The sequence below is a fragment of the Metopolophium dirhodum genome, chromosome 6, assembly GCF_019925205.1.
Source record: "Metopolophium dirhodum isolate CAU chromosome 6, ASM1992520v1, whole genome shotgun sequence".
In the NCBI taxonomy this organism is placed as follows: Eukaryota; Metazoa; Arthropoda; class Insecta; order Hemiptera; family Aphididae; genus Metopolophium; species Metopolophium dirhodum.
This window is the reverse complement of record NC_083565.1, coordinates 30,923,967-30,980,893: the sequence shown is the minus strand read 5'-3', so window position 1 is coordinate 30,980,893 and position 56,927 is coordinate 30,923,967. Positions and strand designations below refer to the sequence as shown.

The 56,927-nt window shown below is 27.6% G+C and overlaps 6 protein-coding genes and 1 pseudogene across 7 annotated transcripts; 4 read left to right on the top strand and 3 right to left on the bottom strand.

Annotated features, from left to right (window-relative positions):
* Positions 1-7,882: 7,882 nt before the first annotated feature.
* Positions 7,883-40,610, bottom strand: LOC132946995 (uncharacterized). 2 transcript variants are annotated; one of them, XM_061017162.1, is made up of 15 exons: positions 40,041-40,610; positions 39,731-39,975; positions 39,524-39,660; positions 39,297-39,434; positions 39,088-39,238; positions 38,882-39,005; positions 12,782-13,120; positions 12,454-12,717; positions 12,199-12,383; positions 11,865-12,115; positions 11,526-11,801; positions 10,540-10,728; positions 10,386-10,427; positions 10,063-10,318; positions 7,883-8,197 (listed from the first exon to the last, which is right to left on the bottom strand). In XM_061017162.1, exons 7-15 carry the CDS (start codon positions 13,063-13,065, stop codon positions 8,040-8,042), a joined length of 1,905 nt encoding a protein of 634 aa, XP_060873145.1. In that variant the 5' UTR covers positions 13,066-13,120; positions 38,882-39,005; positions 39,088-39,238; positions 39,297-39,434; positions 39,524-39,660; positions 39,731-39,975; positions 40,041-40,610; the 3' UTR covers positions 7,883-8,039. The 2 variants fall into 2 exon arrangements, with proteins under 2 accessions (XP_060873145.1, XP_060873146.1); XM_061017163.1 differs by having other exon boundaries at positions 39,297-39,429.
* LOC132946581 (uncharacterized) lies at positions 29,591-30,038 on the top strand. The gene is made up of 3 exons (XM_061016627.1): positions 29,591-29,791; positions 29,881-29,997; positions 30,030-30,038. Exons 1-3 carry the CDS (start codon positions 29,591-29,593, stop codon positions 30,036-30,038), a joined length of 327 nt encoding a protein of 108 aa, XP_060872610.1.
* Positions 29,993-30,557, top strand: LOC132946998 (uncharacterized). The gene has a single exon (XM_061017165.1). The coding sequence runs from the start codon at positions 30,049-30,051 to the stop codon at positions 30,445-30,447; it is 399 nt and encodes a 132-aa protein (XP_060873148.1). The 5' UTR covers positions 29,993-30,048; the 3' UTR covers positions 30,448-30,557.
* LOC132946580 (uncharacterized) lies at positions 34,591-35,038 on the top strand. The gene is made up of 3 exons (XM_061016626.1): positions 34,591-34,791; positions 34,881-34,997; positions 35,030-35,038. Exons 1-3 carry the CDS (start codon positions 34,591-34,593, stop codon positions 35,036-35,038), a joined length of 327 nt encoding a protein of 108 aa, XP_060872609.1.
* On the top strand, positions 34,993-35,557 carry LOC132946997 (uncharacterized). Its single transcript, XM_061017164.1, has one exon. The coding sequence runs from the start codon at positions 35,049-35,051 to the stop codon at positions 35,445-35,447; it is 399 nt and encodes a 132-aa protein (XP_060873147.1). The 5' UTR covers positions 34,993-35,048; the 3' UTR covers positions 35,448-35,557.
* LOC132946578 (cytochrome c oxidase subunit 2-like) lies at positions 36,999-37,712 on the bottom strand (annotated as a pseudogene).
* A 7,761-nt stretch (positions 40,611-48,371) lies between the features above and the next one.
* On the bottom strand, positions 48,372-50,391 carry LOC132946577 (histone acetyltransferase KAT7-like). Its single transcript, XM_061016624.1, has 7 exons — positions 50,302-50,391; positions 49,992-50,231; positions 49,789-49,920; positions 49,287-49,410; positions 49,056-49,223; positions 48,783-48,973; positions 48,372-48,720 (listed from the first exon to the last, which is right to left on the bottom strand). Exons 1-7 carry the CDS (start codon positions 50,389-50,391, stop codon positions 48,667-48,669), a joined length of 999 nt encoding a protein of 332 aa, XP_060872607.1. The 3' UTR covers positions 48,372-48,666.
* Positions 50,392-56,927: the final 6,536 nt, after the last annotated feature.

Below are 56,927 nucleotides of genomic sequence, written 5' to 3'. Positions count from 1 at the left end.
ATTATGACTGATTAGTGGTTAAGTTTTAGGCTTAGTTAGACCTTTTGGTTTACTGACACTTTGTAATGTCTATACTATTGTCTAACTTGCGTCTCATAGATGAATAGTTCAAACACGACACACTTAAGTAAGCAGTTGTCTGAGGTCTCTACAATTTTAAATATTTGCTGAAAGTAACTTAATGATTTACTGTTACTGTTTTTAGTTCACACAAATACACAATGTATTATATCATGGTTTTCAAACCATAAAAAAAATAGGGTAAGCATATTTAAAAAATAACTGTATAATTTTAACGCTAAGCATAACGAGGAGAATCATTCGTTTAAGGGGCCTCGCTATAGCATTGATTTAAGGAGAATCATTTAGGCAATTTCTCATCTCGTAGTCGCCACCCGAGATCTATGTGTTAGTCGTAAATGATTATTAGTGTGTGTGGCGTCATTGCTGGGCAACATTTCAGTATGTAATATTGTGATCATGAAAAAAAATGTATTTTTCACTCCAACATTCGATTCTAATTCCAACAATACGTTGCAACGATTACCTCGATTGGCATTCTGACAAAATGTTCTATTTTTCCACAAAATATATAAGGGATCGATCGAGGCACATTTTTAAAATTGTATTGAGTTAAATAAATATTTAAGTTGGAAATTCTTAATTCTTTTGATTTTTTTACAATATTTATTGCAATTTAAATTACAAACATTAAAAATGTAGCTCGATCGTCCCCTTGTATATATTACGGACAATCCGAATATTTTTTCAGAATGAAAATCTTGATAATTGTCGACACGTATCGCTGGAATTAGAAACGGTAGTTTTTGATAAAAAAAAAGACGTGGTGGTGATGCCTCTTAATAATAAACTATGAAATTTTTGTAATATTTGAAACTGCAAAATAATAATCTCTTATTATTAATTCACAAAAACAAAACTACGAAAAACTTTCAAAAGTAAATATCCAATTTTCTACATTGTTTTATATTTATAAAAATATAAATATATATACATATAGGTAAAAGTAGATGTATAGTATTTGTTCACGCCAAGCAATTAGTGCTTATCGCGTGACAGTAATCGGCGCGGCCGCGACATCTCCCTTCCAGTCCCACTGACCACTCCTCGTCTATCCTCCACCATTCCGTCATGTATAAATTGTTAAATGATTGTAATTGTTATTTTATTTATGCTCTTTGTTTTTGTCTTCTGTGTGCAATCAGTTGCTCGTTCGTTGGCCTCGCGATTATCATTATTATTGTTTTGTTATTCGTGATATTTTTATTATTCGGCCAACGCCCTTTTTCTTCCTATTATTATTTTTTACGTAAAAACTATATTTTATTCGTGTCCTGTTATTGCAGCGGTGTTTTTCGTCGTCACCTTTTTTTGTATTATTTAAGTCGCATTGAGCGCATAGTATTTATTAAAATTATTATTATTCTTCTGTGATTCATAAGTATTATTATTATTCTGTAATTCATCAATCAAAGAGATTATCTATGAAATTTTCAGTAAATGTATTTATTACTATGTATAGGCGCACTAAGAAAGGATTTTTCGAAATTCGCATTTTAAATAGCTGCTCAAACAGGGACATTGAGGTTCAAGATGGAAATTGGAAATTTTATTTTTATTTATTAATAGTTGCCATTGGTTACACTCTACAGTAGAAATTAGTAATTATTTATTATTGGTTGCCATTGGTTATTCGGGCGGATCAGGTACAATAGCTGGCATCAATTCGAATTATATTATAATATCAAAATTAACTTGGTATAACTTCGATAATTTAGAGTTAAATCCTACACTTACGTACAAACAGCACTGGGTCCGCGACCTACCACAGATAAATTGCCTACCTGATATTGCTTACCCTATTGCCTATACTGCTGCGAATCAGAATTTTTATTCCAGGAAACAGAAAAGTTAAGATACATTTCGAACACCATATACGGAATATTAAATAACGAATTGAACAAAGTTTGAGTCATATAGAGTTGGTACATTTAACGGGCAACGAAGTGCACGGAATCAGCTAGTATTATATACTATTATACACATCCGTGAACGCACAGATTTTATTGTTCACTACAATCAAATAAAGATCGTCTTAACCCAACGCACGTCTTAAGGTACTGTTTAATTTATATTACCTCCTCTCATCTGGTCAACATAGTCAGTGTCTCCCGACTATTGTGTATTGCTGTCCTGGAGTCCACGTCACGATCAATGAGAGTGCCGACGCGTAAGTCCGCCAGCAACAAATACGTTGTGTGAGAGGCCGCCCAGGTCGTCCAGGTCGACACCTACCGAGTGCTCCAGTTCAGCGTTCTCTCAAGCCCTCATTATGATTAAGTAGTCTTAAGTATTCTCCCTGATTTTGTGAGTTCTGTGGTCATTGCACCAAACCGAATCGACCACAGAGACAACTCCCCCCTTATAATTAACTTGCACCATCCTCATTCCTCGTTCGATCCCTGCCGCTCCTCGTCGTTGTCGTCGTCGTGCGTAGAATTGCCTATCCAGCATAAGATCAGGCGAAGGCACGTTTGGTAGCCTACCCAGCGAATTTGCCGGCGTTAGTGATTACTTGGGCCCTACTTAATTCGAGAAATTGTGCTCGGGCATCACCGAGTGGTCCTTTGGGTAGCCCCTGCTTTGGGCGTTAACAGTATTGTATATAATACATATTTTTGTATGCTACATTTTCATGATCGCTGCAGGGTCGGGTGAGAGGGGCCCTCGTGACCTCGTCTGATTGTTTTTAAGAATAGATATAAAAGTAACGTAACTTAAATTGCAGTAACTAAATTAATCCAAAAAAAATCTCTTCCTACTTATTACTTGACACTTGTACTATTATAGTGACCGAGGATTGTATTATATCAATGATAATAAACTAAACGCCTATAGGGACATGGATTGGCCACTGGAAAATGTTCATTTGTCTTCACCAAGAGATTATGCTACTGTTTTAGTATGTTCAGATCTCCATAAGGGTCATAAGTTTTTAAACATTGGTTCTGGAATAAGGTTTTTTAGTACTCTAGCCGGCCTTTTATTGGGTAAGCTTTATCTCAATATTTGTTCATTGTATTCCAAATCCAATAATACTTTTTAAAGTTTAAATTGACTGTAAACATTTTTCCTTATTTTTTATAGGTGTTAATGGAGTTAACCATGGCATTAAAATTCATAGTTCCTCGATAGATATTGCATATCAAAAGTTTGAAGTATTTAAACAAAATTCTGCAGCAATTGATTATTTTGAACCAGCATTCATCAAAGGTTTATACTTTATTAATATTAATTAAACAAGCAGGGCTGGATGTAAGTCACCTTTTTAAAATTGAGTCACTTTAAGTCACTTACCCACTTATGTCATTTATTTGCAAAATTTACCAAAATTCAAATTACTTTTTACAGTGTAAAAAAAAATGTGTTTGTAATTTTATATTTTTATTCTGATTTTATTTTGTTTAAATAAAAATTTGGCATTATTGTTATTATAATCTCAATTGAAATAAAGAAAGTTTGTAAACAATGATCTTGAGTATTATTCTGTATTATAGACATTATTAATTTAAATATGTAATATGATTTAATTATTTGGTTTATTTGCGTTTATTATAATCATTATTTACTGCAATTTCTACACAAATAAAAAGTGGCACCTACATGGGGTACAAATTCCAGTTTTTCCTTAATTTTATTTCGTTTTTCCCGGCGCTTTTTAAAACTATTGGGAATTTTAAATTTTGACCACCCGAATGTACCAACTAGATTTACATTCCCGAGGTACAAGATACTGTTAAAGAAAATAGAAGCAGTTGTACTGCCCCAAACGATCAAGACAGACACAAAAAAAATTAAAACACATAGCATCGTAGTCATTGCTCAGAATCTAAAATTTGTTTGAATTTCTAACTCAAAATAATTTGCAGGTTTTTGTGATTTTGATAAAATACGTCAAAATTTTTACTTCAGACGCAAAGAGAATATTAGAGAGAACATTTTTTTTATTGACAGTAACCAAAAAAAAAATCAAAATTAAAATTTTCTGAATATTTCAAATAATAGTGGACGCTTTTAAATTCTTCCTGAAAAAATAGATGGTTTAATAGTTACCTATCCGGATATAAAAACTGGTTTTATCTGTTTAATTAACATCACATTAATGGATTTATATTATATAAAATTATATATTTTAGTATCGAAAGACATTTTGTTGTAAAAAATGTTTTTACACAATTATTGTGAATGGGTAAATAATAAAAATAAACTTTTCTCAATTATGTTCATACTCTGTAAAAATATATAAATATATTATAGCTTCTGTAGGTTTCTACTATACCTAAGTGGCTAAGTACTTATATTTTACATACTAGTATTATACAACTATAGAAATATTAGTAGGTACCTATTTCAACTTTATGAATATGGCTAAACATGTAATCACTTACTACTGTGTCAGAGGTATGAGGGGGGTTGCATTAAATTTAAATTTAAAATTTGGTTAGTTGTATTTTTATATCTAACGTAAACTATTTTAATTCATAGAATATATTTTACAGATTATAAATATTTTAAGAATTTAAAAAATGCATGTAGGAGTACCTGACTTCTTTAGGTACCTATTTGATTGTAAGACACATAGGTATTATTCAACACTTGATTTTCATTGAGAAATAATTAATGTTCCAAAAAAAAAATTTTTTCTATCAATATACATTTCAAAAACTAAGATGAATATAAAATATGAATCCATATTCACTTACATGTTACACACATATAGTTAAATATATTATAATTGGAAATTTGAAATAGAATAAAGTTAAAATTCTGTAACAAAGGTGAAATGTAGTATTGAACAAGGCTGGGCAAGTTAACGATTTTTACTAGGGATTTAAAATTCACTAAAATCCTTAGGGTCAATGTTCTACAACAAATTACATCGTCTTTTGATTTTTTGAATTATTTAATTATATAGTTCGGTACAAACATAATATGTCGTTCATTGAGAAAATGTGAGTACATTATTTACTAACATTTTACACTAAAATTTAAGAGGATACATCATCCATATATGTACAAGTAGGCAGGGCTGGGCGTTAACGAGTTAAAAGTTAAAATTAAGTTAAAACGTTAAGTTAATTTTAATTAAGTTAGTTAACTCGTTACTATTATTTTCAATTTAACTTTTAACTTAATTTTTTTTCTAGATTAAAGTGTTAACTTCAAGTTAATTTTATTTAAAAAGTATCTAAATAATGTTAATTTTTGTCCGAAGAATAATGCAAATTTTTGAATGTATCATTTTAAGGAACACAGTTACTGTTGTACCTTTAAAATACACTCTAATATTAAAGTTAACTAAACTACACTTGTACTACTGTCTACTGAACATTAGGTAGGTAACTTAATGTTTTCTCTTGCTAGATGCAGATGCATACCTTACAATAAATACGGGTTGGCGTACAGGCATCCTCTATTGTTATATATTTTAACATCATTATAATATAATATGATAATATTTTATGCTATTATACAATAAATTATTTTAAAAAACCGTATTGATGAAATTGCTCCCGTCATTCTACCGTTTTTAATGAATATTTCTGCAAAAGTATAAAATATACCAAATATAACTACGATTCCAAGAATCGTAGTTATATGCCTTTACACAGTGTACTAACTACTAAGATTATGACTAATCGTTATAATTTATGATCTTTATCGTTTTATCATTAAATTTGTATGCAGACATTAGGAAGTGTTTTCGGTGGGATATCATTATATCTCACATATTTTTTGTACAATACAATGTTATGAAATATAAATATTTTTATAAATAATTTTAAGTAATAAAATTAGTTCTTTTGTATTATATATTTGTATGGAATGTTCATCAGTTCGTGCTGATTAATTTAATTTTAACCGATTTGTTTAATACATTTTATTTTTATGTAATTATTTCAGTATTTGGGTGTAGCACTGTATGTACCTTGTACATGTAAAACACTCTATAACCTTGGTAAAGAAAATATAATAATATTCTTTCACCTTAATGCTTCCTCTATCTCTCTCTCACACACCACACACTGTTTCCAAACAAACACGTATTCTAGACGACTAAAATGATTGACTATACGATACACGTGTGCTCAAGCTCACGCACGCGCACGCACACTACGTACAATCTCTGCACGTACACTCACAATGTATTGTATTAGAAGAAGACACAAAAGCCGCCGACACTGTAGCAATAACCCCAAGGCCACTCATCCAAAATGCGTCGTTGTTAAAATGTAACGATTGGTATAGTGATAATACTCCGCGGCCCGCGGACACCTCTACACAGCTCGTGAACCCCTCGAAAAGACCCATTACGCTGCGTGTTTGAGCAGCTGCTGTGCGGCGCGGTCGCAGATGAAGTATTGAAAATAATATTTTTTCTCGTAGTATTGACGATTTGAACACGTCTTATAATTTACTTTCCTCGCTACAAATTTTTATTTCTAGTTGTATCTTTGAAATTACAATAGAAATATTATTACAAAACTTTTGCACGACATGCCGAACACAACTTACAGGATTATTACATCGCAAAATATATTATGATAAAATCCGTTTATTCATTATTGGCTTTTATAGGCCCTTAGTAGACTGTAATCGAAATAAAAGTCCCCAAACTACAATATTAACCACAAACACATGCAAATGGTTAAACACATTTTTTTTGAATGTTGATTGGTATCTATAATAACCACATTATTAATATTTAATTACAAATACGTATATTATATTGTATTATACTATATTATATCATTCAAAAAAATTATATATAGTGATAATAGAATATTAATGATAATATAAATAGTATTTTGTTTTAAATTACGATAATATATTATGTGTAATTCAACTTAACGACAAATATATGCAAATTATAATATTCCCAGACAGAAATTTTTTGTTTAAAAATATTATTATAACATAATCACGAATAAATGAATAATATAAGTATAACATTATTTTAATAATATTATTATCGTTACAGAATGCTGTCTGGGTTGTAGTTTCAAATTTTAGAAAATTATTTATAATATTATAGATTTATATATGTATTGATTTTCTGAATGATAAAATAGAGTATAATATTATAATATAACATATGTATTTGTAATTAAATATTGATAATGTGGTAATTATAGATACTAAATACTAATAAAATTAACGTTTAAAAAATAATTGTTCAACCATTTGTATATGGTTGTGAGTAATATTGTAGTCTGAGGTATTTTTTCCCGGGGATTTTCATTCCGTAATTCTTAGTAGACAGTTGTTTTTTTTTTTATTATTGAGCTTGAGCCCAACTAAGGCCATTAGCTATTTTTGTTTTTTGTTGGTAGTGGGTGGAACACGTGTGTGTTTGTTTTAGCAGAATTTTTTATTTCTGCCATGCCCGGGTGGGGGATGGATAAAACAGTTTATACATAGGAATATAAATATAATAAAATTATATATAAAAAATAAAATAGTTAAATAAAAACAACGAACCACTTGTATACACCAGTATCAGATCCAGAGGGAGGCAATTGGGTATTTTTTATTTTTAACATTCTTAAATCAAATTTTTTTTTCCTAGAAAAATCACAACTCGATAAATTAATAAAATATGTTTTTTTATGAACAATAATCGAATATATTCTAAAATATGACAAATATGCTAAATATTCTATAATGTCCAAAATATGCAAAATACATTTTTTCCTACGAACTCTATGATAGCTAAATCGTCCACATTTTTCATCCTCGTAAAGCTGCATAAAGCCAATTAAAATATGTAAAAACCTAAAGATCCGCACTCTATTTATCACTATAAAACAAATTACAGTAGAACCTCGATTATTCTAACTAATTGGGATCGTACCTAGTTTGGATACGCGGAAGTTCGTATACTGGAAATTGTTTAAAAAAACATATAATTATTTACATACCATTATAATATATTACTATGTATTACATATTATTTATTATAACTGAACATAAGAGTAAGATAGATCATCGGGATAAAATTGTGCCAAACTATTAATCGGCACAAAAGCGCACAACTCATGACTGAAATGTGTGAAAAACTTGCCAATGTTCATGGCAATGTAATTGTCTGGGTTTAGTTGTCGCTGCAATTCTCCTGTAACAAAATTTTTGTGATGATTCAGAAACTATACGTAATACAAATATGACTTGTTGTTTATACTTAATAGTAACATAGCATCAAGTTAATACAAAATATATAATTATTTGTTAAATAAAAGCATAATAATATTATGATTTATATTATAAAGATTATGAAATGATTATAAGAATTTCATTTGGTTCATAGCAATACTATTTAAAGCAAGTTGATAAATCAAATAATACAAAAAACGTATTGTATCGCATTAAATATCATAAGTCATAACTATCAGCAGCCAAGAACAGATAATTAAATGTTTAAATTATTTAAACACTTTTTTTTTAGATTGTACTAGTAATACACTAATACTATACTTTACGTTTATTAGAAAATTGCATCACACGTGGCAATAATAATTTACAATTAATCAAAAGTTTCTTTATGAATAGTGAAATTATTCATTTTCATTAGAAGTTATTAACTAGGTAAAGTTAAATCATAGACCTTATAATGTTTATGGGTGACATTTGAAATCCAACCTATTATTATGCACCAGTTCACAACAATATTAATATAAGGGATATTGTTACTCTCGTAATATTTTCTTTTTTTTTTTTTTACTCTCTTCTTCCTTTAAGTTTAAAGTACTTTCGAGCACTATTAGTTTTAACAGCCTCTTACACATTCCTTTCTGGCCTACCAATTTATTATCTAGCTAATAAACCTCTTAATCACATCATAAAAACTAATGGGGGCACCAATGAAATCTAATATGTGAATATGGCATCAATATCTTTTATGATTAACAAGAATACCAAGCAGGCACCTAATAATAAACCCAAAATCATTTGTATATAATATACATATTATTATATACTATGTCCCAAAAGTCCATATTGCCCTTGTATCTCTGTGCAAATCAATATATTATTTGAATCTGATTTTTTTGTTCTGCAATAAGTATGGGAAATCTAATTGAATGGCAAAAAATTAAAAATTTTTGTTTCAAAAATTCATAATTTTATTTTTATGCAACTAATTTGTTTAAAATTGATTTATATCTAATGAAGTAACTATTTTCTAGATCATATTTTTAAAACGGGTTTTTTTAAATAAAAATATTAATTTTGAAAGAGAATTGAAGAAATTCAAGAAAAATTAATGTGTTGACTTTGTACAAATAAAAGTTATATTTGTGAACTACGAATGACATGGATTAATCAATATTTCGGATTTTTTTATGACAACCTACTTTGTACCTATTTAGTAGGTAATTTGTGTTACATTAGAAAAATTATTTATAAATTCCCAGTACATGATCAAATTGACATAGTAAAATGTTACTTACAAAATGAGTATCCAAAAACCATCTTAAATGTTATATGAACGGATTAAAGTCTCAATTTTTAAAAAAACAGGTGAAATTGCATTATCCACTAGTTATAATGTGGCAAAGTTCCGCTGATTATTAGATACTTACAGATTCTCTTAAAAAAATATATTATGTTCCAATCAATTATGTGATTCGTATTTTCCAAAATAACTAGGTATTATTCTAACGAAGACAAGAACTTAATTTGCTTTAACTTGGTCTATTTTCACTCAATTTTATTTATTCTATTTTAAAAATATGATCAAGAAAATGGCTATTTTGAAAACTTAAGAAACTTAGCCATACATGTATTTTTGGTTGAAGAACACACTACATTTCTTGTCTTATATCATATGTTTTTGTTAATTAACCTTTTTAGAAAATATTGTCGTGCAAAAGAGATCGATTAAAATAGAATAACCATAAAAAAAGGCATTTAAATGCAAGAATATAATTTCTATGAAAAAAAATCACTTTCAGCTAATAGTCAAAATCAATTCCGACATACCAGATCCGTCTTCCTCAAATTTGACAAATTTGGCGTTTTCAAAAATTTGAATGTTTTTTATATAATGTTTGCCAAGTACAAAGTAAACAGTTTTTGGGGTGTTTTCGTACCACACTATTTTCCAGCCCACAATAATACCACGTGTAGTGGATCTGCTTGAATGACAGTTAGGATATTCAATCATCATCCCAATTGAAAATTTAGGATCATAACTCTCACCACGTGTTCTTGGTTCTATGGGGAAAACGTCTTGCCACTGATCATTAAAAGAAGTTTTATGTTAAATATTGCTGTTATCAAATACAATAAGTTTAATCACTTACATGTTTGTGAATATTGTTCATCTCATCTTCATGGTTTGGAGCCTGAAAACAGTTAATAAATAACGATAATGATATTGAGAAGTAAAAATTGTATATAATATATCTGATACTTATGTAAAATGTAAGGTTATATGCAGAATAGTAAAATACTCACATCTGGATTAGCCGGATTTCTGAGTAAGGGACATTGACAATAGCCATATACCTCAAGTAGTTTTTGACTTAGACACTGAAGGTAAGAATCATCAGGTTTTAAGAGTTTTTGGAAATCCCAAATATATTTACATGATTTTATCCCTGGCCCAAAGATCTGTTCCACGCATTCACTAAATGTCCAAAATAACTAAAAAAAATATAAATATATTACCTAACAGTACATTTGATTTATCTTTTCGTAATATATTATAAGTTTTTTTTTAAATATTATATTGTTTTTATAATCAGTAGTTTTTGGTAGTTCAGTTGTTATAAGTTAGGTGGACAGTCAGAAACAGTTAATTTTATATAAACTACTAAACAAATTAATAAGGCATTATAGATTGATATTCCAGCATTGTCTCTACAAATAAATTTTCCTGAATAATGTTTTGAAATCTAATTTTTCTTAATTCATAATTTCATATAGTTGTGTTTCTGCAAGACTACATATTTTATATTTTTCTATAGTATTTGAATAAAAATGTTGATAAAAACCAGTGGTTGAAAACCAAAATGTTGACAATTCATAATATGAAGAAAATATATTGATAACACATAGGATGGACATCTAAGTAACAACATTTACATTTGCATTTGTTTCTATTCACCATATTTTATGGTACTTAATTATAATTTCTTAATTATTAGAAAAACCTATATAGAAAACTATTATAGGTGTCTGTTGATAGCTTTCCACGGGTTTCCACCACTGGTTGACTTCCCCTCCCGTCAATCAAATATCATAAAATTTAACTATTGTATAACATGTAAATACAGATTGTAAATATATAAATTTTTGTTCAATAATAAAAAAAAAAAATTAATTTAACTAAATGAAAAAATAGAATTTTTGTTATTATGACATAAGAGTTAAGTACAAGTACCTATTAGTATTCAATTTATACGAGTTATAATATATTTTTATAAATTACGAGTACTTACGTTAAGTATATAAATTCCAGTATACCCGAATGGCAATTTTCTTGAGGCTGGACAAACTGTAGCCTTCCGCATGACACCACGATCAGCAATGTCTACCAAGTACCATGTAGGGTTGTTACGTTTGTTTCCTGGCCATGAAGATGACCAAGATACAAAATTGTCTCCATAATTGTGAACAGACGTTGCAGTTATACAAACTTTTACTCCTAATCGTCTAGCAACCGATTCAAATATTACACACAGCAAAAATACAGAACCTTTTCTCCGTTCAATAACCTAGGTAAATTAATTGTATCATAATTGACTATGAATAATAAAATCATTGTGATGAAAACATACCTGCTGCAACAAAAAGCAATTTAAGTCATTGGTACAATAACACACCAGTTGATCATTTGAAAATATGATTTGTCTTATGTGGTCAAGTATAAACATTGTGCTGGTTTCATCAAATAAATCATTATAAAGATTGAATTTTCCTCGTTCAACAATTTGTTTCAAACAGTTGTCATGTTCAAACAGAGGATGGACTGGGCTTGCTAAATAAATGCGATTACACACATCAATAGCTATATTATTTAAACTTTCATCTGTGAAAAACATTAGTAACACAATTATCACCATTCATTACAAATGTATCAAAATTACATAACTTTTTTTAGTATAGACTTACTTATATCGTGATATGGTATGATAACCGTAGGACACCACCAACGTTCAAGTAAGTGAAATCCTCGTTCAACAGTTTGTTCTGCCGTTGGTAAACTTAAGAAATTACGTAACTTGTAACCAAAATACACTTGGCACGAATACATAAGAAATTGATGAGCCATGTACAATACATCATAATTTTCATTACTGTTGAATGATAAAAATAAATATTGATAAGTCAATTATTATTCTACTTTACTCTAAACCACAAAAATACCATTCGTGCCTCGGTAGTTTTTTACAATAAGCTGCAATTGCTGATAGAATATAATATTTATGGCCTTCATTTTTTGAGTGTAAATATTTACTAAACGGATATAAATGATATGGTATACTTTCAAACTTCATGAACTTCTGTGGCATTTGTATAATTTCAGGAGGTACAGCTTTATCCAAACTTATACGCAACATGATCTCGTCTTTCCAAGTGTTTTGTTCGTCGATAACAACTCCATATTCCTCATTGTCCAACATACCGTATCTAACACAAATATAATATCCGTTATAAGGAAGTAAAAATAAGCACAACACACAAGTATAGGTACTTTTGTATGAATTTGGATTTCCAGAGGCGAGAGTTTTGCTCGTGGAATAAGCATTTTTTGAGTTTGGAATGCGAAACAGCAAGGTTCAAGATGTCAATCAATTGCATCGAGTCATAGCAGCAAATATACTCAATCAATTCGGTCGGCAAGTCCAGGATTGTGGTAGTGTCGGTATTCGCGGAGCTGGTGGTCATAGTATCAGCAGAGTTGGTGGACAAGTAGGCCGGGAAGACGACGATTTCGTCGTCGGGGTCACGTTGTCGTTTCAGATAGTTGGTCGTCATCGTACCGGATTTTGATCTTCAAACGCCCAATCAGACGGGTCACGCAAGTGTGCAACTGTAACAATGATCGTTGTCCAAGACGATCAAAAGATCGGATATCGAGACGCTGCCCTATTGTTCGGTGCCGACCGCGTTCGTTCGTGATAAACGATCCGCAGACCAAAAATCGGAGTAACGGACAACTACAGACCTTGTACTATACTAACTACTAAGTTACTAACGCCAACGAGATAATGTTTCTGGGTGGCGACCAAAATTCGTCCGATCTCAGCCACCGGTTGTGCGTAGCAAGTGGGGGAATTTACGGCGGCGACTAGAAGGTAGAGTGGGAGAAATTTGGGTACGAGACCGTGGAGTTCCGTCATTTGGATGCGCAAACGAGAAGCGTTCTCGCTCGGTGGCGTTAGTATAATAGACAGGCAATAGTAGAAGTTCGAATGATAGGACGAGAGGGCGCTGCTGGCGGTTCACCGCGTACTGCGCACATGCACGTTAATGAGTACAATATTTTTAAAACCGTACCAGACGTAAAATACGATAAAATTACTATGTATTCTACTTATAGTATTCGCCATTTATGGTACGATAAAATATTATAAATAATAATACATTTGTTCTTTGTACTTTAACTTAGGTCTATCGTCTATGCTTAAAAGGGTGCACTAGTAGACAAAATATGGCATAAAAACATGGTTTTGGGTTCTAGGTCACTTTGTACGGTCGAGCATTAAAAGTGCGAAACGCGGACACTTTGTACGGTCGGGTAAAAAGGTACATTGAAGAACGCGGACATTTTGTACTATTATATACAATATACATAAAGTATATATATTATAAATATAAGTTATATACCTAAGTAGTAAGTATATATAATATTATAAATTATAATGTAAATTATTAAAATAGAAAAACTAAAAATAAAAAGTAAATTGTTTCATCGTATATTAATAATTATCAAAATAATCAAACAATAAATAATATTATTATAAATATTAATTGTATTATAATATTAGATATTAGTTTAAAGCAAATTAAAAATGTGTACAGTATAAATATGTCATAATGACAAATAAAATATAATAACGAAAAAAATTATTAAAAACTCTATGCATGTAGTTTTTAATAATTTTTTACCTATAATATGGAAATAATTCGTCAAAATTAACGATCTATAAAGTATAAAATTTCCATTCTTTAATATTTAAAAAAATCTTTAAAAACCACATGTATAATATATGGAATTTAAAAATTCCATATTTGTTATTTCCTTTTTTTGATGTTTGTTACATAAATTTAATAGTTTATTATTGCCAGCAGTATAGGATTTTTGTCTCTTATGAAGTCTATTGCCACATTCATCCAATTGTACTGCTCGCAAAACCGTCCAAAAACTTAGTAAAATTTGTCATATATAATATATAGTATTATTTACTTGCTAACTTAGGTTTATAACTTATATTTATAATATATATACTTTATGTATATAATAGTACAAAGTGTTCGCGTTCTGCAATGTACCTTTTTACCCGACCGTACAAAGTGTCCGCGTTATACATTTTGAACAATGGACCGTACAAAGTGACCGTTTACCAATAATACATTTATTCTTTGTACTTTAACTTAGGTCTATCGTCTATGCTTAAAAGGGCGCACTAGTAGACAAAATATGGCATAAAAACAATTTAATTTACTGTAATGTGGAATGAGGGCTTGTTCAAATCATCACATTACTTATTAAATACAAATGTAATATTATATATTTATTTTTAAATATAAAATTATTTTTGTTAGATATATCAAGGAATCTAGTAAAACACTAGATCCTTCAACCGTTGAAAGTAGTCTGAATGAAACATTGAATACAATTGCAGTATGTATTAATTTAATTAGTTGTGTGAATTAAAACCAATTAATTAATAAAAAATTGCAATATAGGTATATAAAATATTAATATTAATATATTTTTGTGTAGGAGCTTCAAATTAATAGTTTATGTTTAAGAGAACACCTGAGTACAGTTGTCGAAGAAATGTTGCAACGTACAGTGGATGATGGTATATACAATTTCATTATTATATATAATTTTAAGGAACAGAAAAAATGTTTGGATTGTGTATTATAGTTTACAATACATTAAAACTTTAAGGATCATCATTTTATTTCAAAACATGGTTAATTCTAGAGGGTTTGCTGAAGTCATCATCACCTATTAAATACAAAATTGATATATATATATTTTTTTAAATACATATAAATACTAAAAAAAATGTTTTATGAACTGTTTATCATTAGTAAATTTAATTGGGTATTCTTTTAGATCTCTTCAAAAAACCAACACAACTTGAAATGGAAATATTTTTAAAAAGTCATCTACTGTTACCAAAAATGAATTTGTCAACTCCATTTAATTTTCAAAAAAACTTTTTTTATTAGTGATGGAGTACAGCGCATGAGGTTGACTTATAACAGTGATTCTAAACAGTTATTCTGTTTCTTGTGTCTAACATTTTCCAATGAAAGTAACTCATTTACAACAGGTATGAGATATTGGAAGTATGTTTATCAATGTATCAATGTACATGAAGGAAGCAAAATTCAAAATCACTGTGTTGAATCATATCTTTTATTTACCGAAAAACGTAACATTAACACTTTATTATTTTCTGTGCAAAAAGACAAAAGAAAGGAAGAAGTTAAAAAGAATAGAGAGGTTTTGAAAAGGATAATATATAGTGTAATATTTATTGGCAAACGTGGCTTAAGTTATAGAGGTAATTAGTTTAAGGCAGCTTATTCTTTAAATAGTTTGCATGATCATGGAAACTTTTTGGAGTTATTGTTATTCTTAAGTAATTACGACTCGGTCATTAAAGATCATTTAGATACAGTTACTCAAAAAAGTATAAAAGCGAATAAAGCTGGTAGTAAAGGAAGAGGAAATTCTCTTACATTTATATCAAAAACTACAGTAGGTTATGTAATTTCAGCAATATGTACGTTAATCAAAAAATCAATCAGTGCAGATATGAACAAAGCTCAAATGTATTCAGTTATCCTAGATACTACACAAGACATCGCTGCTAAAGATTAATGTGCAATTGTTATCAGATATGTTGGAAACCATAGTGTGCATAAAAAGTTAATTTCATTGGTAAACTATACATAATATACAACAGGTCAAGGTATGTGTCAATTACTTATGAATGTTTTAAAATCAAATGATATTAATATAAAATATGTGTGGCAAATGTCACAGATGGTGCAGCAAATATGCAGGGTGAGTATAACAGTTTTAATGCATGGTTAAATGAAACAGCACCTAACCAAGTACATGTGTGGTGTTACAGCCATGTTCTCAACTTAGTAATGTCCAATGCATCAAAATCACCTTTACCCTTTACCCGCAGCAACATTATTTACCTTAATAGTTTGGCCATTTTTTTTAAAAAATCATATAAACGCATGGAATATTTTACTAAAAGATGTACAATCAATTGTCGTTTGGAATCAATATTGAAATTCGTTGGTGGGGAAAAGAAATTGTTCTTAATAGAATATTTTGAAAGATTAATGATCCATCTAAAAGCATGTACATAATATAAGTAATATTGGCATTGAGTGATATAATTAATAGTGATAATTCCAAACCAGACATTAAAGTTAAAGCTGATTATATGAGAACGTCCCTTCTGAAATATTCTACTATACTTACAGCATTTATTTATATTATATTTTTTAGTATAAGTGGACAAGTGGTCCACTTTCTAAATATCTACAGACCAAAGAAATGGATCTTTTAAAATCTCAAGAATTAGTTGACACAGCTTTAGAAAAACTTATTGAAATTCAAAAAGATAAAGGATGGAGTAAAATTGAGTGGGAATGTTTTTGTTCAACAGATTAATTCTGAATTGAACCAATTTAATTTAGATATAGTTGTTGAAGAACATTTCCCCAGGATTAGAAGCCGGAAACGCAAAATATTGCCAGGAGAGTTGGTGGAAAATTATATAATTTATGATCAACTTCAAAAATTTACTGTTGATGTACATAATACAATTCTAGATACCATTGTAGAAAGTATGAGAAGAAGGTTTCTAAAGCATCGATACTTATATACTGATTTATCATGCCTTTCACTTACAAACTTCAAAGAAATAACTGAACAAGGACTATCTAATAGTGCATTAACCACTTTAAGTAATAAACTTCAATAGTTTAATAAAAATGCTTCAAATGAAAATATTAAAAATAAACTTATATAAGTTTTGCAGAGAATTGGAACAAATTAAAAAAAAGTATTCCTGAAACCTATGCAACTATTTATATGAAAAATAATAATGAAGAAGATGAAGAAGTATTAGTAGACACACAAATAAATGACAATGATTCAACAACACTTTGTAAGAGTTGTAAAAACTGTTTTTTGTGCTGTTACACTGTTTTAACAAAATATAACTTATATTGTGAAACATATTCAAATCTATATCTTGCATATAAATATGTACTGACCTTAACTTTAACACAAGTCACATGCGAAACATCATTTTCACAACTTAAAAATTTTAATTTAAGACTTCGTAGTCAGTTAACTGATTCAAAGCTTGAAGCTTTTATGATGAAGGGCGTAGTAAAAGAAAAATTGGCTTCTTTAGACCATGATGAAATCATTAAAGTAGTCTCTCAACAAAGTGATTTGCTGTATAAAAGTCTAATGTTATAATTTGAAACTATGTTTAAAATTTGTAATAAAAAAAATAAAGAGCTAATTTGAATTTTAAAATATTTTATAATATTTTATGTTTTATAATAAATTACCAAGAATTTTAGTAAGTTTATATTATTGGTCAATACAAATGGGCCTCCATGTTTATAATTTCCCGGGCTGAATTTTGATCCCAATCCGTCCCTATTAGAAACATATCTATATGCTAAATGATTAATAGATTTATATGGGCATCTTAGATCAGTGCTTATTTTCTTTAGACTTAGAGCATTTATGAAAAAAGTTTAAAGAGTTAAATTTTAATACTATTATTAATCTTTTTCAAAAGTATATTAAAACATTAATTTACTATACATTTTAATAATTTTATTTATCTGTGTGAAATGGTACACGTAACTGTAGTATATAGCTAATTTAGAAAAAACAATTAAAAATGTTGATTAAGAGGGCTTTGACAGTTTTACATTAAATTTAGGGAGTCTCATGACAAAAAAAAATTGAGAAGCACTGTACTAGATTATACTGTAGAATATTATGATAACTGCAGATAACCGTGGTAAGTGGTTTATATGGTTATGATATTATATATATATTTAACATATTTAAACCACAACGAGCGCCAGTGATTCTGGGCCCTCAGCTGTTTCAGATAGTTGGTTCACCAGTCACCGTACAGCACTATTCATTATGGCCGATGTTTAAGGTTTAACTAGTATATCTTAAATTGTGCTACTCACTAGTCTCGGTTAATGAATTCAATAAATTTCAGTTTACTGTTTCAGTTATTACAATTAATTATCAAATAATAGAAGTATATATTAATATAATATAAATATATAGTTCAATGGGATTTAGGATTTAAGATTTTAGACTAGGAGCCTTGTCAGCGATTCTAATTTCTTATTGTGTCTTATAGTGTCGGCGACCGGCGTCGCATATTGTCATTTATAATGTTCGCATTTTGCACTTGCGACTTGCTCAGTTTTTGACAGTTTTATATAGATCTATGGTTGTTTGCCAGGCTGTCCACGACAATATCACTGTATTATGTTTTAAGTTATAACTGTACACGTATCGCTTTAACAGGATTTTAAGAGGTGATTTCCTCGTTATTAATCGCACCGGACTGAAACCTTGTTAAAACACTTGTTTTCTGAAACTGGCAATAAAATGCTATCAAACCACGAAGAACTGCACGCATAAGTAAGCTTTAGTATTAAATTATTAAACCTCATTGTATTTGCTCTCATAACTGGGGGTTAACATGCCTACCTGTACAATGTACGCGGGATCACTACAAAATCATTAAAATTAGTACCCAGGGGCGGACGTATTTATAATACATATCCCGATTACCATTTTCGGGCCCTTTCAATTTATTATTTAACTCTTATTGTAATGTAGAACTCTTTCCTAATTTTAATAATTTAAAAAAAAATGTACCTACGGGCCCCTAATTAATTTTGCACCCTGGACCAAAAGTAGCCAGTCCGCCCCTGTTAATACCTACCAATCCTAATGAACAATAATAAATTATTAAACTGGAAAGTTATAAACACGTCTATTTTCATTGTAAACGTGGTATGCCTACTATAAATTTAAATTTTAAACATATTAAAATCTACCTAATTGTTTATTTTTCTAGACAATTTATGAAATAAATTCAATTTAAAATTAAAATCTAAAAAAAACATATGAGGTTCACTAGATATTACCTTATGTTGAAATTGTATAAGATGTCAATTAACTCTAATTTTTAAACTAACAGAGTAAATGTGATCTGTTGCGCGTTCAATTTGCTATATTTATGTTTAATTTATTTTCATATTATATTAATCTTTTACTCTTGAAATACGCTATATTACATTACTATATTACATTTCAGAGCGTACTATGAATCTTGGATATGTACATTTTACAATGTGCGTTAACCTAGATGATATATCAAGTCATTAGTGAAACAAAGAGTGATTTTAATAGAAAAAGTTTTGTTATAAAAACATGATGATTATGCATCACGCAAAAAATTAGAGTTGATTGTCGATGAAAAAAACAGTATACAGTTACGGAGATCCATTTCAATATAATATGAGTTTTTATTACCTGTACCTACTCTAGATGTAACTGATAATTATGCATTTTTATTTTAAAAAATGAATGATTTTAACCATTTTATTGTTGATATTGTATTATTTAATTATTTATGTAGGTATCTCATGTAATTGAATATATTTTTAGGCTTTCAATTCATGTCAAGTAATGGCTCAGAAACAAGAAAAGTTGTTATTTGAAATGCTCAATAAATGGCTAACAGAGTACCGGCACTGCCTCAGTTCTACAGTACTTCCAAATGTTAAAAGTGAACAAGACGTGTAAAGAATTATGATCGGAATATGGTATGGACGTAAATAATAGTATATGGAATGATAAGGTTTAGTTTTGTAATTATGTCTACCATTTATAAAAAAGTTTTGCCTACAATACAATTTATATCTAATATTTCATATTTATTTTAAACTTCCATAATTATAAGTGACTGATTAAGTTGAAAGATTGTAATTAGTATTGTTAATGCACAAATGATAATATCAATTTTATACTAATTAGATAAAAGAAAAAAATGTTATTTATTTATTTATCGGAAATATGAATACTGGGCCCACCTGAGACACTGGTGTGGGCCCAGTGGTCTAATCTATAACTTATACAATAGATATTAGTTAACAATTTGTACAGTCTATAAAAAGTTTAAACTAATAGCTATGGACATTGATATACTATAAAGTATATAACATAATAACAGTAAATCTAGATAATAATAATTAAAATCTCTAAATATTAATTTACATTATTGTTACTATATTAAATTATATTACTGAAACTCTGTGAATTAGCCAGTAATTAGCCAACGTATTAAAAGTCTATGAAAATGATTAAGGTTTAAGTTAAATAATTCTACTGGCAACATGTTTGCAGTTCTTTCTAGTTCCTGCTGTTTCAAAGTCTCAGTAGTTGTTTTATGGTGTATGTTTCTTATAAAATATTTTTTTGCAAATCTTGTATTGACATTATGTTTAAGTTTAGATTGGTTAAGTAGTTTATGTTTTTTTTACCGCGACTTTGTAATATAGTTTTCTAACTGCCAGTACAAAGAAATTGTTGAACTAGTCAGCAGTGTTCTGTGTTTAGTGCACAGTGTTAATTACAAAATTATAATTACTTAATTATTTTTATTGCGTACCTAATATATTTTAATTATTTTGATTATCTACACCAAAATATGCTTGTATTGTGTATGTTCATCTTAAGTATGTATTAAATCATAGTGTATATTTCACTAGGTATATTATAGAAGACACAAGACCATGTGTCATGGATGAACGGTGTAAGAAGAAACCATGATGGAACTTACACAGTCATGAGAAGTTGATTGGAACATATCAAAGAACAGAGAAGAATGGAAAGACTGATCTGTGGAGGTTCCAACCAACTGAGACCCAGGATGGAACCTTTATAAGCTAATGTTTCAAAGACTCCATCGATTATACAAAATAAATGTATTCAATGGAGTTGAATTTATTGGACAAGATAATATTTTTGTAATTTTATATTAGGTACTGACATTTTTAAAATACGTTTCAAATTGTTTTAAATATTCTATTTAATGTAAAACTTAGGTATGATATTTGATTTTTATTTAGCACTTTAATATATAAAACATTACAAAAATAAATTTTATTGTCTGTCAATGGTTTAAATTCTGAAGTTATCTTAATAAATAAATAAAAAAAATTAATAGTTTTAATTTAAAAAAAAATACAGATTATTTACGTAATAAAAACTTATATGGTTAATATATAATGATGTATACAAACGTTGGTTAGATTTATGAGTATTTATATTAAAAATGTTTCTACAATAATCAGTTAATCAGCTATTAATTTTTTGTTTTACAGAATCAACAAAATAAAAGCAAAAAAAGAGATGTGTCTAGCTGCAACAAAATATATATTTGGATATGATTACTTTATATAGTTAGTTTGTTTATATTATACTATAACTATCATTGGCATGCACAGACTATCTATATTGTCCGAAGTCAACCATTGTAATTATAACATCGATTTATAATGTAATCTAATAGGTACATGTCCAAAGTCATCCCATTTTACAGGTGACTCCAGAAAAAATTCACCTTTTAAAAAAAGTGTGACTTTAAGGACCTTAATGATTATTCTTCTGCTATATAATCTTCTTTTCACTCATTATAACAGTATTTTCTTTACTAGATAGGTATAATATGTAAAAGTTTAATGTAGGTAATAGAATATTCTGTTTTTTTAGGTCTAAAATATTGGTTATTTGTAATTACTGTTTTAACTAACCTATATGGTATATAATATTATCTACAAGTTACAACCGTGAAATAACGTAAATATATAAATAAAGTACCTAGTTTGAATGCCTGAATCAATGTCCTTAATCAATTGATGTTCAATTGATATCAATATCATTAATCGTGTACGGGCAGCTTAAGACACCCTGCACACCCAAAACTGTTACTAACAGCCATCTCTGCTTAGAGTATTATTAGTTTAATTATATTAGTAAATATCCTAATTGTGTATACCTTTTTGAAAAACAACACATTTTAGACCAACTTTATGTTTTTGGGAGATAGGCGAGTGTAACATTCAAGGCTGAATTTTTTTTTATATTCATCTTATAAAAATATATACGTAGATAACTGGAAATATTAACATGATACCTAAACTTGAATATAATAATGATACTTGTAGCTTATATACATACCCTGTTGATTTAAAGTTAATTTAGCTGCGATAAAAGTAAGCTATAATAAGCTAAATTAAATTGTATTTTGTATCGTTCGACCGGAATGCTATTATTTTGCATACTCAGCGCGCCGTCTGATTAACATTATTATAGGTACCTATAAGTTATATATTATAATATTGCAACTTTTTGGTTTGAATTAGCACACATTTAAAAATTGTGGTAAGACCCATGAGTAATTTTCCTGAATATGAATTAAATACAATTAATATCAAAAAATATATATATTATAAGCTTAGTTACTTAACAAAGGAATTCAAAATTTTTTAGAAATACCTAGTGACTAAGACCAGAGATTGATTAAAATATAATTATACTAGTATATATTTTTATCTACGCTAAGACATCCCTACCGCACTGAATCGTTTTTCGTTTGCAACAAGTTGTCATCAAATTCAAATTTAACACATTGTAACGAACCCAATAATACGCATGATATATTATTGATCGTTTCGCCTTCGGCTACATTTGGCAACATAAAGATTAGATAAATATTAGCACATAGAAATTCGACTAAATAAATCAAAGTCATATATCCGATTAGAAAACCTATGGGAATATAACGAGAGGGCAATGCGATCTTGAACTCGCATTTCAATAGGTCCTACAACCTCGCCTGAATCATAAATCATAAATGTATGAATATAATATTTAGATATTGCTTATGAAATATATATATATATAATGCACAGTATCTAAATATTGACGGATGTCGTATAACATATATTGCAAACACGATAACAGGTCACGATTCTCGGATTAACCAGGCGTGGGAATGTATCGATGATTAATTAAACAACGTCCTGTGAAGTCCACAGATAAGTCGATAGACTAGGGGGAAATGGGAGAGCAGGAGGCCCTATAAAACCAGACCCGAAACGGCGTGTAGATTAGACGTGTTACACCATAGTACAGACGAGCACCTTCACGAGAGACAACATAACAACTTTGTCAGTTTGGAATTAGAGTATTTTATGCAGAAGACATTTAATAAACAACTTAAACTTTTCAACAAGTCTAATTATTTTGTCAAACCTGTCTGAGAAATCCTTACCAACGGTCTTGCTACCTGCAACTTATAAACTAAGCAGTTACCTCAATTGCTAGTTTATAACAACATCTATTACAATGACTTAAATACTCAATGACTATATAAGTTCACCCATCACCTATTGACATTACATACTAGTTACATACTTTATTTTTTGGAGGGATAGGAGAAACATTCAATGTTGAACTTTTTTTATATAATTCTTAAATATACGTAACTGGAAATCTGAGTTAGAAATTCTAAACATTTTAGATTCTGAGCGGAGCGAGGTTCTAGGGGTTTTACAATGGTGTTTATTTTTTTATTTTAACCTATATACAACATTTCTACCAGAAGGAGTACTTTGATTTTAACATAGAGTATCTTATCGTTTAGAAAATTGGACGAAGATGGTACTATAGAGAGGTTGTTTTTCGATTCTCTCAATAGTTATTTAATTCCACGGGAAAAACCAACGACAAATTACAAAAAACTGTTAAAAACGGGATTTTAATTTCTAACGCTTTATTTATCCCCATAAAATTAATAAAAATATTAATATTATACGTAATATTAATTCAACTTACACGCTATAACAAGTAATAACAATATAAAATATCCAGACTTTAATATCATTATGTGGTTTTCCTTTTTTTTGTAGTTTTTATTCTAAGGACTTAATTTTTGAATATTTTTTAATAATAAATTTGAATTTTTTTTTTTTTTTTAATTATTAATTATTAATTTTTTAAATTTTTAATTTTGGTGATAATTTTAAAATAAAGGTAAAATTCTAATTGTGTTGATTTTTGTTATTTTTAATAAAGATTAATTTTTGATTTAATTTTTTATAAATTTTTGTGTAAGGTACCTCCTTTGCATATTTTTTTTTTAAATATATGATAGTTTTTTTAGTTAATTTAAAAATGGGTTTTTTAAATTATTATTTATAAATAAAAAATATTTTTATATTGAAAATATAATGTTTTAATTAAACTAATAAATTAATTAAAGATTAAACATTTAAAATTCCTTAGAAGATAGTTAAAAGCTTCTTTTTTTTAAAATCTTTTTAATTGGAATTTTTTTTTCAATATTATTATTAACAGTAATAAACCTCTTTTTGGATTCAATTAATAAATAAGGATTTTAATAATCTATTATTAAGTCGAAATTAATATGTAAAATTTTACTTCTTATTTAAGATAAATTATAAAATAATTTTTAAAAGCAAATTAAATGTTATAAATTTTAACTATTATCCTTTAAATTTTTCAATTTAGTGATCCAAATTTTCATTCATAGAAAATAGTAATAATTATAAATATAAAAATGTTATAAATATAATATTGAAATATATTATATTAGAAATTTGGAAATATATAATTATTGGTAAAATAATTGAGATTTCAATATCAAAAATTAAGAAAATAATTGCAATTAAATAAAAATTTAAGGAAAATGGAATTCGTGATTTGTTAAATGGATCAAATCCACATTCAAATGGTGCTGATTTATGGTAATTAAATTTTATTTTTATATTGATTAAAATTATAATTGAGAATAAAATTAATGTAATAATAAATATTGTTAATATGGAGATTAAATTAAATATAATTATTTTATTAAAAAATTAAACTTTTTGATTGGAAATCAAATATACTATTTATATATTAATAAAATTAATTATTTCATCAGTAAAAAGTTATATATAAAAATAATCAAATAATATCAATGAAATGTCAATATCATGCAGCTAATTCAAATCTGATGTGACGAATATATGGAAAATGTATTTTTATTATACGTAGTAAATTGATTATTAGGAAAATTATTCCGATAATTACGTGTAAACCATGGAATCCTGTTGCTATATAAAATGATGATCAAAAAATTGAATCTGAAAATGTGAATGTTGTATGTTTATATTCTAATATTTGAAGTATTAAAAAATAAATACTTAAAATAATTGTTTTTTTTTTTTAATTATTTAATAAGTAAAGAAGAGTTAATGTTACAGTGAATCTTGATGTTAATAAAATAATTGTATTTAATAATGGGATTAATAATGGATTGAAAAAATTAATGTTTTTAGGAGGTAAATTTAATCCTAATTCAATTAATGGTGCTAAAGAATTATGTAAGAAATTTCAGAAAAATGAAATAAATAGAAATATTTCAGAAATAATAAATAAGATTATTCTAAATTTAATTAGATTTATAATATAAAAATTATGATTACCTTGAAATGTTCTTTCTCGAATTACATCTTGTCATAGTAATAATTAAAATTAAATTTATTAATGATATTAAATTAAATTTAAAATTTATAATTATAATTTATAATTATAATATTTTTAATTATTAAATTAAAAGTATTAAAAGCTATTAAAATTGGTCATGGACTTAAATTTAAAATGACATAAAGTTGATTAATTTTTATCATTATTCTCTAGAATATAAAGATGAAAGAATTGAGAATACATATCTTTGAATTAAAGCTACACATAATTCAAAAATTATTATAAATGAATTAAAATAATAATGATTATTATTGAATTAAAATTTAATAATGTTATAAGTAAATGCCCTGCAATTAAATTTGCAGTTAGTCGAATAGATAAAGAAAAGGATCGAATAATGATTCTTATTGTTTCAATGATTGTTATTAATGGGGCTAAATAAATTGGTGTATTAAGTGGAATTAAATGTGCAATTATATTTTTTGTATTTTTACATGTTGAAAAAATAATATAAAATAATCAGAATGGTAAAGCTAAAGTAATTGAAAAAATTATATGACTTGATGATGAAAAAATATAAGGAAATAATCTAAAAAAGTTATTAAGTAAAATAAATATAAATGCAGGTGATTTAGTTTTTTTTATTTAATATAATATTAATATTTCATTATTTAATGTATTAAATATTTTAAATAAAAATCAATTTATTCGATTTGGTATAATTCATAAAAAATTTGGTATTATTAAAATAATTAATAAACTTCTAATTCAATTTAATTCTAAATTAAAAATTTTTGTTGAAGGGTCAAAAATATTAAATAAATTTATTATAATTGTTTATGTTATTTTTTAATGAAATTTTAATTTTTATGTTTTTAATAAAATTAAAGTATAATAAATTTATAATTAAATAAAATATAGAAAAAAAAAATATAAATAGAATTAATCAATTAATTGGTGCTATTTGAGGGATTTAGTGATATATATTAGGGATGGGCATGAAATCCGAATATCTGAATTATCCGAATATCCGGATATCCAAATCCGGATTTGAATCAAATTCTTATCCGGATTTCCCGAATTATCCGGATTTATGGATTTGCTTTTTTATGTGACTTCAGACTTACAAATATTTTTAATGTATGGTAAAATAAATTATTTTATTATAATGAAAATTTAACAAAATGTTATATTATATCAAAGTTTGTATCATAAAAATCGTTCGAAATGTATACATTTCAAATAGATAAGTATAGTATATAGTGTGTATACCCAATTAATTAATCTTTACTGCATAACCTTCGGATGGTTATTGAAAAAGGTTTTTTGAAGATAAGTTAAATTTATCTTACAACAATAATTGTTATCGATATAATTGTTTACTCGGACATGTTCTTTTACAATTATCAAATAAGAATTATCGAAAAATATCAAGTGGAGAGTGGAGACATATTTGTAGGAATAGTATTTCTGTTGCATCAAACGTGTTAACATTGAATAATTGTACTAAAATGCCTCCAAGTAAAATTTGGAATTTTTTTACGCGTGGCAAATCAAATAAAACTGCTATATGTTCTGTATGCAACGACGTTTTAAAAAATATGGGATCTACATCTATTTTATGGTCGCATTATAATCGGTGGCATAAGCCCACTGCAAACGAAATTAATGAAGAACAGCACGCTAAAGAACATACAGGGTAAGCATGTTATTAATACTACACTGTTTATGCTTTAATTAGTTATTAAAGTGAGAAATTTATTGCGCTATAATATGCGCTATATGCGCTTAATTGGGGACCTATTTCGTTGAACGTCCGCGTAAATAAATATATAATTGGTTGCTATTGGTTAATCTGGCACGTTTGTTGATTTCTATTATTATTTTTTGTAAATATACATATTTATGTATATAAATGAATGTCTGTGCGTAGATTAGACCTCTGGTAAGAAGATAGGCTAATTTAAAGAGTGTTAAATTTGGTTTTTTTCATTGTATTTTAGTACGGTTAGGTTAGTTTAGGATTTTGTATTATTTAATTATATTAATCCAACTTAGGCGGAATTAAGTAAAAATAACAAACTTGGTAAAACTTTGATACTTTACAGTTAAATCATACACTTAGGTACGTACAAACAGTACGGGGTCCGCGATCTACCGCAGATAGATTGCCTACCTGATAATAATATACTGCTGCCGTCAGTATACTGATTTTTAATAAAACAAGGTAATCTAATAACATGACAATGAATAATGATCCCTTGCAATCTACAACAAGATATGGCACTACATTATATGCAGTTTTCTCTGGATTTTTATCGATACTCTTGAATCAAAAACATTTATATTGTATTATAGTTATCATAAGCCCATTGTTTCATCAATTTCACTAGAAAATTGACAAAATATTACGATTGAACCTGTAAATGATAATAAAATTGATGTTAAACTTGTACCAAATATTGAAAGCGTTGCTGTTGAACCCGAAGAAAATAGTCAATATTTATGTGGTAATTTATAAATTAAAAGTTAATGTAGAACCTGCACGAGCTATTGAAAGTGTTACCATTGTATTAGTAGAAAATAATTAATTTTAAGATGACATATTTGTATATTTGATTGTTATATTGTAATAATATTTTGCATTTATCATACCATGTCATCATAATATCTAACCTGAAAATATAGTTCTCACTTTTACGGTACGTCTCGCGACGCTCCCATTTTTTATTTAATTTTAATTATTGAATAATTGTTATTACACTAGATTAAAAATCCCAAAATATTTTTTTGTAGAGAAATTGATAGTAATGAGAGCAATAGCGATAATGAACAAATAGCTTCAACATCTTCAACTTTCATTTCTTCTCAGTCAACTTCCTCATCATCAATCAGCCCTGCTTTGAAACGTAAAAAGCACTACCATAACGATAACATTTGTAAAAGCAATTCAAGACCATTAGATAAAAATCGATGTGAAATTATTACGCAAAGTATTTGCAAAATGATAATTGTTGATATGTTACCATTTAGTACAGTTGAAAATAAAGGTTTTCGTTCATTAATTTCAACAATTGAGTCACTTTATACTATTCCATCGCGAAAAAGCATTACTACACGTAATGAAAAAATGTATATAGATAAATCACAAAGTATCAGAAATATCATAGAAAACATTAATTATATTTCTTTAACAACTGATGGTTGGACATCAACAGCAATTGATTCATATTTAACATTTACTGCTCATTATTTTGATGATAATTGGAAATTGTATAGTGTAACTCTTTCAATTGAAGAAATACAAGAAAGTCATACGGCTGAAAATTTAAAAGACAGTATTATGAATGTTATTGAGTCTTGGAATTTAAATAATAAAATAACGGGAATTAGTCATGATAATGCTGCAAACATTTCAAATGCTGTAAAACTATTTTACGATCAAGATATTTATTCAAATCGTTGTGCTGCTCATACACTACAATTAGCTGTGAAAAAATGTTTAGATTTAAATACATGTCGTCCTTTATTAAAAACCGCATCAAAAATTGTTGCTAGTTTTCGACAATCTTCTAAAAGAACATATGCCTTAGAAAATTATTTAGCTGAGAAAGAGTGAAAAAACTTAATCTTGTACAAAGTTGCCCTACACGTTGGAATTCTACTCTAGATATGTTAGAACGATTGTTGGAACTTCGTTCAGCTGTAGTTGTCATTATGTCTGATCGGACACTTTTTAATAGTAAGATCGCGAAAGATCAAGAATTACTAGAAGAAGACTGGGAAAAAATAGAAATACTTGTTACTTTATTGAAACCATTAAAAACAGCAACAACAGTTTTATGTGCTGATCAAAATGTCACTATATCAATGGTAAGTTGATTAAAAATTATAAGTATAATTAATATTCAACAATAATTATTATTTTGTAAATATCATAAAATTATTGTGTTTATTTTCAGGTTTTACCAATTGTTAAAAGTCTTATTGTAAAACATTATAAACCCAATAATCTAGATAGTAGGTTTTCAACTCTATTCAAAGAGACCATTATTCACGAATTATTAACACGTTTTTCTGTACAAATTGATGTTGACAACGATTGCGAAAGAGAAATTAGTATCACTCAAATGGCTAGCATACTTGATCCTAGATACAAAAATATGTCATTTGAATCTTCCGAAAATATTAAAAATCGTATTAAACAAATAGTACGTTCAAAAATGGTTTTGTTAAGCAGAAATACTGATGTACGTATACCTACAGAAAAACGCACAGCACTTGATGAATTACTTGAAGAAGAACCAAATAATGATACTGACGAGTTTTCAAAGTATATGGCGGAATTTCAAATAAATCATAATGCAGATCCATGTGCATGGTGGAAAGATCATGAAAACATTTATCCAACGTTAGCCGTATTAGCTAAACAAATATTATGTATACCAGCATCTTCTGCTTCATCAGAAAGAGTTTTTTCAACAGCCGGTAATATATTATCCCCAAAACGTAATAGAATTACACCATGACATTTGTCAGCCTTAGTTTTTTTAAAACAAAATAATAATTTTTAATTAAAAAAAATAATTTAAGTAATATGCATGAATATGTTTACTGTTTTGTATGAATTATTGTTGAATTATTAATATATATTATTTACCTAGTGAGATTAAATATAATTTTTGCTATGTTATAAAGTATTTATTTTGTTATTTTGATTTTTGTTAGATATTATTTAATAATTATTATATAAAATGTTATGTTACATTATTTTACATTTTTTTTTTTTAGTATAAAAAAATAATAATTAATTTTTACAAATAAAAATGTGCTTAAAAATTTCAATAAAACCATTTACATAATTAAGTAATTGTTTTTATTACAGCTAAGCGCAAAACATCACTAGTACTTAAAATGCGTTCGAAATTTTGTATACCCATGTCTGAAAATTATATTATAGAATTAAAATATTATTATTATATAAAAATGAGTCATTGAACAGCAAAATCAAGTTGAATAATCCGGATACTCCGGATAATCCGTGAAATCCGGATTTTCTAAATCCGAATAATTCGGATTTTTGAAATCCGGATATGCCTACCACTAATATATATAAATAATTTTAATTTGACAAATTAATGTTATAATTTTAACTAATCACTATCATTAGAAGTAATTGCTAATTTACTATATTTTAATTTAAATTAATTGATTCAATCTGAATTGGTATAAATCATGTACATTTGAATTAAGGCTACACATAGTTCAAACATTATTATAAATATTTTAATTAAAATAATAATGATTATTATTGAATTAAAATTTAATAATGTTATAAGTAAATGTCCTGCAATTAAATTTGCAGTTAGTCGAATAGATAAAGAAAAGGGTCGAATAATGATTCTTATTGTATAAATGATTTTTATTAATGGGGCTTAATAAATTGGTGTATTAAGTGGAATTAAATGTGGAATTATATTTTTTGTATTTTTACATGTTGAAAAAATAATATAAAATAATCAGAATGGTAAAGCTAAAGTAATTGAAAAAATTATATGACTTGATGATGAAAAAATATAAGGAAATAATCTAAAAAAGTTATTAAGTAAAATAAATATAAATGCAGGTGATTTAGTTTTTTTTATTTAATATAATATTAATATTTCATTATTTAATGTATTAAATATTTTAAATAAAAATCAATTTATTCGATTTGGTATAATTCATAAAAAATTTGGTATTATTAAAATAATTAATAAACTTCTAATTCAATTTAATTCTAAATTAAAAATTTTTGTTGAAGGGTCAAAAATATTAAATAAATTTATTATAATTGTTTATGTTATTTTTTAATGAAATTTTAATTTTTATGTTTTTAATAAAATTAAAGTATAATAAATTTATAATTAAATAAAATATAGAAAAAAAAAATATAAATAGAATTAATCAATTAATTGGTGCTATTTGAGGGATTTAGTGATATATATTAGGGATGGGCATGAAATCCGAATATCTGAATTATCCGAATATCCGGATATCCAAATCCGGATTTGAATCAAATTCTTATCCGGATTTCCCGAATTATCCGGATTTATGGATTTGCTTTTTTATGTGACTTCAGACTTACAAATATTTTTAATGTATGGTAAAATAAATTATTTTATTATAATGAAAATTTAACAAAATGTTATATTATATCAAAGTTTGTATCATAAAAATCGTTCGAAATGTATACATTTCAAATAGATAAGTATAGTATATAGTGTGTATACCCAATTAATTAATCTTTACTGCATAACCTTCGGATGGTTATTGAAAAAGGTTTTTTGAAGATAAGTTAAATTTATCTTACAACAATAATTGTTATCGATATAATTGTTTACTCGGACATGTTCTTTTACAATTATCAAATAAGAATTATCGAAAAATATCAAGTGGAGAGTGGAGACATATTTGTAGGAATAGTATTTCTGTTGCATCAAACGTGTTAACATTGAATAATTGTACTAAAATGCCTCCAAGTAAAATTTGGAATTTTTTTACGCGTGGCAAATCAAATAAAACTGCTATATGTTCTGTATGCAACGACGTTTTAAAAAATATGGGATCTACATCTATTTTATGGTCGCATTATAATCGGTGGCATAAGCCCACTGCAAACGAAATTAATGAAGAACAGCACGCTAAAGAACATACAGGGTAAGCATGTTATTAATACTACACTGTTTATGCTTTAATTAGTTATTAAAGTGAGAAATTTATTGCGCTATAATATGCGCTATATGCGCTTAATTGGGGACCTATTTCGTTGAACGTCCGCGTAAATAAATATATAATTGGTTGCTATTGGTTAATCTGGCACGTTTGTTGATTTCTATTATTATTTTTTGTAAATATACATATTTATGTATATAAATGAATGTCTGTGCGTAGATTAGACCTCTGGTAAGAAGATAGGCTAATTTAAAGAGTGTTAAATTTGGTTTTTTTCATTGTATTTTAGTACGGTTAGGTTAGTTTAGGATTTTGTATTATTTAATTATATTAATCCAACTTAGGCGGAATTAAGTAAAAATAACAAACTTGGTAAAACTTTGATACTTTACAGTTAAATCATACACTTAGGTACGTACAAACAGTACGGGGTCCGCGATCTACCGCAGATAGATTGCCTACCTGATAATAATATACTGCTGCCGTCAGTATACTGATTTTTAATAAAACAAGGTAATCTAATAACATGACAATGAATAATGATCCCTTGCAATCTACAACAAGATATGGCACTACATTATATGCAGTTTTCTCTGGATTTTTATCGATACTCTTGAATCAAAAACATTTATATTGTATTATAGTTATCATAAGCCCATTGTTTCATCAATTTCACTAGAAAATTGACAAAATATTACGATTGAACCTGTAAATGATAATAAAATTGATGTTAAACTTGTACCAAATATTGAAAGCGTTGCTGTTGAACCCGAAGAAAATAGTCAATATTTATGTGGTAATTTATAAATTAAAAGTTAATGTAGAACCTGCACGAGCTATTGAAAGTGTTACCATTGTATTAGTAGAAAATAATTAATTTTAAGATGACATATTTGTATATTTGATTGTTATATTGTAATAATATTTTGCATTTATCATACCATGTCATCATAATATCTAACCTGAAAATATAGTTCTCACTTTTACGGTACGTCTCGCGACGCTCCCATTTTTTATTTAATTTTAATTATTGAATAATTGTTATTACACTAGATTAAAAATCCCAAAATATTTTTTTGTAGAGAAATTGATAGTAATGAGAGCAATAGCGATAATGAACAAATAGCTTCAACATCTTCAACTTTCATTTCTTCTCAGTCAACTTCCTCATCATCAATCAGCCCTGCTTTGAAACGTAAAAAGCACTACCATAACGATAACATTTGTAAAAGCAATTCAAGACCATTAGATAAAAATCGATGTGAAATTATTACGCAAAGTATTTGCAAAATGATAATTGTTGATATGTTACCATTTAGTACAGTTGAAAATAAAGGTTTTCGTTCATTAATTTCAACAATTGAGTCACTTTATACTATTCCATCGCGAAAAAGCATTACTACACGTAATGAAAAAATGTATATAGATAAATCACAAAGTATCAGAAATATCATAGAAAACATTAATTATATTTCTTTAACAACTGATGGTTGGACATCAACAGCAATTGATTCATATTTAACATTTACTGCTCATTATTTTGATGATAATTGGAAATTGTATAGTGTAACTCTTTCAATTGAAGAAATACAAGAAAGTCATACGGCTGAAAATTTAAAAGACAGTATTATGAATGTTATTGAGTCTTGGAATTTAAATAATAAAATAACGGGAATTAGTCATGATAATGCTGCAAACATTTCAAATGCTGTAAAACTATTTTACGATCAAGATATTTATTCAAATCGTTGTGCTGCTCATACACTACAATTAGCTGTGAAAAAATGTTTAGATTTAAATACATGTCGTCCTTTATTAAAAACCGCATCAAAAATTGTTGCTAGTTTTCGACAATCTTCTAAAAGAACATATGCCTTAGAAAATTATTTAGCTGAGAAAGAGTGAAAAAACTTAATCTTGTACAAAGTTGCCCTACACGTTGGAATTCTACTCTAGATATGTTAGAACGATTGTTGGAACTTCGTTCAGCTGTAGTTGTCATTATGTCTGATCGGACACTTTTTAATAGTAAGATCGCGAAAGATCAAGAATTACTAGAAGAAGACTGGGAAAAAATAGAAATACTTGTTACTTTATTGAAACCATTAAAAACAGCAACAACAGTTTTATGTGCTGATCAAAATGTCACTATATCAATGGTAAGTTGATTAAAAATTATAAGTATAATTAATATTCAACAATAATTATTATTTTGTAAATATCATAAAATTATTGTGTTTATTTTCAGGTTTTACCAATTGTTAAAAGTCTTATTGTAAAACATTATAAACCCAATAATCTAGATAGTAGGTTTTCAACTCTATTCAAAGAGACCATTATTCACGAATTATTAACACGTTTTTCTGTACAAATTGATGTTGACAACGATTGCGAAAGAGAAATTAGTATCACTCAAATGGCTAGCATACTTGATCCTAGATACAAAAATATGTCATTTGAATCTTCCGAAAATATTAAAAATCGTATTAAACAAATAGTACGTTCAAAAATGGTTTTGTTAAGCAGAAATACTGATGTACGTATACCTACAGAAAAACGCACAGCACTTGATGAATTACTTGAAGAAGAACCAAATAATGATACTGACGAGTTTTCAAAGTATATGGCGGAATTTCAAATAAATCATAATGCAGATCCATGTGCATGGTGGAAAGATCATGAAAACATTTATCCAACGTTAGCCGTATTAGCTAAACAAATATTATGTATACCAGCATCTTCTGCTTCATCAGAAAGAGTTTTTTCAACAGCCGGTAATATATTATCCCCAAAACGTAATAGAATTACACCATGACATTTGTCAGCCTTAGTTTTTTTAAAACAAAATAATAATTTTTAATTAAAAAAAATAATTTAAGTAATATGCATGAATATGTTTACTGTTTTGTATGAATTATTGTTGAATTATTAATATATATTATTTACCTAGTGAGATTAAATATAATTTTTGCTATGTTATAAAGTATTTATTTTGTTATTTTGATTTTTGTTAGATATTATTTAATAATTATTATATAAAATGTTATGTTACATTATTTTACATTTTTTTTTTTTAGTATAAAAAAATAATAATTAATTTTTACAAATAAAAATGTGCTTAAAAATTTCAATAAAACCATTTACATAATTAAGTAATTGTTTTTATTACAGCTAAGCGCAAAACATCACTAGTACTTAAAATGCGTTCGAAATTTTGTATACCCATGTCTGAAAATTATATTATAGAATTAAAATATTATTATTATATAAAAATGAGTCATTGAACAGCAAAATCAAGTTGAATAATCCGGATACTCCGGATAATCCGTGAAATCCGGATTTTCTAAATCCGAATAATTCGGATTTTTGAAATCCGGATATGCCTACCACTAATATATATAAATAATTTTAATTTGACAAATTAATGTTATAATTTTAACTAATCACTATCATTAGAAGTAATTGCTAATTTACTATATTTTAATTTAAATTAATTGATTCAATCTGAATTGGTATAAATCATGTACATTTGAATTAAGGCTACACATAGTTCAAACATTATTATAAATATTTTAATTAAAATAATAATGATTATTATTGAATTAAAATTTAATAATGTTATAAGTAAATGTCCTGCAATTAAATTTGCAGTTAGTCGAATAGATAAAGAAAAGGGTCGAATAATGATTCTTATTGTATAAATGATTTTTATTAATGGGGCTTAATAAATTGGTGTATTAAGTGGAATTAAATGTGGAATTATATTTTTTGTATTTTTACATGTTGAAAAAATAATATAAAATAATCAGAATTGTAAAGCTAAAGTAATTGAAAAAATTATATGACATGATGATAAAAAAATATAAGGAAATAATCTAAAAAAGTTATTAAGTAAAATAAATATAAATAGTGCAATAAATATAAACGCAGGTGATTTAGTTTTTTTATTTAATATAATATTAATATTTCATTATTTAATGTATTAAATATTTTAAATAAAATTCAATTTATTCGATTTGGTATAATTCATAAAAAATTTGGTATTATTAAAATAATTAATAAACTTCTAAGTCAATTTAATTCTAAATTAAAAATTTTTGTTGAAGGGTCAAAAATATTAAATAAATGTATTATAATTTTTATGTTTTTAATAAAATTAAAGTATAATAAATTTATAATTAAATAAAATATAGAAAAAAAAATATAAATAGAATTAATCAATTAATTGGTGCTATTTGAGGGATTAAGTGATATAAATAAATAATTTTAATTTGACAAATTAATGTTATAATTTTAATTAATCTCTTTCATTAGAAGTAATTGCTAATTTACTATATTTTGATTTAAGAGATCATTACTTTGCTTTTCAGTCATCTAATGAGTTAAAAGTTTTTAATTCAATGAAAAATGTATTTAAATTAATTGATTCAATCTGAATTGGTATAAATATATGATTAATTCCACAAATTTCTGAACATTGTCCAAAGAATATTCCAGGACGATTTATAAAAAGATTAATTTGATTTATTCGTCCTGGGATTGCATCAATTTTAATTGCTAAACTTGGAATAGTTCAAGAATGAATAACAACATCTGATGAGATTAATAGTCGAATATTAAATTTAAATGGAATAATAGTTTTATTATTTACTTCAATAAAACGGAAATTTTCTTTATTTAAATCATTAATTATATATGATTCAAATTCAATATTTGAAAAATCTGAGTATTCATGAGATCAAAATCATTGATGACCAAAAATTTTAATTGTTAAAATAGGACATTAAATTTCATTTATTAAATATAATAAGTGTAAAGAAGGTATAGCAATAAAAATTAAAATAATAGGTGGAGTTGTTGTTCAAATAAATTCAATTATTTGATTTTCTGAAATTTTAATATTAATAAATTTATTATATATAATAAATAATATTATATAAGTAATAGTTGATATAATTATAATAATAAAAATTGTATGGTCATGAAAAAAGATTAATTGTTCTATTAATGATGAATTTCTATTTTGAAATCTTAGTTTTAATCAAGTTATAATTTCTAAAAAAAGATTATTCTTTTTAAATAAATTTTAAGTTCATTGCATATAATTTCTGCCATATTAGAAATTAATAACTAAAGGTAATTCTGAATATGAATGTTCTAATGGAGGTAAATTATGAATTCATTCGATAGAGTTTCTTAAATTTAATTTAAAAATTGTTGTTTTTTTTAAAAAAATTCTATTTCAAATTGAATAAACTAAAATGATAATTCTAAATGTTGAAATTATTGATCCAATTGATGAAATTATATTTCATAAAAAAAAATTATTAGGATAATCTATATATCGTCGAGGTATTCCATTTAAACCTAAAAAATGTTGAGGAAAAAAAGTTAAATTTTTAAAATAAAGTTATTTATAGAACATCCTGTAAAAATAGGGAATCAATGAATTAATCTAGCAATAATTGCAAATACAATTCCTATAGATAATACATAATGAAAATGAGCTACTACATAATAAGTATTATGAAGAATAATATCAATAGACGAATTAGCAAGAATAACTCCTGTTAAACCACCAATTGTAAATAGAAAGATAAAACCTAATGATCAAATTGTTGAAGGTGAAAAAGTTAACTTTAGATCCATAAATAGTAGCTAGTCATCTAAAAATTTTAATTCCTGTAGGAATAGCAATAATGATAGTTGCTGATGTAAAATATGCTCGTGTATCAACGTCTATACCGATTGTAAATATATGATGAGCTCATACAATAAATCCTAATAATCCAATAGTTAATATTGCATAAATTATTCTGATATAACCGAATGTTTCATTTTTATTTCTTTCTTGGCTAATAATAAGTGAAATTAATCCAAATCCAGGTAAAATTTAAATTTAAATTTCAGGATGTCCAAAGAATCAAAATAAATGTTGACATAAAATAGGATCCCCTCCTCCTGCTTGATCAAAGAATGATGTATTTAAATTTCGATCAGTTAATAATATAAATAATTGAGGTTATTTTGGTTCATTAATTTTAATATTTGGTCATGGTTTATGTTCTTCTGGATTATTTTGTTTAAGAAATATTTGTTATTTACGTTTTTAGTCGTAGAATGTTTTTAGAATATTAAATAGCGAATTGAACAAAGTTTGAGTCATATAGAGTTGATACATTTAACGCGCGAGGAAGTGCACGGGATCAGCTAGTCTATACTATCATATAAAGAGGAGTTGTTAGTTACCATTGTTGAGGGTAATCTCTGGAACTACTGAACTGATTTGATACATGTTATAATTTCATTATAGATTTCCTCAACCATGTTTAGCGATTAGAAATTATCTGTTATGTATCTTGTCTCATTAAACCTAAATTAAAATTGTTATTAATGTTATGATTGTCTCACACAATTCTGATTAAAAAGTTTCAAATTAAATGTTTTTAAATTACCAGTTTCACTGCCAACATCATTAACGCATATGTTGTCAATGCCTCTGTGTTTATCTAAATATTCTAGTATAACACCTTTCCAATATGCATTGTTTGTTATTTTACCCAAGCCGGAATGAGGGTTGTCTTTCAATTTTAGATAGAAGATAACCTGAAAAGACGAATAGATGTGACATATTTTGCTAAAACGACTAAGTCCATATACTTACTGAATTAGATGAGAATTTGTTCATAGTCAATACCTTTGTTTTTGATACTGTGTCATAATTACGATACAAGCTACATGTTACTATATTCCACAATATATTTTAGTTTTTAAATGAATAACCCGCAACCAAATGACTGCCCTAACATTTTTAATGAAACATTATTAAGTACCACAGTACTAGTCAAATATAAAAAATACAATATTAAATTAATTTAAATAGGTACTTACACTTATAAATTTGTCATTTTCGTCAGGTTATAAAATAAGAACGGGTTAACGCCAGGGTCCAGAATTTTAAGGTTCAAAAATAGTTTTCCAATTTGACAGAGTGTTTGGCAATATATTTTGTCTACGTTTCCATAAACCTGAGTGAAAAAAAATAATAAACAATCGTATAGTTAACCTCTTATGAATTGTATAATGAAATTGATTTACTTCATATACGCTCAACTCTTCATTTCAGTGTATTTCTACGCCTGGTAGTTGTCTCCAATAACAGTACTGTGAGTGTTTTTCTAGAATCGATTGGCATTTAGTGTGTTTTATCAATATTCACAAAACATTAATGCCATCCCAATTTGGGTTTATCCACAGCCACGGCTGCCAAAGCTTGAAGAAGTCGCAAATGGTAACCTCGATCGCATGACGCACTTACCACGGTTTATTACATTATACGTCGTCTGTGTATAAAACAAATTTAATACCACAAATTCTTTTTAAATTTAATTGCATACTTATTACTTACACGTTCGGTCATTGAACACGTTGGAGTCACCGAGTATACGTTCTAGTACAGTTCTGGCAAACCCATCGGAATCCACGGGCTGGCACAGTAGTCAAAGGTATTAGATTTTAAAATACATTCAATAGGCATTCAATTGACGAACAAGACGGATTATGCAACGAAACGTCACGAGCTGGCACAGCGACCACGTCGTCTTTGGTCCAGTACTGGATTCGTCGTCCAGTTGAAGGGTTTTCGAAGAGTCCCCGCCCGCGATCAGGCCCGCCGAATCCGCAACCGTGCGGAATCTAGAGCTTCTCGGAAGTTGTCGAATATGCTAAGTTCTGTTTCCATTATCTTGACTCGATGTGGTTGATGATATTCTTAATGACGTCCTTTTTTCGATTTCTTGGGTTGTTGTTTACTTGTTTCGGTATTATGTGATTCGGCCATATTCTCTGCAGGTATATATTGTGCGCGTATAGTAGGAAAAATTACAAATGAGACGATTCCGAATTTCGTCTTAGGCCGTCTCCGATAATTTAAAACAAACATCGTTTATTAGTAGCCAACTAGTAGCTACTACGACATTATAATATGTATTTACATCATCTGGTTATGGAGCTGTTTATTTTTCCAAACACCATTATTATTATTATTATTATCATTATTATCATTATCATTATTATTGATATGCAAACTAGATTTACGCAGAGGTTTACACGTTACATTCAGACATTCAGTATTGTACAAAAACAATTGAATAACAGTACGTGATTTATATATTAACGTAATTATTTTTTAAATTATTAATCATTTTGCTTATTTCACTATAATGACTAATGAGTAATGCCCTAGCTGTTTCTTTAAGGGATTTTTCAAGAATATCATACATTTCATCATTACTATATACATAATATTTAACTTCATATTCGTCTGTTCTATGTAAATGAAAATAAATTCATTAAATTCGCGCACCTACTTTAGCAATGTCACAGTGATTCGAATGTCTGTTGTAGTTTAATGAGGCCATATTTTTTCAATGTTTAGCTTATATTATTATAAGTACGTCATTTGTTATTTTTTGTAAATTTCTTTATTATCTATTCCCTATGGACATTGAATTTTCACTTAAGCTAATATTTTTAATTTTGGGTACGATAAAACTTTTGAAATTAAAATTATTTTCAACTGCACACATTATTTGTAAGATCTTATACAATGAAACACAGCAGTGTATAGCAGGCACTAGTCCGGTCTAAAGTCTGTTGAAGTTATATATCTGAACGACAGTAGGTGTCTACAATATTGTAAAATCGTTTAGATAGGTAATTATTAAATTTTGTAATTAATTGTATATTGTATAGTGGTTGTTGTACACATTGTATATATCAATTGTATTAACAAATCTATATCAATAACAATGTTATTCATAGAGCTGAACACACGCTCACACTCTGATGATGATATAGCTTCTGTATTTATTGCACCTAATAAAGTTTTTAAATCGAGTATTTTGGAACTATCCTTAGTATCAATAAATACGCGATATCCTCTTACAGACGAAACTTCATCTACTTGAAATTGTTTTGCTAATCTTCTTATGTTTTCATAACCATACAAAATATGTATCATATATAAATACAATCATCTGGCCAATTTTTTACATCTAAATAATATAGGTCTTTGAGTAGTTAGGCACTAGTCCGGTCTAAAGTCTGTTGAAGTTATATATCTGAACGACAGTAGGTGTCTACAATATTGTAAAATTGTTTAGATAGGTAATTATTAAATTTTGTAATTAATTGTATACTGTATAGTGGTTGTTGTACACATTGTATATATCGATTGTATAAACAAATCTATATCTACGTTGTAGGTACAGTTTGCAGTCCAGTGTTCAAATTGGGAAAAATTAAGTAGAGGAGTTCAATCCAACAATTTAAAAACAGTGTTCCAAGGGCGAAATTATTTAAAACAGACCCGTGGGGGGCTTTGCCCCCACACTCCTCCCCCCACGACTCCTACCTTACATACATTTGAATAACACTTTTCAGCAACACATTTTGAAATCCAAACAGGTATATTTTATAAAACAATAATATAAATTATAATATCTTTGAAGAAAAAATTAATATTTATTGTTTTTCATTAAAAAGAAACAATATATTTTGATAAGTATGTTCTCCATCTCTTACATTTCTTTTTGGACAACATACTTTGTCAGCTGATCTATTACCACTGCGTATCCAAGATGTAACATAACAGCTTGGTTCAAATAAATTAACATAAGGATCAATACAGTGTATATATAATAACGATGACATGTTTGTAGTTGACAATGTATTTCTTTTTGCAGCAACAATATTATTCATAGAGCTGAACACACTCTCACACTCTGATGATGATATAGCTTCTGTATTTATTGCACCTAATAAAGTTTTTAAATCGAGGATTTTGGAACTATCCTTAGTATCAATAAACACGCGAAATCCTCTTACAGACGAAACTTCATCTACTTGAAATTGTTTTGCTTATCTTCTTATGTTTTCATCACCATACAAAATATGTTTCATATATAAATACAATCATCAGGCCAATTTTTCACATCTAAATAATCTAGGTCTTTGAGTAGTTATGTATACTTTTCTTTAAATTCACTATTATTTACTGATGAAACATGTGATGCCTGTGTTGTCAATAGCCAAATTCTTAAATTATTTGCAAGACTTCTAAAAAACTGTGATGAAATTATTTTCGAAATTGATTTATTGGTTGCTAGTTTTACATTTTTAAACTCTATATCTGATTTGGCAAATTAACTTCTTTAAACTTGGGTCCATGGTTTTCTGCCATAGAATCGAAAATCCGAATTGTTTGATCAATACAACTATTTGCTTCTGATAGACTTAAACATCTATCTTGGAGTAATAAATATAAATCAGCTAATTCAGTTAAGGAGTCGTACATAATACCTAAAATATAACAAACAATATCATAAAATTAAAAATATTTAAATAATAATCGTTGGTACAAAATATTAAAATAAATAATAAATATATTAATATATTATTACAATAATTACATAATTAAACATTACACAATCATTTATAATTTTATTATAAATATACATACTTCACCAATAATCCATTCTTTTGCACAATGAACAGCTTGTGATTTTAATAATGTTGAATTTGTATTTTTTCAATACTTGCAGCTAAAATTTTTTCCACTGAAAAATAACCATTGGTACTCATCAGAGAAATATTTAACTTGTTTGAGGTCCCAACAGTCTGGTTTGGCAACTTGCACTATGTCATCTTCGTCCGATTTAGGATATGTATCTGTTTTCTACATAACCACAAAATAATTTAGTAGGTTAAGTATTGTAGTATGATTTGATTACTATTTACAAAAATGTATTATTAAAGTACACATTTTATTTAACTGATGGGTTGGAATTCTCAGTCATAATATTCAATTAAAAAAAAAAAATAAGCTAACCATAAATAGTTACAATAAGCAATATTTCATTTTAAATACAAAAATGTAAAGTTTTAACCTGAAAAAGGTGGCTAGCAATCATATTAAAAGTGAAGCATTTAGTGTTTTATATTGAACACTGTAGTATAAATAATAAACTATAAATATATCAGAAATTAGCAGATATATTCAATTAATTTTTATATTATAGCATGATTTATTATTTAATATTTTTAACCAATTAAATTAAGCTTAGAAAGTTATAAAATATAATGAAGCGTAATAGCAGTAAATTGCATAAGACTTATTAGTAATTTGTTATAAATATTAATTAATGTAATGTATTTCTTATACTTCCTGATAATTTTAAAGTACCTACACTATTGCATAAAATCATTAATGAATTAAATAAATTTAAAAGCACACTATCCATATTTTCTTATCCAGCAAACTTTATAGTTATAAATAATTCAAATATTCAAACTATTTACCTGATCCAGCTGTTTGGACTCCTTATTTGTACTTATTACCATACAATTGTCACTGTCAGCTGTACTCGGATGGAAAGTGTTATAATTTAGTCATTAGTGATATTATAACAAGTAACATAATATTATTTGAATAAGTTATATTTTATATACATCATATTTCTTAGTCTAATATTATAGTCTTATAATTTAATTAATTATAATATGTGGTAGGTAGGTATGCCAGATGCCTAGACCATTTTAGGTATATTTAAACTTATTATATACTTAATATCTCCTTTTTGAAATAATCAAGTAAATTGTTATTGCTGTGTGATCTTTTTTGCTCAAAATTCGATTACGATGTAAAATCGAAGACGAACAATTCAAAATTAATGATAACCATAACAGTAAGAACTGAAACTGATGAGTGATAACATTTCATTCGGAACCTTAGATCATATATAATGGATGGAGCTATTTTAATCATTTGCCGTGTCCAACATAACCCCCCACTTATAAGTTATTTTAAAGTGATTGTTGGCGAAATGCAGACGTAATAACTCGTCGTTCCTTGAAATTAAATGGGTGGTGGGGATGGAATGTAAAGCGGCATAGGCGCAACGCATGCGCAATAACTCGTTATACCTTGAAATTAAATGGGTGGTGGGGGGTTATGTTGGACACAGCTCGGTTACGAAAAATACACACATAGCTCCATCCATTGTACCTATATGATCCAAGTTCGGAACCAAGGTGTATCAATACACCTTGTTCGGAACACGATAGTACTGTCACACACCAGTATCTGTGCCTTAGATAATATACGGCTTGTATATTATTATGATCTCAGATGTGAACGACTGACTAGTGACTATATGTCTATATATGTCTATATAGGAAAACCACAGGTTGATATTATAGTTAACTAGCTGAATTACCCGGCGTTGCCCGGAAAAACTCCTTTTATGTGTAAAACGCTCTGGAAGCGTTGTCGAAAAGAAGAATGTCTTTTTAAATGTAAATTATATAATATTTAAATTTGTAGCCACATGTGTAATTATATGGGTTATATATTGTTGAGTGCTATATATTTGTTATGCTTAGTCAATTGTTTTTGCTTTTTTTTTATAATTATCCGGCTTCATCCGTGTGCGTATATTATTTTCATATTTACAATATTATTTTAAAATGTTATGGGTAACTATACCTTCTCTATGTTTTGTGTCTTAATTCTGTCATTTACCCTTGGGTGGCATTTTATTTTTCTAATTTTTTCATAAAATTACTATAGAACTGTTGTCTGATGGCAACTGTTGGCATTCAGATTTTGCATGTGGTTAGTACTGCCTGAGACAAATGAAGTACAGACGGTAAGTACATTTGAAGGAGGAGAAGGGGCATATAGAGGAATAAGTGGTTCAAAATGTGCGTTCATCATAGGACCAGTACACTTAAAACAAAATATTAACTTTTCTTCCAAGTACTCGTCCGGCTGTAAAATAATATCGCCATCTCTGTATAGTACTAAATGGTACGGGTATATTTCAGAAGCAGCGTGAATTTTCACAAGGGGTGGCATAAGTGGTAGGAAGGGACATGTGAGCATGATATTCGTTAATATTTCTGTAACTCTAAAACAAATGACTGTAGGGGGATGACATGTTGACTGAATATTTATAATTGCATTTCCTATTCACCATAACATTTTCCAAATATTTTGACTTATTTTGAGCTGTTTACAGACATTGTCAATTTCCATTTTTTTTAGTTTTTTTTTCTATAAATATCAATAAAATTTTACCTGTTGAGTAAAAAACCTTGAACATTTAATAGAAGGATCCTACGTTATTGTTTCAAAGGCAGATGAAAAATATTAAAAATCCTTAGTCACAGTTTTATTTATAAGCATTTCAAGTTCAAATTTTGACAAAATACGGAAAAATCACGAAAATTAGCAAATTATTTTGAGTTGAGAATTCATAAAAATTTTTCTTTTTAAATCTAAGATTTCAAAATGTAATATAAGATTACTCATAAGTTTGTCTACCTTTATCAAAAAAAAAATATCTACAAGAAACTTAAATTAAATTTTTATGAGCGTCTAAAATTTATATTTTTACAACATTTGATATTCACTCGATTTCTCATGTAATAATTTTCTTATTTTATTGTAATTAAAAAACGAATGACTGTAGATACTTGAAAATTTCACTGAATGTTTATATTAGCGTTTTCTATACACCATAAAATTTTGAAAATATTTTAACTCTTTTTGAGCCTTTTACGGACATTGTCAGTTTTAAATTTTTTTAGTTTTTTTTTCTATAAATACCAATAAAATTTTTTTGTTGGGTAAAAAAGCGTGAAAATTTAATATAAGGCTCCTGATATATCGTTCTAATAGCAGTTGAAAAATATTAAAAATACATTTGCACAATTTTTTTTTATAAGCGTTTAAAGTTCAAATGTTGACAACATTTATTAAATTTATAATTTATTAATTATTATGTAGTTAAAAATCTATAAAATGTTTAACTTTTATGGCTTAGGGTTGAAAATTTAAAACAAGGCTCCACGTAAATAGGTTATATATAAATTACTTTATTCACAATAATATCATTAAATATACTTGGTAATATCATAGGCTGACTGACCGTTTTCGCTCATAATCATTTTTCTTATACAATGATATTATATCATTGAATTCAAATTTAACACCATCCATTACAGTGACCCACTTGTAACATACTGTACAGCAGAGTGACATCCACGTATCCACCTTTGTTGTTTTTATTGCATATTTTTAGCGCATATTTAGCGATATTTAAGGTAATATTATAGTGCATGTTAATGCAATTTTAAAGTGCTGTAAAATCCTTAACCTTGTTCAAAATTATAATATTATTTAGCTGCCGATAAATTGCGAGTGCGTTTATCACGCGTGTTTCCAGAAATCTAGAGAGAACCCTTTTTTTAAAGAGTATACGATATTATTCGTGCAAGCTTAAAACGCTGTTATTATAATGATATTATAAGTCCACTAATCACATTCTATCGTAGTATTTATATTGCTCGTGAATTATGATTATCTATATTATCTGCACTATATGGCTTATAGTGCAGATAATCAGTTTATCAGGTATTCAGGACAGTTGAATGTGAAAATAAGAATTGTAAATTCAAAAGTCACCATGCAGTATATAAAACAGTAATATGTAACCGTTTATTTAACCTTAATAATAAGTAATAATTAATGATTTGGTCATTAACCTTTGTTTCTCAGTAATCACTAATCAACAGACATCAGCGTACTTTTTTTAAAAAAAAAATAAAATAATCTTACATTTATCAGAACAGTAATTTCCTATTCGAATAAGGGTATAATTACAGTATACCCTCATTCGAGGAAAATATAATAATAACTCTCAGAAAAAAATGTATGGATAGCAAATTGTAATTAATAAATAAAGAAAATGACAATAAATTGATTAAAATATTACGATTATACGAATTACATACACAAACGCTTGTAATTCGTGGTGTACCCAATAACTGTTTTGAGTATCCCAATTATTAGCAAAGAAAAAATGACGTATTTGTAAAAAGTTTTTACTTTAAATTATAGTACAAACAGGCTATTTACTTAGATCATGGATGTATATAAAATGTCATGTACGTACATTTAAAATAAAGAAAAATCGATTGATGTAACGCATTATATTATTTACAATGTTATTATTAAAGTGTCAATATAGGTGTATATTTACAATTTTTTATTGTAATTTAAAAGATATACAGTATACACGTGTAAATATCAGCAACTATAAACAATGATAATGTAGTATTAAAGAAAAATAATTGTTTACAATTTATGTTGACTTTTTTGAAAACTGGCCTACTTTGTTTGTACCAAAATCGATAAGCACAGTGCTTCAACAAAAAAATCCCTCTTAGCCGTTGAGTTTTAATGACAATATGTTGATATTTCTGCCAAACGACGACTGCAGTATTTACGGACAAATGCACCCGTCGCCGCCGTTGCAAAAAAATATAAACGTCCTTCTCCTGCTGCAGATCGTCCCTCCACTTCTATTGTGATATCTATTGTATGTTATGTATAATATGTTTGTAAAAAACGTTCTGTACAATCGACGTAAGCCCAAAGTCGTAAAATTATCGTGGACAGCCAGCCAGCCAGCCAGCCAAGTCCAATTGTGTGCGCGACCGAACACCCGCCGACGACCAACACGCACAGAAACTCATAATCGGTGACGTCGCACAGCTTGTTGGCGTCGACGGCCACGTGCATTTCGGCGAACGCGATGGACGCATACGATATGAGCGCGGTGACGCCGGCCGTCACCCGGAACACGGACAGGCCCTGTACGACGATGACCGCTTTGAGGCTCAACCAGTTGGTGAACAGCTCGGTGAAGGACGTGTTGCACATTTCCTTGCATATGCACTCAGCCACGGCGTCCATCTCATCGTCCACCGTACTGCCCGTGTCCTCGCCGCGCAACCAGACCAGCGCCCGTTTGGCGTCCGCCATAGCAGGTTCTTCATAACGTACAAGTGCAGCGACTCGGGAATGGTAGCGAACAGTGCGCAGAACACCACCGGGTCCGCCATTGCAGCGTTCGTGCGCCGCGTGTAATCCAGGTACATGCCGGCCGCGCACACGTACACTAGGGTTAACCACCTGGAATGCACTTGATGAAAACAGGTTCTTCAAGATGTCGGTTATCCTAAAAAAAAAAAAATTATAATAATTTAAAATCGTTTTTTTTTTTCATCAGGAAAAACTAACTTGGTCATCCTGTAAATTTGATGGTGTCCACCTCAACCGATCTGAGGCAATGTGAACTCGTTTTAATTCAATTTTCTTCTTTATATGAGTGTCTACAACATTCCAGTCTATACATATAGTCATTTCTTTATAGACTTCCACAACCATATGCAGAGATTGGAAAGTATCTATAATATCTTGTCTCATTAAACCTAAAGTAAAATTGTTATTAATGTTTTGATTGTCTAACAAAATTCTTATTAAAAATTTTCAAATTAAATGTTTTTAAATTACCAGTTTCACTGCTAACATCATTGATGCAAATTTTTTCAATGCCTCTGTGTTTATCTAAATATTCTAGAATGACACCTTTCCAATATGCATCGTAAGTAATCTTACCCAAGCCGGAAAGCGGTTTTTCGGGTGTACTCGGTTGTCTTTCAATTCTAGATAGAAGATAACCTGAAAAGATAAACTAGGCGTGATATATACTAAAATGCCTAGGTCCATATAGTTTTCACTTACTGAATTCGATGAGAATTCGTCCATACCCTTGTCTTCGGTACTGTGGCATGATTACGATACAAGCTACATTAAAGTTTTCTTCATTTTGTTTTAGTTTTGAAAAATATCCAACCAAATGACAGCCCTTAACATGTTTCATTGAACATTATTACAATATAATTATGATAGACAACTATAAAAACAATAAAAATAGAATTACCGTCTTGCGACGGTAGACAGAAGTCAAAACTTCTACTAACAAATTTGGATTAGGTATTGGCTTGTATTAAAATTTAAAGTTTTATATTAGTTGGTATTATAATTGCGCGCAGACACACACATACACATACATTTATATATAATGTATGGACTTAGGATAGGTTGAATTGATACCGTTACATATTTTGTTGGTGTCGCCCAATGATTCGTTTACGTGTTTAGTCACATGATTTGAGCGGAGGGCAGAAAGAAGTTTTCACTTAGAAAGTTACAATTTAAAATGTATTTATATAGGTACACTTACAAAATCGTCATTTTTTGTCACAATGTAAAATAAGAACAATTCAACGCCAAAGTCCAGAGTTTTTAGGTCCAAAAATAATTTTCCCAATCGACATAGTGTTTGGCAATACGCTTTGTCTAATTTTCCGTCAACCTGAGTGAAAAAAATAATAAACAATCGTATAGTTTACCTAGCTCATGAATTGTTTAAAAAAATTAATTTACTTCATAAATGCTTAAATCTCCACTTTGGTAAATTTCTGTGCCTGGAGGTGTTCTCCAACAACAGTGTCGCATATGTCTTTCAAAAATCGATTGACATTTAGTGTATTTTAAACAAAATTCACAAAATATTAATCTAGGGGCAGCCTCCTCCTGTGGGAATGGACATGAATAACAAGTCTCCACTTCAAATTTTCCAAATATTATAACACCTGGACATCGTACTGGAATTTGAATTGTACTCTACAATGTTAATTATAGAAATATAAGACTTCATGTGATATTAAAATAAAATAAATAATTTAAATTTTACATTCTTTTCCAGTGTTCTAGTCCGCTTACATATTTTGATATCCTCGTTAACAACTCGAGATGGTAAGTCTGATGCAACAGGTCGGATCATATTTTCCAGAACTGAAAATTATATTTAATATTTATAACAAATTACTAAGACTGGTTAGTAACCCAAGAAAGTCAAGTACAACATAAATAGTCACTAATATAAATTGTTAAAGAACATGGCAGAGCGCATATTATTACTGTATAAAATAACATCATAAACAATTAATCTTGCTTAATAATAATACTATATGCTTATTTATCCTGTAATTTTATGAACACAACGTTTAACCACAGAGTACGTCTTAAGTAAATACTAAATTATTTGTATTATTTAAAATATAAATTTAAAGTTTAAACCAATTATTCCAATGCATATTATATTTTTTGATAGTGTTTTAATGTTGTATTTTGGTTAACAAACTTGAATTTAATTAAAAATATACTTCTATCGAATCAGCAATATTTGTATGTATTATATGGGAATTAGATTTCATACTTTGCGGACAACTTTATTAACTTAATATACAGATACTAAATATGTATATGACATAGTATGTACTTGGAATCTGTATTTAGAGCTAAGACTAAAGTAGTTAAAGATCTATTTACACATTTCGTTTTTTTTTTGGTTATACATTTTTCAATTTCCCTCCCATTTAAGGTTTTCTTTTCATTAAAAATAAATAATTACAAATCAATCTGTGTATACTAAAAAAAAATAGAATAGGTAAGTTTTTTTGATTACACAAATAAAGTGACATGACAAATAACCTACATCAGACTGATATTACAATGTTTTGTACATCGAAGAAGTGAGTCCTGTATTGTTAATCTGTTTGCGGGGCTATAGGCCTAGAGCCCGTTGTTCATAGTGCTTGTCCGAGTTTCCATTTATAATTATTAGGTATCCTGGGATACATTTTTTGTATAATGTATAATTTGCATTTTATATCAAAACTATCTTGTGTGTGAATAGACCAAATAATGGACATTAATTCAATACTAAATTATCAAAGGCAATAAACACATCAGTTATCAATAACTTTACTAGAGTATGAACAAATTTCCATAGTGCAAATTTTTGCAGGATTTGGGTAAGGTCATAACTAATAAAAAAAATGAACACTTAACATGTCCACTACCCTAGGTAAATAAATAAAAATTAAATGAACATTGAACATACTTTACATTATTTACTCCTAACCTAATTAGGGCTTGGATGTTGTTACATTAATTTAAAATTAAAAGTTATTAAAGACTAAAGGTTAAGGCTAGACTTAGAGACTTAAAAGCTTTAAACACAAACATATACGCATACAAATATCAGCAAATATGTACATATACACAGAGAACTATAGTAGAACAAGACAATTTTGACAGAATTTATTGAAAAATGTATTTAATAATTATTAATGTATTATCAATTTTTCCTTTTTTAAATAGTTGTACCTATTGCTCCAATGCTTTTGAACAAAAAAAAAATGATAGACCGATAGGATAGATCAACATCTGTGGCATGGAGCGCATGCTATCATCACATGAAAGTCGCACAATATTTACACAACATTGGTAAAATACATCACATTTGTGTAAGCAATTTAAACTACATTTTTATGAAAATTTTTTGCTCTAATAAGTAGTAACCTTATAATATGCAAAATAAAGTTTTATATTATTATAAATTTTATAATATGAGTTTTTAAATTAATTATAACAACATTAAAGTCCCAATCATGACATCAAACATAATTATCAAGTATTTTTATTATGTCAATTGCATCAGTAAAAAATCATCGTAATATATTCTGAGTGGTGAATAAGGTTAGGTTTTAGACCGGGATTGAACATTTTTTAGAAGCATTTTCCATCTGGATTTAGAGCAATTTTAAAACTTTTAATTTAATATTAATAAATGTATAGATTTGAAATGTGTACAATTTTGATAAGTAAGGATCAACATTCACTGATATAAAGACAAATAATTGTTGAACCATTTAATAAATATTAGTATATAAAAATTACCAAGGAATCAAGATATTATGCAGAGTAAAATAAATTTAAAAGTAAATTCATTATTTCTGAACGACCATTTTAAAACTTAATTTAGTGTTAATAAATGTGTACAATTTTGATACGTAAGGATCAATATTCACTAATAAATACATTATTGTTGTAATTTAGTAAATATTATTATATTAAAATGATTGAGCTATTATGTATGGTAAACTAAATTTAATAGCAAATTCATTATTCGTTAATATCCAATATAGGTAGGTATCTAAAGAAATGTAGGGTTTATGAAAGTCAGCAGTTTTAAATGCCTAATAAAAACATACTTCATACCTAATTTAAACTTACTGAACATTGTTCGTCCAAGAGGTTCAATCGAATAATAGATTATATGTATATTTACTATTTTGCTATATTTATTACATTATTAAATGAGACTAATGTTTAAACAAATTACTTAAAAAATAGGTATTTTAAAGTATTCATATGCTCAAATTGGTTAAAAATAGTTTGTTTTGTGCAAATAACCTTGTAAAATAAACTACAGTCTACAGTTCTTTAAATATTTATATCAAATAGGTACCAACTAATTGTTTAAAACACTCGCAATTCTTTTATTTGCAACAAGTTATATATTCTCAGTACAATATGATTATGACTGCCATTTTAGACTTGCAGAATTTTGGTTCATGCCAGAGGTTTAAATGAGTACAATCGTCCTCTACATTCTATTGGTTTCTATATATATTACACTATTAAATGCGACCAATTTTTAAACAAATTAGTAGAAAATAATTATAAGGCATTCCTAAGCCCTCAAAATAGTTGCTTTTGTATGAATAACATTGTAAAATATTACTGCATTAAAGTTTTAAAGTCAAAAAGTTATAAATTCTATAATTTTATTAACACAAACCAACAAAAAAACATACATGCAAATATTTATTAAGTAAATTATTGAATTCTATGAAATGATTACTCATGAGTCAAAATAATGTTAAATACATTTAGCAAAATAACAAATCTAGATATAAGTATTTAAAATATTTTGATTTGTTCCACTTTTCATTACAATATCAATATAAAGAATATGATTTAATAAAAAAATGATGTCACATTTAAAAATTTAGGAAATTAAGAATACACATAGAATTGTGATGAAAAAGCTAGTATGAAATTTGAAATCATATTTAGCTACAAATGAATAATTTTATTGAGAATAATGACGACTATGGAATTTAAAAATGTCTAATTCAAAATGGTTCAACATGTCTAGATGTCAAAAATTTTAAAAATGTTTTAATTCTTCATAAATTATTACTCATGAGTTATGAATCAGGAATTAAAGTAAATACATTAGCAAATCTAAATATTTAGGTGCTGAAATGTGCTTGTACTTTACATTAAAGTAAAAATATATCATCAGACATCACAATGACACAATATGAATAATATGGAGAATATAGTTTAATAAAAAAATAACATCACGTTTGAAATCTTTCAAATCTTAGGAAAAATGATTTTTAGAGAAATAAAAATTGCTTTTTCATAATAATTTACCATACATAATAACAAACTTTTTTCGTAAACTGTTTGAAGAAAATAGACCATATCTAATAATTTATCATTTAAATCAATGGGCTAAATAAAAATTAAATAAACAATGAATACACAATAAATTATTGATGAAAAAGCTAATTTGAAATTTGAAATCCTAAATAGGTACAAATGAACAACAACTTTTAGAGAAATTAAATAATATATGAGAATAATGAAAACTATGAAATTTAAAAAATATCTTATTCAAAATGGTTTATCTTGTCTAAATTTCAAGAATTTTAAAAATGTTTTAGAAATTATTACTCATGAGTCACGAGTCAGGAATTAAAGTAAAATTATGGTAAATACATTTGAGAATCTAGAATCTAGATACTTGTAAATAAATGAAAATTACACATTGAATTGTGATGAAAATGCTAATTTCAAATTTGAAATCTTAGATAGGTACAAAATGTACAATGACTTGCAATTGAAGAATATGAATCGTCTCCAGTAAAATTAATAAACGGGTAATAAATAATAATAATATATTAATATATGTGTGTATAATAATTAATAAGTAGATCTTAGTGGCCATTAAAAATCTAACGAGGTATAATCTACATTTCAAGAATTTAAGAAAAATGTTAATTCTTTAGATTTAAAATTTACATTTCATAAGATTAATAGTTGAAGTTTAAAGAATTATTGTTCTCAAAAGTTAAAACCTCCAATAAATATTAGGGTTAAATCAATCTCTTATCTAGTGGTATAAAAATGTATATTGTATAATGTAAAGGTAATCAATAAATGTATTAACATTACCACTCAGAATATAAAACTAGATTAAGCATACTATATTCACTTATCAACTACCGATATAATTAAATATGATTATTGTATTCAGTGGCATATTTTATTATTTAGCACCTTTTTCAACCAGAACATTAAAGATTTATAGTAGGTACTGTAAGTATTACAGTTCTGAATGAAAGAAATTTTTCACTCATAGAAAAAACAAAAATACAATAATAGGTACATACTATTAAGTCTTCGATATGTATCATGCGTTAGTACCTTAGATCATATACAATGGATGGAGCTACTTTAATCATTTGCTGTGTCCAACATAACCCCCCATTCATTAGTTATTTTATAATCAATTAATTTTTATATTATAGCATAATTTATTATTTAATATTTTTAACTAATTAAATTAAGCTTAGAAAGTTATAAAATATAATGAAGCGTAATAGCAGTAAATTGAATAAGACTTATAAGTAATTTGTTATAAATATTAATGTAATGTATTTCTTATACTTCCTGATAATTTTAAAGTACCTACACTATTGCATAAAATCATTAATGAATTAAATAAATTAAATAAATTTAAAAGCACACTATCCATATTTTCTTATCCAGCAAACTTTATAGTTATAAATAATTCAAATATTCAAACTATTTACCTGATCCAGCTGTTTCGACTCCTTATTTGTACTTATTACCATACAATTGTCACTGTCAGCTGTACTCGGCTGGAAAGTGTTATAATTTAGTCATTAGTGATATTATAACAAGTAACATAATATTATTTGAATAAGTTATATTTTATATACATCATATTTCTTAGTCTAATATTATAGTCTTATAATTTAATTAATTATAATATGTGGTAGGTAGGTATGCCAGATGCCTAGACCATTTTAGGTATATTTAAACTTATTATATACTTAATATCTCCTTTTTGAAATAATCAAATAAATTGTTATTGCTGTGTGATCTTTTTTGGTCAAAATTCGATTACGATGTAAAATCGAAGACGAACAATTCAAAATTAATGATAACCATAACAGTAATTTACTGTGACGTGGGCATTTCTCCGGTTCTCATTGGTCCACCGCCGTCCCTGCCGCAAATAGCCACCGCCGCCGGCGAAGACTCCACCACTACTCCACCGCTCAGCCTGTTGGAGAAATGCTTACGTCACAGGCATGCGTATCACGAGTTGCTGACATACCTATTTAATTTGTAATGGTTAAATATACCAAATTATCGAAATTACATCTTCTGATGTCAGTTTAAAACGAATGCAAACATTTCCAAACGATAAGAACTAGTTAACAACAATTCAAACGCACTAAGTACCATGACTTATAAAAACAACTTAATTGAAATAATGAATATATTAGATATTATGTATTTTAAATTTTAGTATAATTTAACTTTTAAGCACGGTCTTAGATTATAAGCTTTTTAAGATTTAACTGTCATATAAAAATATTATGAATTATTATGAAATATTATGAAGTATGAAGTGACAAGCGTTATCAATTATCAGGTTATCAACAAATAACCACATGTTATAAACATTTCGTAAACATCAAGGATGTGTTTGGCTGGGAGTGGTAATAAGATATTATAAGGTCCAATTCGCGTGAACTTTGTCACAGAATAGATAAATCAGAATGGACACTGATAAGGAATTATACAAGATTATATAATTTTGGAGGAAAATCAGCGGTGACCGGCAGTTGTCAGAATAATGATAAAGATCGATAAGAATGGTTGTACGGTGGTTAACCTGTGGTTACTCTGTGACCAACTTGAGGTGGTGTTGCACAGCAAGTCGGGGGATATTTTCGATTTGCGGAGCGGAGCGACGGCGCCGAGGAGCGTAGCGACGAGTGCCGCTATCATGGTATCACTGTAAGATGTTTTTTCAAATTGGTGTCTCTGTAAAATTCTGGTATATGCTGGTATGGTATTGTGGTATAAGCTGCCTTATCTTTTTTCGGACAACTGCCCCCAACCCAATAATCAGTAGGTATGACCATATCAGCAAAAAAAATATGTTTCGGTAAATGAGTAAATTATTCATTATTATCCACTTATTTATCTATTCTGTGCTTATACCTTAATAATATATTATATTTATTTATTCTGTGCTTATACTTATAATTTTCATAGGATAGAATACATTCTAAAAATGATTATATATGTTGTTGTGTAGTTATAATAAAAGAAAAAGGTAAAATAAATTACATCATA

Excerpts from the sequence above, each read along its gene's own strand:
- LOC132946995 (XM_061017162.1), bottom strand. The coding sequence starts at position 13,065 with ATGACGACCAACTATCTGAAACGACAACGTGACCCCGACGACGAAATC. Across the intron at positions 12,718-12,781 it reads AAATCCAAATTCATACAAAA|ATACGGTATGTTGGACAATG; the intron begins GTACCTATACTT and ends TATTTGTGTTAG. Across the intron at positions 10,729-11,525 it reads CTGGAATTTATATACTTAAC|TTATTTTGGACATTTAGTGA; the intron begins GTAAGTACTCGT and ends TATTTTTTTTAG.
- LOC132946581 (XM_061016627.1), top strand. The coding sequence starts at position 29,591 with ATGTTAGAACGATTGTTGGAACTTCGTTCAGCTGTAGTTGTCATTATG. Across the intron at positions 29,792-29,880 it reads AAAATGTCACTATATCAATG|GTTTTACCAATTGTTAAAAG; the intron begins GTAAGTTGATTA and ends GTTTATTTTCAG.
- LOC132946998 (XM_061017165.1), top strand. The coding sequence starts at position 30,049 with ATGGCTAGCATACTTGATCCTAGATACAAAAATATGTCATTTGAATCT.
- LOC132946580 (XM_061016626.1), top strand. The coding sequence starts at position 34,591 with ATGTTAGAACGATTGTTGGAACTTCGTTCAGCTGTAGTTGTCATTATG. Across the intron at positions 34,792-34,880 it reads AAAATGTCACTATATCAATG|GTTTTACCAATTGTTAAAAG; the intron begins GTAAGTTGATTA and ends GTTTATTTTCAG.
- LOC132946997 (XM_061017164.1), top strand. The coding sequence starts at position 35,049 with ATGGCTAGCATACTTGATCCTAGATACAAAAATATGTCATTTGAATCT.
- LOC132946577 (XM_061016624.1), bottom strand. The coding sequence starts at position 50,391 with ATGATCCGACCTGTTGCATCAGACTTACCATCTCGAGTTGTTAACGAG. Across the intron at positions 49,411-49,788 it reads TGACAAAAAATGACGATTTT|GGCTGTCATTTGGTTGGATA; the intron begins GTAAGTGTACCT and ends AAACATGTTAAG. Across the intron at positions 48,974-49,055 it reads TGATGTTAGCAGTGAAACTG|GTTTAATGAGACAAGATATT; the intron begins GTAATTTAAAAA and ends ATTTTACTTTAG.